Consider the following 72,089-nt stretch of genomic DNA (forward strand, 5'->3'; position numbering starts at 1 on the left):
GACAGTGCTGGCTGTGTGATGAGAGAACTGACAGTGCTGGCTGTGTGGTGGGAGCACTGACAGTGCTTGCTGTGTGGGGGGAAGTACTGACAGTGCTGGCTGTGTGGGGGGAAGCACTGACAATGCTGGCTCTGTGGTGGAGCACTGACAGTGCTGGCTGTGTGGGGGAGCACTGACAGTGCTGGCTGTGTGGTGGGAGCACTGACAGTGCTGGCTTTATGGTGGGAGCACTGACAGTGCTGGCTGTGTGGGCTGAGCACTGACAGTGCTGGATGTGTGGGAACACTGGCAGTGCTGGCTGTGTGGGTAGAGCACTGACAGTGCTGTCTGTGTGGGGAGCACTGACAATGCTGGCGGTGTTGTGGGAGCACTGACAGTGCTGGCTGTGTGGTGGGAGCAATGACAGTGCTGGCTGTGTGGTGGGAGCACTGACAGTGCTGGATGTGTGTGGGGAGCACTGACAGTGCTGGCTGTGTGGGGGAGCACAGACAGTGCTGGCTGTGTGGGGGAGCACTGACAGCGCTGACTGTGTGGTGGGAGCACTGACAGTGCTGGCTGTGTGGTGGGAGCACTGACAGTGATGGCTGTGTGGGTGGAGCACTGAGAGTGCTGGCTGTGGGGGGGAGCACTGAGAGTGCTGGCTGTGTGGTGGGAGCACTGACAGTGCTGGCTGCGTGGTGGGAGCACTGACAGTGCTGGCTGTGTGTGGGGAGCACTGTCTTTGCTGGCTGTGTGGTGGGAGCACTGACAGTGCTGGCTGTGTGGTGGGAGCACTGACAGTGCTGGCTGTGCGGTGGGAGCCCTGACAGTGCTGGCTGTGTGGGGGAGCACTGACAGTGCCGGCTGTGAGGTGGGAGCACTGACAGTGCTGGCTGTGTTGTGCGAGCACTGACAGTGCTGGCTGTGTGCTGGGAGCACTAACAGTGCTGGCTGTGTGGGCGGAGCACTGTCAGTGCTGGCTGCGTGGTGGGAGCACTGACAGTGATGGCTGTGTGGTGGGAGCACTGACATTGGTGGCTGTGAGGTGGGAGCACTGACAGTGCTGGCTGTGTGGGGGAGCACTGACAGTACTGGCTGTGTGGGGGGAGTACTGACAGTGTTGGCTGTGTGGGGGAGCACTGGCAGTGCTGGCTGTGTGGGGGGAGAACTGACAGTGCTGGCTGTTTGGTGGGAGCACTGACAGTGCTGGCTGTGTGTGGGGAGCACAGACAGTGCTGGCTGTGTGGGGGGTGCACAGACAGCGCTGGCTGTGTGGTGGGAGCACTGACAGTGCTTGCTGTGTGGTGGGAGCACTGACAGTGCTGGCTGTTTGGTGGGAGCACTGACAGTGCTGGCTGTGTGGTGGGAGCACTGACAGTTCTGGCTGTGTAGGGGAGCACTGACTGTTCTGGCTGTGTGGGGGAGCTCTGACAGTGCTGTCTGTGAGGGGGAGCACTGATAGTGTTGGCTGCGTGGGCGGAGCACTGTCAGTGCTGGCTGTGTGGTGGGAGCACTGACAGTGATGGCTGTGTGGTGCGAGCACTGACATTGGTGGCTGTGTGGTGGGAGCACTGACAGTGCTGGCTGTGTGGTGGGAGCACTGACAGTTCTGGCTGTGTGGGGGAGAACTGACAGTGCTGGCTGTGTGGGCGGAGCACTGTCAGTGCTGGCTGTGTGGGCGGAGCACTGTCAGTGCTGGCTGTGTGGTGGGAGCACTGACAGTGATGGCTGTGTGTTGGGAGCACTGACATTGGTGGCTGTGTGGTGGGAGCACTGACAGTGCTGGCTGCGTGGTGGGAGCACTGACAGTGCTGGCTGTGTGTGGGGAGCACTGCCAGTGCTGGCTGGGTGGTGGGAGCACTGACAGTGCTGGCTGTGTGGTGGGAGCACAGACAGTGCTAGCTGTGTGGGTGGATCACTGACAGTGCTGGCTGTCTGGTGGGAGCACTGACAGTGCTGATGTGTGGGGGAAGCACTGACATTGCTGGCTGGGTGGTGGGAGCACTGACAGTGCTAGCTGTGTGGGGGGAGCACTGACAGTGCTGGCTGTGTGGGGGGAGCACTGACAGTGCTGGCTGTGTGGGGGAGCACTGACAGTGCTGGCTGTGTGGGGGAAGCACTGACAGTGCTGACTGTGTGGGGGGAGCACTGACAGCGCTGGATGTGTGTGGGGACACTGACAGTGCTGGCTGTTTGGGGGGAGCACTGACAGTGCTGTCTGTGTGGGGAGCACTGACAGTGCTGGCTGTGTGGGGGGAGCACTGACAGTGCAGTCTGCGTGGGGCAGCGCTGACAGTGCTGGCTGTGTGATGAGAGAACTGACAGTGCTGGCTGTGTGGTGGGAGCACTGACAGTGCTTGCTGTGTGGGGGGAAGTACTGACAGTGCTGGCTGTGTGGGGGGAAGCACTGACAATGCTGGCTCTGTGGTGGAGCACTGACAGTGCTGGATGTGTGAGGGAGCACTGACAGTGCTGGCTGTGTGGTGGGAGCACTGACAGTGCTGGCTGTGTGGTGGGAGCACTGACAGTGCTGGCTGTGTGGGCTGAGCACTGACAGTGCTGGATGTGTGGGAGCACTGGCAGTGCTGGCTGTGTGGGTAGAGCACTGACAGTGCTGTCTGTGTGGGGGAGCACTGACAATGCTGGCTGTGTTGTGGGAGCACTGACAGTGCTGGCTGTGTGGTGGGAGCACTGACAGTGCTGGATGTGTGTGGGGAGCACTGACAGTGCTGGCTGTGTGGGGGAGCACAGACAGTGCTGGCTGTGTGGGGGAGCACTGACAGCGCTGACTGTGTGGTGGGAGCACTGACAGTGCTGGCTGTGTGGTGGGAGCACTGACAGTGATGGCTGTGTGGGTGGAGCACTGAGAGTGCTGGCTGTGGGGGGGAGCACTGAGAGTGCTGGCTGTGTGGTGGGAGCACTGACAGTGCTGGCTGCGTGGTGGGAGCACTGACAGTGCTGGCTGTGTGTGGGGAGCACTGCCATTGCTGGCTGTGTGGTGGGAGCACTGACAGTGCTGGCTGTGTGGTGGGAGCACTGACAGTGCTGGCTGTGCGGTGGGAGCCCTGACAGTGCTGGCTGTGTGCTGGGAGCACTAACAGTGCTGGCTGTGTGGGCGGAGCACTGTCAGTGCTGGCTGTGTGGTGGGAGCACTGACAGTGATGGCTGTGTGGTGGGAGCACTGACATTGGTGGCTGTGAGGTGGGAGCACTGACAGTGCTGGCTGTGTGGGGGAGCACTGACAGTACTGGCTGTGTGGGGGGAGTACTGACAGTGTTGGCTGTGTGGGGGAGCACTGGCAGTGCTGGCTGTGTGGGGGGAGAACTGACAGTGCTGGCTGTTTGGTGGGAGCACTGACAGTGCTGGCTGTGTGTGGGGAGCACAGACAGTGCTGGCTGTGTGGGGAGTGCACAGACAGCGCTGGCTGTGTGGTGGGAGCACTGACAGTGCTTGCTGTGTGGTGGGAGCACTGACAGTGCTGGCTGTTTGGTGGGAGCACTGACAGTGCTGGCTGTGTGGTGGGAGCACTGACAGTTCTGGCTGTGTAGGGGAGCACTGACTGTTCTGGCTGTGTGGGGAGCTCTGACAGTGCTGTCTGTGAGGGGGAGCACTGATAGTGTTGGCTGCGTGGGCGGAGCACTGTCAGTGCTGGCTGTGTGGTGGGAGCACTGACAGTGATGGCTGTGTGGTGGGAGCACTGACATTGGTGGCTGTGTGGTGGGAGCACTGACAGTGCTGGCTGTGTGGTGGGAGCACTGACAGTTCTGGCTGTGTGGGGGAGCACTGACAGTGCTGGCTGTGTGGGCGGAGCACTGTCAGTGCTGGCTGTGTGGGCGGAGCACTGTCAGTGCTGGCTGTGTGGTGGGAGCACTGACAGTGATGGCTGTGTGTTGGGAGCACTGACATTGGTGGCTGTGTGGTGGGAGCACTGACAGTGCTGGCTGTGTGGGGGAGCACTGACAGTACTGGCTGTGTGGGGGGAGTACAGACAGTGTTGGCTGTGTGGGGGACCACTGGCAGTGCTGGCTGTGTGGGGGGAGCACTGACAGTGCTGGCTGTTTGGTGGGAGCACTGACAGTGCTGGCTGTGTGTGGGGAGCACAGACAGTGCTGGCTGTGTGTGGGGAGCACTGACAGTGCTGGCTGTGTGGGGGGAGCACTGACAGTGCTGGCTGTTTGGTGGGAGCACTGACAGCGCTGGCTATGTGGTGGGAGCACTGACAGTGCTTGCTGTGTGGTGGGAGCACTGACAGTGCTGGCTGTTTGGTGGGAGCACTGACAGTGCTGGCTGTGTTTGGGGAGCACTGACAGTGCTGGCTGTGTGGGGGAGCACTGACAATGCTGGCTGTGTGGGGGAGCACTGACAGTGCTGACTGTGTGGGGAGCACTGACAGTGCTGGCTGTGTGGGGGAGCACAGACAGTGCTGGCTGTGTGGGGGAGCACTGACAGCGCTGACTGTGTGGTGGGAGCACTGACAGTGCTGGCTGTGTGGTGGGAGCACCGACAGTGATGGCTGTGTGGGTGGAGCACTGAGAGTGCTGGCTGTGGGGGGGGGAGCACTGAGAGTTCTGGCTGTGTGGTGGGAGCACTGACAGTGCTGGCTGCGTGGTGGGAGCACTGACAGTGCTGGCTGTGTGTGGGGAGCACTGCCAGTGCTGGCTGTGTGGTGGGAGCACTGACAGTGCTGGCTGTGTGGTGGGAGAACTGACAGTGCTGGCTGTGCGGTGGGAGCCCTGACAGTGCTGGCTGTGTGGGGGAGCACTGACAGTGCCGGCTGTGTGGTGGGAGCACTGACAGTGCTGGCTGTGTTGTGCGAGCACTGACAGTGCTGGCTGTGTGCTGGGAGCACTAACAGTGCTGTCTGTGTGGGCGGAGCACTATCAGTGCTGGCTGTGTGGTGGGAGCACTGACAGTGATGGCTGTGTGGTGGGAGCACTGACATTGGTGGCTGTTTGTTGGGAGCACTGACAGTGCTGGCTGTGTGGGGGAGCACTGACAGTACTTGCTGTGTGGGGGGAGTACTGACAGTGTTGGCTGTGTGGGGGAGCACTGGCAGTGCTGGCTGTGTGGGGGGAGAACTGACAGTGCTGGCTGTTTGGTGGGAGCACTGACAGTGCTGGCTGTGTGTGGGGAGCACAGACAGTGCTGGCTGTGTGGGGGGTGCACAGACAGCGCTGGCTGTGTGGTGGGAGCAGTGACAGTGCTTGCTGTGTGGTGGGAGCACTGACAGTGCTGGCTGTTTGGTGGGAGCACTGACAGTGCTGGCTGTGTGGTGGGAGCACTGACAGTTCTGGCTGTGTAGGGGAGCACTGACTGTTCTGGCTGTGTGGGGGAGCACTGACAGTGCTGTCTGTGTGGGGGAGGGCACTGATAGTGTTGGTTGCGTGGGCGGAGCACTGTCAGTGCTGGCTGTGTGGGGGAAGCACTGACAGTGCTGGCTGGGTGGTGGGAGCACTGACAGTGCTAGCTGTGTGGGGGAGCACTGACAGTGCTGGCTGTGTGGAGGAAGCAGTGACAGTGCTGATTGTGTGGGGGGAGCACAGACAGCGCTGGCTGTGTGGAGGAAGCACTGACAGTGCTGACTGTGTGGGGGGAGCACAGACAGCGCTGGCTGTGTGTGGGGAGCACTGACAGTGCTGGCTGTGTGGGGGGAGCACTGACAGTGCAGTCTGCGTGGGGCAGCACTGACAGTGCTGGCTGTGTGATGAGAGAACTGACAGTACTGGCTGTGTGGGCTGAGCACTGACAGTGCTGGATGTGTGGGAGCACTGGCAGTGCTGGCTGTGTGGGTAGAGCACTGACAGTGCTGTCTTTATGGGGGAGCACTGACAGTGCTGGCTGTGTGGGGGAGCACTGACAGTGCTGGATGTGTGGGAGCACTGGCAGTGCTGGCTGTGTGGGTAGAGCACTGACAGTGCTGTCTCTGTGGGGGAGCACTGACAATGCTGGCTGTGTGGTGGGAGCAATGACAGTGCTGGCTGTGTGGTGGGAGCACTGACAGTGCTAGATGTGTGTGGGGAGCACTGACAGTGCTGGCTGTGTGGGGAGCACTGACAGTGCTGGCTGTGTGGGGGAGCACTGACAGTGCTGGCTGTGTGGGGAGCACTGACAGTGCTGGCTGTGTGGGGGAGCACAGACAGTGCTGGCTGTGTGGGGAGCACTGACAGCGCTGACTGTGTGGTGGGAGCACTGACAGTGCTGGCTGTGTGGTGGGAGCACTGACAATGCTGGCTGTGTGGGTGGAGCACTGAGAGTGCTGGCTGTGGAGGGGGGAGCACTGAGAGTGCTGACTGTGTGGTGGGAGCACTGACAGTGCTGGCTGCGTGGTGGGAGCACTGACAGTGCTGGCTGTGTGTGGGGAGCACTGCCAGTGCTGGCTGTGTGTTGGGAGCACTGACAGTGCTGGCTGTGTGGTGGGAGCACTGACAGTGCTGGCTGTGCGGTGGGAGCCCTGACAGTGCTGGCTGTGTGGGGGAGCACTGACAGTGCCGGCTGTGTGGTGGGAGCACTGACAGTGCTGGCTGTGTTGTGCGAGCACTGACAGTGCTGGCTGTGTGCTGGGAGCACTAACAGTGCTGGCTGTGTGGGCGGAGCACTGTCAGTGCTGGCTGTGTGGTGGGAGCACTGACAGTGATGGCTGTGTGGTGGGAGCACTGACATTGGTGGCTGTGTGCTGGGAGCACTGACAGTGCTGGCTGTGTGGGGGAGCAATGACAGTGCTGGCTGTGTGGTGGGAGCACTGACAGTGCTGGATGTGTGTGGGGAGCACTGACAGTGCTGGCTGTGTGGGGGAGCACAGACAGTGCTGGCTGTGTGGGGAGCACTGACAGCGCTGACTGTGTGGTGGGAGCACTGACAGTGCTGGCTGTGTGGTGGGAGCACTGACAGTGATGGCTGTGTGGGTGGAGCACTGAGAGTGCTGGCTGTGGGGGGGGGGGGGGTGCACTGAAAGTGCTGGCTGTGTGGTGGGAGCACTGACAGTGCTGGCTGCGTGGTGGGAGCACTGACAGTGCTGGCTGTGTGTGGGAGCACTGCCAGTGCTGGCTGTGTGGTGGGAGCACTGACAGTGCTGGCTGTGTGGTGGGAGCACTGACAGTGCTGGCTGTGCGGTGGGAGCCCTGACAGTGCTGGCTGTGTGGGGGAGCACTGGCAGTGCCGGCTGTGTGGTGGGAGCACTGACAGTGCTGGCTGTGTTGTGCGAGCACTGACAGTGCTGGCTGTGTGCTGGGAGCACTAACAGTGCTGGCTGTGTGGGCGGAGCACTGTCAGTGCTGGCTGTGTGGTGGGAGCACTGACAGTGATGGCTGTGTGGTGGGAGCACTGACATTGGTGGCTGTGAGGTGGGAGCACTGACAGTGCTGGCTGTGTGGGGGAGCACTGACAGTACTTGCTGTGTGGGGGGAAGTACTGACAGTGCTGGCTGTGTGGGGGGAAGCACTGACAGTGCTGGCTGTGTGGTGGGAGTACTGACAGTGCTGGCTGTGTGGTGGGAGCACTGACAGTGCTGGCTGTGCGGTGGGAGCACTGACAGTGCTGTCTTTATGGGGGAGCACTGACAGTGCTGGCTGTGTGGGGGAGCACTGACAGTGCTGGCTGTGTGGTGGGAGCACTGACAGTGCTGGCTGTGTGGTGGGAGCACTGACAGTGCTGGCTGTGTGGGCTGAGCACTGACAGTGCTGGATGTGTGGGAGCACTGGCAGTGCTGGCTGTGTGGGTAGAGCACTGACAGTGCTGTCTCTGTGGGGGAGCACTGACAATGCTGGCTGTGTTGTGGGAGCACTGACAGTGCTGGCTGTGTGGTGGGAGCAATGACAGTGCTGGCTGTGTGGTGGGAGCACTGACAGTGCTAGATGTGTGTGGGGAGCACTGACAGTGCTGGCTGTGTGGGGAGCACTGACAGTGCTGGCTGTGAGGGGGAGCACTGACAGTGCTGGCTGTGTGGGGAGCACTGACAGTGCTGGCTGTGTGGGGGAGCACAGACAGTGCTGGCTGTGTGGGGAGCACTGACAGCGCTGACTGTGTGGTGGGAGCACTGACAGTGCTGGCTGTGTGGTGGGAGCACTGACAATGCTGGCTGTGTGGGTGGAGCACTGAGAGTGCTGGCTGTGGAGGGGGGAGCACTGAGAGTGCTGGCTGTGTGGTGGGAGCACTGACAGTGCTAGCTGCGTGGTGGGAGCACTGACAGTGCTGGCTGTGCGGTGGGAGCCCTGACAGTGCTGGCTGTGTGGGGGAGCACTGACAGTGCCGGCTGTGTGGTGGGAGCACTGACAGTGCTGGCTGTGTTGTGCGAGCACTGACAGTGCTGGCTGTGTGCTGGGAGCACTAACAGTGCTGGCTGTGTGGGCGGAGCACTGTCAGTGCTGGCTGTGTGGTGGGAGCACTGACAGTGATGGCTGTGTGGTGGGAGCACTGACATTGGTGGCTGTGTGCTGGGAGCACTGACAGTGCTGGCTGTGTGGGGGAGCAATGACAGTGCTGGCTGTGTGGTGGGAGCACTGACAGTGCCGGATGTGTGTGGGGAGCACTGACAGTGCTGGCTGTGTGGGGGAGCACAGACAGTGCTGGCTGTGTGGGGAGCACTGACAGCGCTGACTGTGTGGTGGGAGCACTGACAGTGCTGGCTGTGTGGTGGGAGCACTGACAGTGATGGCTGTGTGGGTGGAGCACTGAGAGTGCTGGCTGTGGGGGGGGAGCACTGAGAGTGCTGGCTGTGTGGTGGGAGCACTGACAGTGCTGGCTGCGTGGTGGGAGCACTGACAGTGCTGGCTGTGTGTGGGGAGCACTGCCACTGCTGGCTGTGTGGTGGGAGCACTGACAGTGCTGGCTGTGTGGTGGGAGCACTGACAGTGCTGGCTGTGCGGTGGGAGCCCTGACAGTGCTGGCTATGTGGGGGAGCACTGACAGTGCCGGCTGTGTGGTGGGAGCACTGACAGTGCTGGCTGTGTTGTGCGAGCACTGACAGTGCTGGCTGTGTGCTGGGAGCACTAACAGTGCTGGCTGTGTGGGCGGAGCACTGTCAGTGCTGGCTGTGTGGTGGGAGCACTGACAGTGATGGCTGTGTGGTGGGAGCACTGACATTGGTGGCTGTGAGTTGGGAGCACTGACAGTGCTGGCTGTGTGGGGGAGCACTGACAGTACTGGCTGTGTGGGGGGGGGGTACTGACAGTGTTGGCTGTGTGGGGGAGCACAGGCAGTGCTGGCTGTGTGGGGGGAGAACTGACAGTGCTGGCTGTTTGGTGGGAGCACTGACAGTGCTGGCTGTGTGTGGGGAGCACAGACAGTGCTGGCTGTGTGGGGGGTGCACAGACAGCGCTGGCTGTGTGGTGGGAGCACTGACAGTGCTTGCTGTGTGGTGGGAGCACTGACAGTGCTGGCTGTTTGGTGGGAGCACTGACAGTGCTGGCTGTGTGGTGGGAGCACTGACAGTTCTGGCTGTGTAGGGGAGCACTGACTGTTCTGGCTGTGTGGGGGAGCTCTGACAGTGCTGTCTGTGTGGGGGAGCACTGATAGTGTTGGCTGCGTGGGCGGAGCACTGTCAGTGCTGGCTGTGTGGTGGGAGCACTGACAGTGATGGCTGTGTGGTGGGAGCACTGACATTGGTGGCTGTGAGGTGGGAGCACTGACAGTGCTGGCTGTGTGGGGGAGCACTGACAGTACTTGCTGTGTGGGGGGAAGTACTGACAGTGCTGGCTGTGTGGGGGGAAGCACTGACAGTGCTGGCTGTGTGGTGGGAGTACTGACAGTGCTGGCTGTGTGGTGGGAGCACTGACAGTGCTGGCTGTGCGGTGGGAGCACTGACAGTGCTGTCTTTATGGGGGAGCACTGACAGTGCTGGCTGTGTGGGGGAGCACTGACAGTGCTGGCTGTGTGGTGGGAGCACTGACAGTGCTGGCTGTGTGGTGGGAGCACTGACAGTGCTGGCTGTGTGGGCTGAGCACTGACAGTGCTGGATGTGTGGGAGCACTGGCAGTGCTGGCTGTGTGGGTAGAGCACTGACAGTGCTGTCTCTGTGGGGGAGCACTGACAATGCTGGCTGTGTTGTGGGAGCACTGACAGTGCTGGCTGTGTGGTGGGAGCAATGACAGTGCTGGCTGTGTGGTGGGAGCACTGACAGTGCTAGATGTGTGTGGGGAGCACTGACAGTGCTGGCTGTGTGGGGAGCACTGACAGTGCTGGCTGTGAGGGGGAGCACTGACAGTGCTGGCTGTGTGGGGAGCACTGACAGTGCTGGCTGTGTGGGGGAGCACAGACAGTGCTGGCTGTGTGGGGAGCACTGACAGCGCTGACTGTGTGGTGGGAGCACTGACAGTGCTGGCTGTGTGGTGGGAGCACTGACAATGCTGGCTGTGTGGGTGGAGCACTGAGAGTGCTGGCTGTGGAGGGGGGAGCACTGAGAGTGCTGGCTGTGTGGTGGGAGCACTGACAGTGCTAGCTGCGTGGTGGGAGCACTGACAGTGCTGGCTGTGCGGTGGGAGCCCTGACAGTGCTGGCTGTGTGGGGGAGCACAGACAGTGCCGGCTGTGTGGTGGGAGCACTGACAGTGCTGGCTGTGTTGTGCGAGCACTGACAGTGCTGGCTGTGTGCTGGGAGCACTAACAGTGCTGGCTGTGTGGGCGGAGCACTGTCAGTGCTGGCTGTGTGGTGGGAGCACTGACAGTGATGGCTGTGTGGTGGGAGCACTGACATTGGTGGCTGTGTGCTGGGAGCACTGACAGTGCTGGCTGTGTGGGGGAGCAATGACAGTGCTGGCTGTGTGGTGGGAGCACTGACAGTGCCGGATGTGTGTGGGGAGCACTGACAGTGCTGGCTGTGTGGGGGAGCACAGACAGTGCTGGCTGTGTGGGGAGCACTGACAGCGCTGACTGTGTGGTGGGAGCACTGACAGTGCTGGCTGTGTGGTGGGAGCACTGACAGTGATGGCTGTGTGGGTGGAGCACTGAGAGTGCTGGCTGTGGGGGGGGAGCACTGAGAGTGCTGGCTGTGTGGTGGGAGCACTGACAGTGCTGGCTGCGTGGTGGGAGCACTGACAGTGCTGGCTGTGTGTGGGGAGCACTGCCACTGCTGGCTGTGTGGTGGGAGCACTGACAGTGTTGGCTGTGTGGTGGGAGCACTGACAGTGCTGGCTGTGCGGTGGGAGCCCTGACAGTGCTGGCTATGTGGGGGAGCACTGACAGTGCCGGCTGTGTGGTGGGAGCACTGACAGTGCTGGCTGTGTTGTGCGAGCACTGACAGTGCTGGCTGTGTGCTGGGAGCACTAACAGTGCTGGCTGTGTGGGCGGAGCACTGTCAGTGCTGGCTGTGTGGTGGGAGCACTGACAGTGATGGCTGTGTGGTGGGAGCACTGACATTGGTGGCTGTGAGTTGGGAGCACTGACAGTGCTGGCTGTGTGGGGGAGCACTGACAGTACTGGCTGTGTGGGGGGGGGTACTGACAGTGTTGGCTGTGTGGGGGAGCACAGGCAGTGCTGGCTGTGTGGGGGGAGAACTGACAGTGCTGGCTGTTTGGTGGGAGCACTGACAGTGCTGGCTGTGTGTGGGGAGCACAGACAGTGCTGGCTGTGTGGGGGGTGCACAGACAGCGCTGGCTGTGTGGTGGGAGCACTGACAGTGCTTGCTGTGTGGTGGGAGCACTGACAGTGCTGGCTGTTTGGTGGGAGCACTGACAGTGCTGGCTGTGTGGTGGGAGCACTGACAGTTCTGGCTGTGTAGGGGAGCACTGACTGTTCTGGCTGTGTGGGGGAGCTCTGACAGTGCTGTCTGTGTGGGGGAGCACTGATAGTGTTGGCTGCGTGGGCGGAGCACTGTCAGTGCTGGCTGTGTGGTGGGAGCACTGACAGTGATGGCTGTGTGGTGGGAGCACTGACATTGGTGGCTGTGTGGTGGGAGCACTGACAGTGCTGGCTGTGTGGTGGGAGCACTGACAGTTCTGGCTGTGTGGGGGAGCACTGACAGTGCTGGCTGTGTGGGGAGAGCACTGACAGTGCTGACTGTGTGGGGGAGCACTGACAGTGCTGGCTGTTTGGTGGGAGCACTGACAGTTCTGGCTGTGTGTGGGGAGCACAGACAGTGCTGGCTGTGTGGGGGGTGCACAGACAGCGCTGGCTGTGTGGTGGGAGCAGTGACAGTGCTTGCTGTGTGGTGGGAGCACTGACAGTGCTGGCTGTTTGGTGGGAGCACTGACAGTGCTGGCTGTGTGGTGGGAGCACTGACAGTTCTGGCTGTGTAGGGGAGCACTGACTGTTCTGGCTGTGTGGGGGAGCTCTGACAGTGCTGTCTGTGTGGTGGGAGCACTGATAGTTTTGGCTGCGTGGGCGGAGCACTGACAGTGCTGGCTGTGTGGGGGAAGCACTGACAGCGCTGGCTGTGTGTGGGGGCACTGACAGTGCTGGCTGTTTGGGGGGAGCACTGACAGTGCTGTCTGTGTGGGGAGCACTGACAGTGCTGGCTGTGTGGGGGGAGCACTGACAGTGCAGTCTGCGTGGGGCAGCACTGACAGTGCTGGCTGTGTGATGAGAGAACTGAAAGTACTGGCTGTGTGGTGGGAGCACTGACAGTGCTTGCTGTGTGGGGGGAAGTACTGACAGTGCTGGCTGTGTGGGGGGAAGCACTGACAGTGCTGGCTGTGTGGTGGGAGTACTGACAGTGCTGGCTGTGTGGTGGGAGCACTGACAGTGCTGGCTGTGTGGTGGGAGCACTGACAGTGCTGTCTTTATGGGGGAGCACTGACAGTGCTGGCTGTGTGGGGGAGCACTGACAGTGCTGGCTGTGTGGTGGGAGCACTGACAGTGCTGGCTGTGTGGTGGGAGCACTGACAGTGCTGGCTGTGTGGGCTGAGCACTGACAGTGCTGGATGTGTGGGAGCACTGGCAGTGCTGGCTGTGTGGGTAGAGCACTGACAGTGCTGTCTCTGTGGGGGAGCACTGACAATGCTGGCTGTGTTGTGGGAGCACTGACAGTGCTGGCTGTGTGGTGGGAGCAATGACAGTGCTGGCTGTGTGGTGGGAGCACTGACAGTGCTGGATGTGTGTGGGGAGCACTGACAGTGCTGGCTGTGTGGGGAGCACTGACAGTGCTGGCTGTGTGGGGGAGCACTGACAGTGCTGGCTGTGTGGGGAGCACTGACAGTGCTGGCTGTGTGGGGGAGCACAGACAGTGCTGGCTGTGTGGGGAGCACTGACAGCGCTGACTGTGTGGTGGGAGCACTGACAGTGCTGGCTGTGTGGTGGGAGCACGGACAATGCTGGCTGTGTGGGTGGAGCACTGAGAGTGCTGGCTGTGGAGGGGGGAGCACTGAGAGTGCTGGTTGTGTGGTGGGAGCACTGACAGTGCTGGCTGCGTGGTGGGAGCACTGACAGTGCTGGCTGTGTGTGGGAGCACTGCCAGTGCTGGCTGTGTGGTGGGAGCACTGACATTGCTGGCTGTGTGGTGGGAGCACTGACAGTGCTGGCTGTGCGGTGGGAGCCCTGACAGTGCTGGCTGTGTTGTGCGAGCACTGACAGTGCTGGCTGTGTGCTGGGAGCACTAACAGTGCTGGCTGTGTGGGCGGAGCACTGTCAGTGCTGGCTGTGTGGTGGGAGCACTGACAGTGATGGCTGTGTGGTGGGAGCACTGACATTGGTGGCTGTGTGCTGGGAGCACTGACAGTGCTGGCTGTGTGGGGGAGCACTGACAGTACTGGCTGTGTGGGGGGAGTACTGACAGTGTTGGCTGTGTGGGGGAGCACTGGCAGTGCTGGCTGTGTGGTGGGAGCAATGACAGTGCTGGCTGTGTGGTGGGAGCACTGACAGTGCTAGATGTGTGTGGGGAGCACTGACAGTGCTGGCTGTGTGGGGAGCACTGACAGTGCTGGCTGTGAGGGGGAGCACTGACAGTGCTGGCTGTGTGGGGAGCACTGACAGTGCTGGCTGTGTGGGGGAGCACAGACAGTGCTGGCTGTGTGGGGAGCACTGACAGCGCTGACTGTGTGGTGGGAGCACTGACAGTGCTGGCTGTGTGGTGGGAGCACTGACAATGCTGGCTGTGTGGGTGGAGCACTGAGAGTGCTGGCTGTGGAGGGGGGAGCACTGAGAGTGCTGGCTGTGTGGTGGGAGCACTGACAGTGCTAGCTGCGTGGTGGGAGCACTGACAGTGCTGGCTGTGCGGTGGGAGCCCTGACAGTGCTGGCTGTGTGGGGGAGCACAGACAGTGCCGGCTGTGTGGTGGGAGCACTGACAGTGCTGGCTGTGTTGTGCGAGCACTGACAGTGCTGGCTGTGTGCTGGGAGCACTAACAGTGCTGGCTGTGTGGGCGGAGCACTGTCAGTGCTGGCTGTGTGGTGGGAGCACTGACAGTGATGGCTGTGTGGTGGGAGCACTGACATTGGTGGCTGTGTGCTGGGAGCACTGACAGTGCTGGCTGTGTGGGGGAGCAATGACAGTGCTGGCTGTGTGGTGGGAGCACTGACAGTGCCGGATGTGTGTGGGGAGCACTGACAGTGCTGGCTGTGTGGGGGAGCACAGACAGTGCTGGCTGTGTGGGGAGCACTGACAGCGCTGACTGTGTGGTGGGAGCACTGACAGTGCTGGCTGTGTGGTGGGAGCACTGACAGTGATGGCTGTGTGGGTGGAGCACTGAGAGTGCTGGCTGTGGGGGGGGAGCACTGAGAGTGCTGGCTGTGTGGTGGGAGCACTGACAGTGCTGGCTGCGTGGTGGGAGCACTGACAGTGCTGGCTGTGTGTGGGGAGCACTGCCACTGCTGGCTGTGTGGTGGGAGCACTGACAGTGTTGGCTGTGTGGTGGGAGCACTGACAGTGCTGGCTCTGCGGTGGGAGCCCTGACAGTGCTGGCTATGTGGGGGAGCACTGACAGTGCCGGCTGTGTGGTGGGAGCACTGACAGTGCTGGCTGTGTTGTGCGAGCACTGACAGTGCTGGCTGTGTGCTGGGAGCACTAACAGTGCTGGCTGTGTGGGCGGAGCACTGTCAGTGCTGGCTGTGTGGTGGGAGCACTGACAGTGATGGCTGTGTGGTGGGAGCACTGACATTGGTGGCTGTGAGTTGGGAGCACTGACAGTGCTGGCTGTGTGGGGGAGCACTGACAGTACTGGCTGTGTGGGGGGGGGTACTGACAGTGTTGGCTGTGTGGGGGAGCACAGGCAGTGCTGGCTGTGTGGGGGGAGAACTGACAGTGCTGGCTGTTTGGTGGGAGCACTGACAGTGCTGGCTGTGTGTGGGGAGCACAGACAGTGCTGGCTGTGTGGGGGGTGCACAGACAGCGCTGGCTGTGTGGTGGGAGCACTGACAGTGCTTGCTGTGTGGTGGGAGCACTGACAGTGCTGGCTGTTTGGTGGGAGCACTGACATTGCTGGCTGTGTGGTGGGAGCACTGACAGTTCTGGCTGTGTAGGGGAGCACTGACTGTTCTGGCTGTGTGGGGGAGCTCTGACAGTGCTGTCTGTGTGGGGGAGCACTGATAGTGTTGGCTGCGTGGGCGGAGCACTGTCAGTGCTGGCTGTGTGGTGGGAGCACTGACAGTGATGGCTGTGTGGTGGGAGCACTGACATTGGTGGCTGTGTGGTGGGAGCACTGACAGTGCTGGCTGTGTGGTGGGAGCACTGACAGTTCTGGCTGTGTGGGGGAGCACTGACAGTGCTGGCTGTGTGGGGAGAGCACTGACAGTGCTGACTGTGTGGGGGAGCACTGACAGTGCTGGCTGTTTGGTGGGAGCACTGACAGTGCTGGCTGTTTGGTGGGAGCACAGACAGTGCTGGCTGTGTGGGGGGTGCACAGACAGCGCTGGCTGTGTGGTGGGAGCAGTGACAGTGCTTGCTGTGTGGTGGGAGCACTGACAGTGCTGGCTGTTTGGTGGGAGCACTGACAGTGCTGGCTGTGTGGTGGGAGCACTGACAGTTCTGGCTGTGTAGGGGAGCACTGACTGTTCTGGCTGTGTGGGGGAGCTCTGACAGTGTTGTCTGTGTGGTGGGAGCACTGATAGTTTTGGCTGCGTGGGCGGAGCACTGACAGTGCTGGCTGTGTGGGGGAAGCACTGACAGCGCTGGCTGTGTGTGGGGGCACTGACAGTGCTGGCTGTTTGGGGGGAGCACTGACAGTGCTGTCTGTGTGGGGAGCACTGACAGTGCTGGCTGTGTGGGGGGAGCACTGACAGTGCAGTCTGCGTGGGGCAGCACTGACAGTGCTGGCTGTGTGATGAGAGAACTGAAAGTACTGGCTGTGTGGTGGGAGCACTGACAGTGCTTGCTGTGTGGGGGGAAGTACTGACAGTGCTGGCTGTGTGGGGGGAAGCACTGACAGTGCTGGCTGTGTGGTGGGAGTACTGACAGTGCTGGCTGTGTGGTGGGAGCACTGACAGTGCTGGCTGTGTGGTGGGAGCACTGACAGTGCTGTCTTTATGGGGGAGCACTGACAGTGCTGGCTGTGTGGGGGAGCACTGACAGTGCTGGCTGTGTGGTGGGAGCACTGACAGTGCTGGCTGTGTGGTGGGAGCACTGACAGTGCTGGCTGTGTGGGCTGAGCACTGACAGTGCTGGATGTGTGGGAGCACTGGCAGTGCTGGCTGTGTGGGTAGAGCACTGACAGTGCTGTCTCTGTGGGGGAGCACTGACAATGCTGGCTGTGTTGTGGGAGCACTGACAGTGCTGGCTGTGTGGTGGGAGCAATGACAGTGCTGGCTGTGTGGTGGGAGCACTGACAGTGCTGGATGTGTGTGGGGAGCACTGACAGTGCTGGCTGTGTGGGGAGCACTGACAGTGCTGGCTGTGTGGGGGAGCACTGACAGTGCTGGCTGTGTGGGGAGCACTGACAGTGCTGGCTGTGTGGGGGAGCACAGACAGTGCTGGCTGTGTGGGGAGCACTGACAGCGCTGACTGTGTGGTGGGAGCACTGACAGTGCTGGCTGTGTGGTGGGAGCACTGACAATGCTGGCTGTGTGGGTGGAGCACTGAGAGTGCTGGCTGTGGAGGGGGGAGCACTGAGAGTGCTGGTTGTGTGGTGGGAGCACTGACAGTGCTGGCTGCGTGGTGGGAGCACTGACAGTGCTGGCTGTGTGTGGGAGCACTGCCAGTGCTGGCTGTGTGGTGGGAGCACTGACATTGCTGGCTGTGTGGTGGGAGCACTGACAGTGCTGGCTGTGCGGTGGGAGCCCTGACAGTGCTGGCTGTGTGGGGGAGCACTGACAGTGCCGGCTGTGTGGTGGGAGCACTGACAGTGCTGGCTGTGTTGTGCGAGCACTGACAGTGCTGGCTGTGTGCTGGGAGCACTAACAGTGCTGGCTGTGTGGGCGGAGCACTGTCAGTGCTGGCTGTGTGGTGGGAGCACTGACAGTGATGGCTGTGTGGTGGGAGCACTGACATTGGTGGCTGTGTGCTGGGAGCACTGACAGTGCTGGCTGTGTGGGGGAGCACTGACAGTACTGGCTGTGTGGGGGGAGTACTGACAGTGTTGGCTGTGTGGGGGAGCACTGGCAGTGCTGGCTGTGTGGGGGGAGAACTGACATTGCTGGCTGTTTAGTGGGAGCACTGACAGTGCTGGCTGTGTGTGGGGAGCACAGACAGTGCTGGCTGTGTGCGGGGTGCACAGACAGCGATGGCTGTGTGGTGGGAGCACTGACAGTGCTTGCTGTGTGGTGGGAGCACTGACAGTGCTGGCTGTTTGGTGGGAGCACTGACAGTGCTGGCTGTGTGGTGGGAGCACTGACAGTTCTGGCTGTGTAGGGGAGCACTGACTGTTCTGGCTGTGTGGGGGAGGGCACTGACAGTGTTGGCTGCGTGGGCGGAGCACTGTCAGTGCTGGCTGTGTGGGCGGAGCACTGTCAGTGCTGGCTGTGTGGTGGGAGCACTGACAGTGATGGCTGTGTGGTGGGAGCACTGACATTGGTGGATTGTGGTGGGAGCACTGACAGTGCTGGCTGTGTGGGGGAGCACTGACAGTACTGGCTGTGTGGGGGGGAGTACAGACAGTGTTGGCTGTGTGGGGGACCACTGGCAGTGCTGGCTGTGTGGGGGAGCACTGACAGTGCTGGCTGTTTGGTGGGAGCACTGACAGTGCTGGCTGTGTGTGGGGAGCACAGACAGTGCTGGCTGTGTATGCGGAGCACTGACAGTGCTGGCTGTGTGGGGGGAGCACTGACAGTGCTGGCTGTTTGGTGGGAGCACTGACAGCGCTGGCTGTGTGGTGTGAGCACTGACAGTGCTTGCTGTGTGGTGGGAGCACTGACAGTGCTGGCTGTTTGGTGGGAGCACTGACAGTGCTGGCTGTGTTTGGGGAGCACTGACAGTGCTGGCTGTGTGGGGGAGCACTGACAATGCTGGCTGTGTGTGGGAGCACTGACAGTGCTGGCTGTGTGGGGAGCACTGACAGTGCTGGCTGTGTGGGGGAGCACAGACAGTGCTGGCTGTGTGGGGGAGCACTGACAGCGCTGACTGTGTGGTGGGAGCACCGACAGTGCTGGCTGTGTGGTGGGAGCACTGACAGTGATTGCTGTGTGGGTGGAGCACTGAGAGTGCTGGCTGTGGGGGGGGGGGGAGCACTCAGAGTGCTGGCTGTGTGGTGGGAGCACTGACAGTGCTGGCTGCGTGGTGGGAGCACTGACAGTGCTGGCTGTGTGTGGGGAGCACTGCCAGTGCTGGCTGTGTGGTGGGAGCACTGACAGTGCTGGCTGTGTGGTGGGAGCACTGACAGTGCTGGCTGTGCTGTGGGAGCCCTGACAGTGCTGGCTGTGTGGTGGGAGCACTGACAGTGCCGGCTGTGTGGTGGGAGCACTGACAGTGCCGGCTGTGTGGTGGGAGCACTGCCAGTGCTGGCGGTGTGGTGGGAGCACTGACAGTGATGGCTGTGTGGTGGGAGCACTGACATTGGTGGCTGTGTGTTGGGAGCACTGACAGTGCTGGCTGTGTGGGGGAGCACTGACAGTACTTGCTGTGTGGGGGGAGTACTGACAGTGTTGGCTGTGTGGGGGAGCACTGGCAGTGATGGCTGTGTGGGGGGAGAACTGACAGTGCTGGCTGTTTGGTGGGAGCACTGACAGTGCTGGCTGTGTCTGGGGATCACAGACAGTGCTGGCTGTGTGGGGGGTGCACAGACAGCGCTGGCTGTGTGGTGGGAGCAGTGACAGTGCTTGCTGTGTGGTGGGAGCACTGACAGTGCTGGCTGTTTGGTGGGAGCACTGACAGTGCTGGCTGTGTTGTGGGAGCACTGACAGTTCTGGCTGTGTAGGGGAGCACTGACTGTCCTGGCTGTGTGGGGGAGCTCTGACAGTGCTGTCTGTGTGGGGGAGGGCACTGATAGTGTTGGCTGCGTGGGCGGAGCACTGTCAGTGCTGGCTGTGTGGTGGGAGCACTGACAGTGCCGGCTGTGTGGTGGGAGCACTGACAGTGATGGCTGTGTGGTGGGAGCACTGGCATTGGTGGCTGTGTGGTGGGAGCACTGACAGTGCTGGCTGTGTGGGGGAGCACTGACAGTACTGGCTGTGTGGGGGGAGTACAGACAGTGTTGGCTGTGTGGGGGACCACTGGCAGTGCTGGCTGTGTGGGGGGAGCACTGACAGTGCTGGCTGTTTGGTGGGAGCACTGACAGTGCTGGCTGTGTGTGGGGAGCACAGACAGTGCTGGCTGTGTGTGGGGAGCACTGACAGTGCTGGCTGTGTCGGGGGAGCACTGACAGTGCTGGCTGTTTGGTGGGAGCAATGACAGCGCTGGCTGTGTGGTGGGAGCACTGACAGTGCTGGCTGTGTGGTGGGAGCACTGACAGTGCTGGCTGTTTGGTGGGAGCACTGACAGTGCTGGCTGTGTTTGGGGAGCACTGACAGTGCTGGCTGTGTGGGGGAGCACTGACAATGTTGGCTGTGTGGGGGAGCACTGACAGTGCTGGCTGTGTGGTGGGAGCACTGACAGTGCTGGCTGTGTGGTGGGAGCACTGACAGTTCTGGCTGTGTAGGGGAGCACTGACTGTTCTGGCTGTGTGGGGAAACTCTGACAGTGCTGCCTGTGTGGGGGAGGGCACTGATAGTGTTGGCTGCGTGGGGGAGCACTGATAGTGCTGTCTCTGTGTGGGGGAGCACTGACAGTGCTGGCTGTGTGGGGGAGCACTGACAGTGCTGGCTGTGTGGGGGAGCACTGACAGTGCTGGCTGTGTGGTGGGAGCACTGACAGTGCTGGCTGTGTGGTGGAGCACTGACAGTGCTGGCTGTGTGGTGGAGCACTGACAGTGCTGGCTGTGTGGTGGGAGCACTGGCAGGCTTGGCTGTGTGGTGGGAGCACTGACAGTGCTGGCTGTGTGGGGGAGCACTGACAGTGCTGGCTGTGTGGGTGGAGCACTGACACTGCTGGCTGTTTGGGGGAGCACTGACAGTGCTGGCTGCGTGGGGGTGGAGCACTGACAGTGCTGGCTGTGTGGGGGAGCACTGACAGTGCTGACTGTGTGGGGGTGGAGCACTGACAGTGCTTGCTGTGTGGGGGAGCACTGACAGTGCTGGCTGTGTGGGGGTGGAGCACTGACAGTGCTGGCTGTGTGGGGGAGCACTGACAGTGCGGGCTGTGGGGGGAGCACTGACAGTGCTGGCTGTGTGGTTGGAGCACTGACAGTGCTGGCTGTGTGATGGGATCTCTGACAGTGCTGGCTGTGTGGGGGGAGCACTGTCAGTGCTGGCTGTGTGGGGGAGCACTGACAGTGCTGGCTGTGTGGGGGGAGCACTGACAGTGCTGGCTGTGTGGGGGGAGCACTGACAGTGCTGGCTGTGTGGGGGGTGCACTGACAGTGCTGGCTGTGTGGTGCGAGCACTGACAGTGCTGGCTGTGTGGTGCGAGCACTGACAGTGCTGGCTGTGTGTGGGGAGCACTGACAATGCTGGCTGTGTGGTGGGAGCACTGACAGTGTTGGCTGTGTGGGGAGCACTGGCAGTGCTGGCTGTGTGGGGGGAGCACTGACAGTGCTGACTGTTTGGTGGGAGCACTGATAGTGCTGGCTGTGTGTGGGGTGCACAGACAGTGCTGGCTGTGTGGGGGATGCACTGACAGCGCTGGCTGTGTGGTGGGAGCACTGACAGTGCTTGCTGTGTGGTGGGAGCACTGACAGTGCTGGCTGTTTGGTGGGTTCACTGACAGTGCTGGCTGTGTGTGGGGAGCACTGACAATGCTGGCTGTGTGGGGGAGCACTGACAGTGCTGGCTGTGTGGTGGGAGCACTGACAGTGCTGGCTGTGTGATGGGAGCACTGACATTTCTGGCTGTGTAGGGGAGCACTGACTGTTCTGGCTGTTTGGGGGAGCTCTGACAGTGCTGTCTGTGTGGGGGAGGGCACTGATAGTGTTGGCTGTGTGGGGGAGCACTGATAGTGCTGTCTGTGTGTGGGGGAGCACTGATAGTGCTGGCTGTGTGGGGGAGCACTGTCAGTGCTGTCAGTGTGGGGAGAGCACTGACAGTGCTGGCTGTGTGGGGAGAGCACTGACAGTGCTGGCTGTGTGGTGGGAGCACTGACAGTGCTGGCTGTGGGGGGGGAGTACAGACAATGTTGGGTGTGTGGGGGTGGAGCACTGACAGTGCTGGCTGTGTGGGGGAGCACTGACAGTGCGGGCTGTGGGGGGAGCACTGACAGTGCTGGCTGTGTGGTGGGAGCACTGACAGTGCTGGCTGTGTGATGGGATCTCTGACAGTGCTGGCTGTGTGGGGGGAGCACTGACAGTGCTGGCTGCGTGGGGGTGGAGCACTGACAGTGCTGGCTGTGTGGGGGAGCACTGACAGTGCTGACTGTGTGGGGGTGGAGCACTGACAGTGCTTGCTGTGTGGGGGAGCACTGACAGTGCTGGCTGTGTGGGGGTGGAGCACTGACAGTGCTGGCTGTGTGGGGGAGCACTGACAGTGCGGGCTGTGGGGGGAGCACTGACAGTGCTGGCTGTGTGGTGGGAGCACTGACAGTGCTGGCTGTGTGATGGGATCTCTGACAGTGCTGGCTGTGTGGGGGGAGCACTGTCAGTGCTGGCTGTGTGGGGGGAGCACTGACAGTGCTGGCTGTGTGGGGGGAGCACTGACAGTGCTGGCTGTGTGGGGGGAGCACTGACAGTGCTGGCTGTGTGGGGGGTGCACTGACAGTGCTGGCTGTGTGGTGCGAGCACTGACAGTGCTGGCTGTGTGGTGCGAGCACTGACAGTGCTGGCTGTGTGTGGGGAGCACTGACAATGCTGGCTGTGTGGTGGGAGCACTGACAGTGTTGGCTGTGTGGGGAGCACTGGCAGTGCTGGCTGTGTGGGGGAGCACTGTCGGTGCTGACTGTTTGGTGGGAGCACTGATAGTGCTGGCTGTGTGTGGGGTGCACAGACAGTGCTGGCTGTGTGGGGGGTGCACTGACAGCGCTGGCTGTGTGGTGGGAGCACTGACAGTGCTTGCTGTGTGGTGGGAGCACTGACAGTGCTGGCTGTTTGGTGGGTTCACTGACAGTGCTGGCTGTGTGTGGGAGCACTGACAATGCTGGCTGTGTGGGGGAGCACTGACAGTGCTGGCTGTGTGGTGGGAGCACTGACAGTGCTGGCTGTGTGGTGGGAGCACTGACATTTCTGGCTGTGTAGGGGAGCACTGACTGTTCTGGCTGTTTGGGGGAGCTCTGACAGTGCTGTCTGTGTGGGGGAGGGCACTGATAGTGTTGGCTGTGTGGGGGAGCACTGATAGTGCTGTCTGTGTGTGGGGGAGCACTGATAGTGCTGGCTGTGTGGGGGAGCACTGTCAGTGCTGTCAGTGTGGGGAGAGCACTGACAGTGCTGGCTGTGTGGGGAGAGCACTGACAGTGCTGGCTGTGTGGTGGGAGCACTGACAGTGCTGGCTGTATGGGGGGAGTACAGACAATGTTGGGTGTGTGGGGGTGGAGCACTGACAGTGCTGGCTGTGTGGGGGAGCACTGACAGTGCGGGCTGTGGGGGGAGCACTGACAGTGCTGGCTGTGTGGTGGGAGCACTGACAGTGCTGGCTGTGTGATGGGATCTCTGACAGTGCTGGCTGTGTGGGGGGAGCACTGACAGTGCTGGCTGTGTGGGGGGAGCACTGACAGTGCTGGCTGTGTGGGGGGAGCACTGACATTGCTGGCTGTGTGGGGGGAGCACTGACAGTGCTGGCTGTGTGGGGGGTGCACTGACAGTGCTGGCTGTGTGGTGCGAGCACTGACAGTGCTGGCTGTGTGGTGCGAGCACTGACAGTGCTGGCTGTGTGGGTGGGAGCACTGACAGTGCTGGCTGTGTGGTGGGAGCACTGACAGTGTTGGCTGTGTGGGGAGCACTGGCAGTGCTGGCTGTGTGGGGGGAGCACTGACAGTGCTGACTGTTTGGTGGGAGCACTGATAGTGCTGGCTGTGTGTGGGGTGCACAGACAGTGCTGGCTGTGTGGGGGGTGCACTGACAGCGCTGGCTGTGTGGTGGGAGCACTGACAGTGCTTGCTGTGTGGTGGGAGCACTTATAGTGCTGGCTGTTTGGTGGGTTCACTGACAGTGCTGGCTGTGTGTGGGGAGCACTGACAATGCTGGCTGTGTGGGGGAGCACTGACAGTGCTGGCTGTGTGGTGGGAGCACTGACAGTGCTTGCTGTGTGGTGGGAACACTGACAGTGCTGGCTGTTTGGTGGGAGCACTGACAGTGCTGGCTGTGTTTGGGGAGCACTGACAATGCTGGCTGTGTGGGGGAGCACTGACAATGCTGACTGTGTGGGGAGCACTGACAGTGCTGGCTGTGTGGGGAGCACTGACAGTGCTGGCTGTGTGGGGGAGCACAGACAGTGCTGGCTGTGTGGGGGAGCGCTGACTGTGTGGTGGGAGCACTGACAGTGCTGGCTGTGTGGTGGGAGCACTGACAGCGCTGGCTGTGTGGGTGGAGCACTGAGAGTGTTGGCTGTGGGGGGGAGCACTGAGAGTGCTGGCTGTGTGGTGGGAGCACTGACAGTGCTGGCTGCGTGGTGGGAGCACTGACAGTGCTGGCTGTGTGGTGGGAGCACTGACAGTTCTGGCTGTGTGGGGGAGCACTGACAGTGCTGGCTGTGTGGGCGGAGCACTGTCAGTGCTGGCTGTGTGGGCGGAGCACTGTCAGTGCTGGCTGTGTGGTGGGAGCACTGACAGTGATGGCTGTGTGGTGGGAGCACTGACATTGGTGGATTGTGGTGGGAGCACTGACAGTGCTGGCTGTGTGGGGGAGCACTGACAGTACTGGCTGTGTGGGGGGAGTACAGACAGTGTTGGCTGTGTGGGGGACCACTGGCAGTGCTGGCTGTGTGGGGAAGCACTGACAGTGCTGGCTGTTTGGTGGGAGCACTGACAGTACTGGCTGTGTGTGGGGAGCACAGACAGTGCTGGCTGTGTGTGCGGAGCACTGACAGTGCTGGCTGTGTGGGGGAGCACTGACAGTGCTGGCTGTTTGGTGGGAGCACTGACAGCGCTGGCTGTGTGGTGGGAGCACTGACAGTGCTTGCTGTGTGGTGGGAGCACTGACAGTGCTGGCTGTTTGGTGGGAGCACTGACAGTGCTGGCTGTGTTTGGGCAGCACTGACAGTGCTGGCTGTGTGGGGGAGCACTGACAATGCTGGCTGTGTGGGGGAGCACTGACAGTGCTGGCTGTGTGGGGAGCACTGACAGTGCTGGCTGTGTGGGGGAGCACAGACAGTGCTGGCTGTGTGGGGGAGCACTGACAGCGCTGACTGTGTGGTGGGAGCACCGACAGTGCTGGCTGTGTGGTGGGAGCACTGACAGTGATGGCTGTGTGGGTGGAGCACTGAGAGTGCTGGCTGTGGGGGGGGGGGATCACTCAGAGTGCTGGCTGTGTGGTGGGAGCACTGACAGTGCTGGCTGCGTGGTGGGAGCACTGACAGTGCTGGCTGTGTGTGGGGAGCACTGCCAGTGCTGGCTGTGTGGTGGGAGCACTGACAGTACTGGCTGTGTGGTGGGAGCACTGACAGTGCTGGCTGTGCTGTGGGAGCCCTGACAGTGCTGGCTGTGTGGGGGAGCACTGACAGTGCCGGCTGTGTGGTGGGAGCACTGACAGTGCTGGCTGTGTGGTGGGAGCACTGACAGTGATGGCTGTGTGGTGGGAGCACTGACATTGGTGGCTGTGTGTTGGGAGCACTGACAGTGCTGGCTGTGTGGGGGAGCACTGACAGTACTTGCTGTGTGGGGGGAGTACTGACAGTGTTGGCTGTGTGGGGAGCACTGGCAGTGATGGCTGTGTGGGGGGAGAACTGACAGTGCTGGCTGTTTGGTGGGAGCACTGACAGTGCTGGCTGTGTCTGGGGATCACAGACAGTGCTGGCTGTGTGGGGGGTGCACAGACAGCGCTGGCTGTGTGGTGGGAGCAGTGACAGTGCTTGCTGTGTGGTGGGAGCACTGACAGTGCTGGCTGTTTGGTGGGAGCACTGACAGTGCTGGCTGTGTTGTGGGAGCACTGACAGTTCTGGCTGTGTAGGGGAGCACTGACTGTCCTGGCTGTGTGGGGGAGCTCTGACAGTGCTGTCTGTGTGGGGGAGGGCACTGATAGTGTTGGCTGCGTGGGCGGAGCACTGTCAGTGCTGGCTGTGTCGTGGGAGCACTGACAGTGATGGCTGTGTGGTGGGAGCACTGACATTGGTGGCTGTGTCGTGGGAGCACTGACAGAGCTGGCTGTCTGGTGGGAGCACTGACAGTTCTGGCTGTGTGGGGGAGCACTGACAGTGCTGGCTGTGTGGGCGCAGCACTGTCAGTGCTGGCTGTGTGGGCGGAGCACTGTCAGTGCTGGCTGTGTGGTGGGAGAACTGACAGTGATGGCTGTGTGGTGGGAGCACTGGCACTGGTGGCTGTGTGGTGGGAGCACTGACAGTGCTGGCTGTGTGGGGGAGCACTGACAGTACTGGCTGTGTGGGGGGAGTACAGACAGTGTTGGCTGTGTGGGGAACCACTGGCAGTGCTGGCTGTGTGGGGGGAGCACTGACAGTGCTGGCTGTTTGGTGGGAGCACTGACAGTGCTGGCTGTGTGTGGGGAGCACTGACAGTGCTGGGTGTGTGGGGGGAGCACTGACAGTGCTGGCTGTTTGGTGGGAGCACTGACAGCGCTGGCTGTGTGGTGGGAGCACTGACAGCGCTGGCTGTGTGGTGGGAGCACTGACAGTGCTGGCTGTGTGGTGGGAGCACTGACAGTGCTGGCTGTGTGGTGGGAGCACTGACAGTGCTGGCTGTGTGGTGGGAGCACTGACAGTGCTGGCTGTTTGGTGGGAGCACTGACTGTGCTGGCTGTGTTTGGGGAGCACTGACAGTGCTGGCTGTGTGGGGGAGCACTGACAATGCTGGCTGTGTGGGGGAGCACTGACAGTGCTGGCTGTGTGGTGGGAGCACTGACAGTGCTGGCTGTGTGGTGGGAGCACTAACAGTTCTGGCTGTGTAGGGGAGCACTGACTGTTCTGGATGTGTGGGGAAGCTCTGACAGTGCTGCCTGTGTGGGGGAGGGCACTGATAGTGTTTGCTGCGTGGGGGGAGCACTGACAGTGCTGGCTGTTTGGTGGGAGCACAGACAGTGCTGGCTGTGTGTGGGGAGCACAGACAGTGCTGGCTGTTTGGTGGGAGCACAGACAGTGCTGGCTGTGTGTGGGGAGCACAGACAGTGCTGGCTGTTTGTGGGGAGCACTGACAGTGCTGGCTTTGTGGGGGGAGCACTGACAGTGCTGGCTGTTTGGTGGGAGCACTGACATCGCTGGCTGTGTGGTGGGAGCACTGACAGTGCTTGCTGTGTGGTGGGAACACTGACAGTGCTGGCTGTTTGGTGGGAGCACTGTCAGTGCTGGCTGTGTTTGGGGAGCACTGACAGTGCTGGCTGTGTGGGGGAGCACTGACAATGCTGACTGTGTGGGGAGCACTGACAGTGCTGGCTGTGTGGGGAGCACTGACAGTGCTAGCTGTGTGGGGGAGCACAGACAGTGCTGGCTGTGTGGGGGAGCGCTGACTGTGTGGTGGGAGCACTGACAGTGCTGGCTGTGTGGTGGGAGCACTGACAGTGCTGGCTGTGTGGGTGGAGCACTGAGAGTGCTGGCTGTGGGGGGGAGCACTGAGAGTGCTGGCTCTGTCTGGGAGCACTGACAGTGCTGGCTGTGTGGGGGAGCACTGGCAGTGCTGGCTGTGTGGGGGGAGCACTGACAGTGCTGGCTGTTTGGTGGGAGCACAGACAGTGCTGGCTGTGTGTGGGGAGCACAGACAGTGCTGGCTGTTTGTGGGGAGCACTGACAGTGCTGGCTGTGTGGGGGAGCACTGACAGTGCTGGCTGTTTGGTGGGAGCACTGACAGCGCTGGCTGTGTGGTGGGAGCACTGACAGTGCTTGCTGTGTGGTGGGAACACTGACAGTGCTGGCTGTTTGGTGGGAGCACTGACAGTGCTGGCTGTGTTTGGGGAGCACTGACAGTGCTGGCTGTGTGGGGGAGCACTGACAATGCTGACTGTGTGGGGAGCACTGACAGTGCTGGCTGTGTGGGGAGCACTGACAGTGCTGGCTGTGTGGGGGAGCACAGATAGTGCTGGCTGTGTGGGGGAGCGCTGATTGTGTGGTGGGAGCACTGACAGTGCTGGCTGTGTGGTGGGAGCACTGACAGTGCTGGCTGTGTGGGTGGAGCACTGAGAGTGCTGGCTGTGGGGGGGAGCACTGAGAGTGCTGGCTATGTGGTGGGAGCACTGACAGTGCTGGCTGCGTGGTGGGAGCACTGACAGTGCTGGCTGTGTGTGGGGAGCACTGCCAGTGCTGGCTGTGTGGTGGGAGCACTGACAGTGCTGGCTGTGTGGTGGTAGCACTGACAGTGCTGGCTGTGCGGTGGGAGCCCTGACAGTGCTGGCTGTGTGGGGGAGCACTGACAGTGCCGGCTGTGTGGTGGGAGCACTGACAGTGCTGGCTGTGTTGTGCGAGCACTGACAGTGCTGGCTGTGTGCTGGGAGCACTAACAGTGCTGGCTGTGTGGGCGGAGCACTGTCAGTGCTGGCTGTGTGGTGGGAGCACTGACAGTGATGGCTGTGTGGTGGGAGCACTGACATTGGTGGCTGTGTGTTGGGAGCACTGACAGTGCTGGCTGTGTGGGGGAGCACTGACAGTACTTGCTGTGTGGGGGGAGAACTGACAGTGCTGGCTGTTTGGTGGGAGCACTGACAGTGCTGGCTGTGTGTGGGGAGTACAGACAGTGCTGGCTGTGTGGGGGGTGCACAGACAGCGCTGGCTGTGTGGTGGGAGCAGTGACAGTGCTGGCTGTGTGGTGGGAGCACGGACAGTGCTGGCTGTTTGGTGGGAGCACTGACAGTGCTGGCTGTGTGGTGGGAGCACTGACAGTTCTGGCTGTGTAGGGGAGCACTGACTGTTCTGGCTGTGTGGGGAGCTCTGACAGTGCTGTCTGTGTGGGGGAGGGCACTGATAGTGTTGGCTGCGTGGGCGGAACACGGTCAGTGCTGGCTGTGTGGTGGGAGCACTGACAGTGATGGCTGTGTGGTGGGAGCACTGACATTGGTGGCTGTGTGGTGGGAGCACTGACATTGGTGGCTGTGTGGTGGGAGCACTGACAGTGCTGGCTGTGTGGGGGAGCACTGACAGTACTGGCTGTGTGGGGGGAGTACAGACAGTGTTCGCTGTGTGGGGGACCACTGGCAGTGCTGGCTGTGTGGGGGGAGCACTGACAGTGCTGGCTGTTTGGTGGGAGCACTGACAGTGCTGGCTGTGTGTGGGGAGCACAGACAGTGCTGGCTGTGTGTGGGGAGCACTGACAGTGCTGGCTGTGTGGGGGGAGCACTGACAGTGCTGGTTGTTTGGTGGGAGCACTGACAGCGCTGGCTGTGTGGTGGGAGCACTGGCAGTGCTGGCTGTGTGGTGGGAGCACTGACAGTGCTGGCTGTTTGGTGGAAGCACTGACAGTGCTGGCTGTGTGGGGGAGCACTGACAGTGCTGACTGTGTGGGGGTGGAGCACTGACAGTGCTTGCTGTGTGGGGGAGCACTGACAGTGCTGGCTGTGTGGGGGTGGAGCACTGACAGTGCTGGCTGTGTGGGGGTGGAGCACTGACAGTGCTGGCTGTGTGGGGGAACACTGACAGTGCGGGCTGTGGGGGGAGCACTGACAGTGCTGGCTATGTGGTGGGAGCACTGACAGTGCTGGCTGTGTGATGTGATCTCTGACAGTGCTGGCTGTGTGGTGGGAGCACTGACAGTGCTGGCTGTGTGGGTGGAGCACTGAGAGTGCTGGCTGTGGGGGGGAGCACTGAGAGTGCTGGCTATGTGGTGGGAGCACTGACAGTGCTGGCTGCGTGGTGGGAGCACTGACAGTGCTGGCTGTGTGTGGGGAGCACTGCCAGTGCTGGCTGTGTGGTGGGAGCACTGACAGTGCTGGCTGTGTGGTGGTAGCACTGACAGTGCTGGCTGTGCGGTGGGAGCCCTGACAGATCTGGCTGTGTGGGGGAGCACTGACAGTGCCGGCTGTGTGGTGGGAGCACTGACAGTGCTGGCTGTGTTGTGCGAGCACTGACAGTGCTGGCTGTGTGCTGGGAGCACTAACAGTGCTGGCTGTGTGGGCGGAGCACTGTCAGTGCTGGCTGTGTGGTGGGAGCACTGACAGTGATGGCAGTGTGGTGGGAGCACTGACATTGGTGGCTGTGTGTTGGGAGCACTGACAGTGCTGGCTGTGTGGGGGAGCACTGACAGTACTTGCTGTGTGGGGGGAGAACTGACAGTGCTGGCTGTTTGGTGGGAGCACTGACAGTGCTGGCTGTGTGTGGGGAGTACAGACAGTGCTGGCTGTGTGGGGGGTGCACAGACAGCGCTGGCTGTGTGGTGGGAGCAGTGACAGTGCTGGCTGTGTGGTGGGAGCACGGACAGTGCTGGCTGTTTGGTGGGAGCACTGACAGTGCTGGCTGTGTGGTGGGAGCACTGACATTTCTGGCTGTGTAGGGGAGCACTGACTGTTCTGGCTGTGTGGGGAGCTCTGACAGTGCTGTCTGTGTGGGGGAGGGCACTGATAGTGTTGGCTGCGTGGGCGGAACACGGTCAGTGCTGGCTGTGTGGTGGGAGCACTGACAGTGATGGCTGTGTGGTGGGAGCACTGACATTGGTGGCTGTGTGGTGGGAGCACTGACATTGGTGGCTGTGTGGTGGGAGCACTGACAGTGCTGGCTGTGTGGGGGAGCACTGACAGTACTGGCTGTGTGGGGGGAGTACAGACAGTGTTCGCTGTGTGGGGGACCACTGGCAGTGCTGGCTGTGTGGGGGGAGCACTGACAGTGCTGGCTGTTTGGTGGGAGCACTGACAGTGCTGGCTGTGTGTGGGGAGCACAGACAGTGCTGGCTGTGTGTGGGGAGCACTGACAGTGCTGGCTGTGTGGGGGGAGCACTGACAGTGCTGGTTGTTTGGTGGGAGCACTGTCAGCGCTGGCTGTGTGGTGGGAGCACTGGCAGTGCTGGCTGTGTGGTGGGAGCACTGACAGTGCTGGCTGTTTGGTGGAAGCACTGACAGTGCTGGCTGTGTGGGGGAGCACTGACAGTGCTGACTGTGTGGGGGTGGAGCACTGACAGTGCTTGCTGTGTGGGGGAGCACTGACAGTGCTGGCTGTGTGGGGGTGGAGCACTGACAGTGCTGGCTGTGTGGGGCTGGAGCACTGACAGTGCTGGCTGTGTGGGGAGCACTGACAGTGCGGGCTGTGGGGGGAGCACTGACAGTGCTGGCTATGTGGTGGGAGCACTGACAGTGCTGGCTGTGTGATGTGATCTCTGACAGTGCTGGCTGTGTGGGGGGAGCACTGACAGTGCTGGCTGTGTGGGGGAGCACTGACAGTGCTGGCTGTGTGGGGGGAGCACTGACAGTGCTGGCTGTGTGGGGGGAGCACTGACAGTGATGGCTGTGTGGGGGGTGCACTGACAGTGCTGGCTGTGTGGTGCGAGCACTGACAGTGCTGGCTGTGTGGTGCGAGCACTGACAGTGCTGGCTGTGTGGGTGGAAGCACTGACAGTGCTGGCTGTGTGGTGGGAGCACAGACAGTGTTGGCTGTGTGGGGGAGCACTGGCAGTGCTGGCTGTGTGGGGGGAGCACTGACAGTGCTGACTGTTTGGTGGGAGCACTGATAGTGCTGGCTGTGTGTGGGGTGCACAGACAGTGCTGGCTGTGTGGGGGGTGCACTGACAGCGCTGGCTGTGTGGTGGGAGCACTGACAGTGCTTGCTGTGTGGTGGGAGCACTGACAGTGCTGGCTGTTTGGTGGGTTCACTGACAGTGCTGGCTGTGTGTGGGGAGCACTGACAATGCTGGCTGTGTGGGGGAGCACTGACAGTGCTGGCTGTGTGGTGGGAGCACTGACAGTGCTGGCTGTGTGGTGGGAGCACTGACATTTCTGGCTGTGTAGAGGAGCACTGACTGTTCTGGCTGTTTGGGGGAGCTCTGACAGTGCTGTCTGTGTGGGGGAGGGCACTGATAGTGTTGGCTGTGTGGGGGAGCACTGATAGTGCTGGCTGTGTGGGGAGAGCACTGACAGTGCTGGCTGTGTGGGGGAGCACTGCCAGTGCTGTCAGTGTGGGGAGAGCAGTGACAGTGCTGGCTGTGTGGGGAGAGCACTGACAGTGCTGGCTGTGTGGTGGGAGCACTGACAGTGCTGGCTGTGTGGGGGGAGTACAGACAATGTTGGGTGTGTGGGAACAGTGCTGACAGTGCTGGCTGTGTGGGGGAGCACTGGCAGTGCTGGCTGTGTGGGGGGAGCACTGACAGTGCTGGCTGTTTGGTGGGAGCACAGACAGTGCTGGCTGTGTGTGGGGAGCACAGACAGTGCTGGCTGTTTGTGGGGAGCACTGACAGTGCTGGCTGTGTGGGGGGAGCACTGACAGTGCTGGCTGTTTGGTGGGAGCACTGACAGCGCTGGCTGTGTGGTGGGAGCACTGACAGTGCTTGCTGTGTGGTGGGAACACTGACAGTGCTGGCTGTTTGGTGGGAGCACTGACAGTGCTGGCTGTGTTTGGGGAGCACTGACAGTGCTGGCTGTGTGGGGGAGCACTGACAATGCTGACTGTGTGGGGAGCACTGACAGTGCTGGCTGTGTGGGGAGCACTGACAGTGCTAGCTGTGTGGGGGAGCACAGACAGTGCTGGCTGTGTGGGGGAGCGCTGACTGTGTGGTGGGAGCACTGACAGTGCTGGCTGTGTGGTGGGAGCACTGACAGTGCTGGCTGTGTCGGTGGAGCACTGAGAGTGCTGGCTGTGGGGGGGAGCACTGAGAGTGCTGGCTGTGTCTGGGAGCACTGACAGTGCTGGCTGTGTGGGGGAGCACTGGCAGTGCTGGCTGTGTGGGGGGAGCACTGACAGTGCTGGCTGTTTGGTGGGAGCACAGACAGTGCTGGCTGTGTGTGGGGAGCACAGACAGTGCTGGCTGTTTGTGGGGAGCACTGACAGTGCTGGCTGTGTGGGGGGAGCACTGACAGTGCTGGCTGTTTGGTGGGAGCACTGACAGCGCTGGCTGTGTGGTGGGAGCACTGACAGTGCTTGCTGTGTGGTGGGAACACTGACAGTGCTGGCTGTTTGGTGGGAGCACTGACAGTGCTGGCTGTGTTTGGGGAGCACTGACAGTGCTGGCTGTGTGGGGGAGCACTGACAATGCTGACTGTGTGGGGAGCACTGACAGTGCTGGCTGTGTGGGGAGCACTGACAGTGCTGGCTGTGTGGGGGAGCACAGACAGTGCTGGCTGTGTGGGGGAGCGCTGATTGTGTGGTGGGAGCACTGACAGTGCTGGCTGTGTGGTGGGAGCACTGACAGTGCTGGCTGTGTGGGTGGAGCACTGAGAGTGCTGGCTGTGGGGGGGAGCACTGAGAGTGCTGGCTATGTGGTGGGAGCACTGACAGTGCTGGCTGCGTGGTGGGAGCACTGACAGTGCTGGCTGTGTGTGGGGAGCACTGCCAGTGCTGGCTGTGTGGTGGGAGCACTGACAGTGCTGGCTGTGTGGTGGTAGCACTGACAGTGCTGGCTGTGCGGTGGGAGCCCTGACAGTGCTGGCTGTGTGGGGGAGCACTGACAGTGCCGGCTGTGTGGTGGGAGCACTGACAGTGCTGGCTGTGTTGTGCGAGCACTGACAGTGCTGGCTGTGTGCTGGGAGCACTAACAGTGCTGGCTGTGTGGGCGGAGCACTGTCAGTGCTGGCTGTGTGGTGGGAGCACTGACAGTGATGGCTGTGTGGTGGGAGCACTGACATTGGTGGCTGTGTGTTGGGAGCACTGACAGTGCTGGCTGTGTGCGGGAGCACTGACAGTACTTGCTGTGTGGGGGGAGAACTGACAGTGCTGGCTGTTTGGTGGGAGCACTGACAGTGCTGGCTGTGTGTGGGGAGTACAGACAGTGCTGGCTGTGTGGGGGGTGCACAGACAGCGCTGGCTGTGTGGTGGGAGCAGTGACAGTGCTGGCTGTGTGGTGGGAGCACGGACAGTGCTGGCTGTTTGGTGGGAGCACTGACAGTGCTGGCTGTGTGGTGCGAGCACTGACAGTGCTGGCTGTGTGGTGCGAGCACTGACAGTGCTGGCTGTGTGGGTGGAAGCACTGACAGTGCTGGCTGTGTGGTGGGAGCACAGACAGTGTTGGCTGTGTGGGGGAGCACTGGCAGTGCTGGCTGTGTGGGGGGAGCACTGACAGTGCTGACTGTTTGGTGGGAGCACTGATAGTGCTGGCTGTGTGTGGGGTGCACAGACAGTGCTGGCTGTGTGGGGGGTGCACTGACAGCGCTGGCTGTGTGGTGGGAGCACTGACAGTGCTTGCTGTGTGGTGGGAGCACTGACAGTGCTGGCTGTTTGGTGGGTTCACTGACAGTGCTGGCTGTGTGTGGGGAGCACTGACAATGCTGGCTGTGTGGGGGAGCACTGACAGTGCTGGCTGTGTGGTGGGAGCACTGACAGTGCTGGCTGTGTGGTGGGAGCACTGACATTTCTGGCTGTGTAGAGGAGCACTGACTGTTCTGGCTGTTTGGGGGAGCTCTGACAGTGCTGTCTGTGTGGGGGAGGGCACTGATAGTGTTGGCTGTGTGGGGGAGCACTGATAGTGCTGGCTGTGTGGGGAGAGCACTGACAGTGCTGGCTGTGTGGGGGAGCACTGCCAGTGCTGTCAGTGTGGGGAGAGCAGTGACAGTGCTGGCTGTGTGGGGAGAGCACTGACAGTGCTGGCTGTGTGGTGGGAGCACTGACAGTGCTGGCTGTGTGGGGGGAGTACAGACAATGTTGGGTGTGTGGGAACAGTGCTGACAGTGCTGGCTGTGTGGGGGAGCACTGGCAGTGCTGGCTGTGTGGGGGGAGCACTGACAGTGCTGGCTGTTTGGTGGGAGCACAGACAGTGCTGGCTGTGTGTGGGGAGCACAGACAGTGCTGGCTGTTTGTGGGGAGCACTGACAGTGCTGTCTGTGTGGGGGGAGCACTGACAGTGCTGGCTGTTTGGTGGGAGCACTGACAGCGCTGGCTGTGTGGTGGGAGCACTGACAGTGCTTGCTGTGTGGTGGGAACACTGACAGTGCTGGCTGTTTGGTGGGAGCACTGACAGTGCTGGCTGTGTGGGGAGCACTGACAGTGCTGGCTGTGTGGGGAGCACTGACAGTGCTAGCTGTGTGGGGGAGCACAGACAGTGCTGGCTGTGTGGGGGAGCGCTGACTGTGTGGTGGGAGCACTGACAGTGCTGGCTGTGTGGTGGGAGCACTGACAGTGCTGGCTGTGTCGGTGGAGCACTGAGAGTGCTGGCTGTGGGGGGGAGCACTGAGAGTGCTGGCTGTGTCTGGGAGCACTGACAGTGCTGGCTGTGTGGGGGAGCACTGGCAGTGCTGGCTGTGTGGGGGGAGCACTGACAGTGCTGGCTGTTTGGTGGGAGCACAGACAGTGCTGGCTGTGTGTGGGGAGCACAGACAGTGCTGGCTGTTTGTGGGGAGCACTGACAGTGCTGGCTGTGTGGGGGGAGCACTGACAGTGCTGGCTGTTTGGCGGGAGCACTGACAGCGCTGGCTGTGTGGTGGGAGCACTGACAGTGCTTGCTGTGTGGTGGGAACACTGACAGTGCTGGCTGTTTGGTGGGAGCACTGACAGTGCTGGCTGTGTTTGGGGAGCACTGACAGTGCTGGCTGTGTGGGGGAGCACTGACAATGCTGACTGTGTGGGGAGCACTGACAGTGCTGGCTGTGTGGGGAGCACTGACAGTGCTGGCTGTGTGGGGGAGCACAGACAGTGCTGGCTGTGTGGGGGAGCGCTGATTGTGTGGTGGGAGCACTGACAGTGCTGGCTGTGTGGTGGGAGCACTGACAGTGCTGGCTGTGTGGGTGGAGCACTGAGAGTGCTGGCTGTGGGGGGGAGCACTGAGAGTGCTGGCTATGTGGTGGGAGCACTGACAGTGCTGGCTGCGTGGTGGGAGCACTGACAGTGCTGGCTGTGTGTGGGGAGCACTGCCAGTGCTGGCTGTGTGGTGGGAGCACTGACAGTGCTGGCTGTGTGGTGGTAGCACTGACAGTGCTGGCTGTGCGGTGGGAGCCCTGACAGTGCTGGCTGTGTGGGGGAGCACTGACAGTGCCGGCTGTGTGGTGGGAGCACTGACAGTGCTGGCTGTGTTGTGCGAGCACTGACAGTGCTGGCTGTGTGCTGGGAGCACTGACAGTGCTGGCTGTGTGGGGGGAGCACTGACAGTGCTGGCTGTTTGGTGGGAGCACTGACAGCGCTGGCTGTGTGGTGGGAGCACTGACAGTGCTTGCTGTGTGGTGGGAACACTGACAGTGCTGGCTGTTTGGTGGGAGCACTGACAGTGCTGGCTGTGTTTGGGGAGCACTGACAGTGCTGGCTGTGTGGGGGAGCACTGACAATGCTGACTGTGTGGGGAGCACTGACAGTGCTGGCTGTGTGGGGAGCACTGACAGTGCTGGCTGTGTGGGGGAGCACAGACAGTGCTGGCTGTGTGGGGGAGCGCTGATTGTGTGGTGGGAGCACTGACAGTGCTGGCTGTGTGGTGGGAGCACTGACAGTGCTGGCTGTGTGGGTGGAGCACTGAGAGTGCTGGCTGTGGGGGGGAGCACTGAGAGTGCTGGCTATGTGGTGGGAGCACTGACAGTGCTGGCTGCGTGGTGGGAGCACTGACAGTGCTGGCTGTGTGTGGGGAGCACTGCCAGTGCTGGCTGTGTGGTGGGAGCACTGACAGTGCTGGCTGTGTGGTGGTAGCACTGACAGTGCTGGCTGTGCGGTGGGAGCCCTGACAGTGCTGGCTGTGTGGGGGAGCACTGACAGTGCCGGCTGTGTGGTGGGAGCACTGACAGTGCTGGCTGTGTTGTGCGAGCACTGACAGTGCTGGCTGTGTGCTGGGAGCACTAACAGTGCTGGCTGTGTGGGCGGAGCACTGTCAGTGCTGGCTGTGTGGTGGGAGCACTGACAGTGATGGCTGTGTGGTGGGAGCACTGACATTGGTGGCTGTGTGTTGGGAGCACTGACAGTGCTGGCTGTGTGGGGGAGCACTGACAGTACTTGCTGTGTGGGGGGAGAACTGACAGTGCTGGCTGTTTGGTGGGAGCACTGACAGTGCTGGCTGTGTGTGGGGAGTACAGACAGTGCTGGCTGTGTGGGGGGTGCACAGACAGCGCTGGCTGTGTGGTGGGAGCAGTGACAGTGCTGGCTGTGTGGTGGGAGCACGGACAGTGCTGGCTGTTTGGTGGGAGCACTGACAGTGCTGGCTGTGTGGTGGGAGCACTGACAGTTCTGGCTGTGTAGGGGAGCACTGACTGTTCTGGCTGTGTGGGGAGCTCTGACAGTGCTGTCTGTGTGGGGGAGGGCACTGATAGTGTTGGCTGCGTGGGCGGAGCACGGTCAGTGCTGGCTGTGTGGTGGGAGCACTGACAGTGATGGCTGTGTGGTGGGAGCACTGACATTGGTGGCTGTGTGGTGGGAGCACTGACAGTGCTGGCTGTGTGGTGGGAGCACTGACAGTTCTGGCTGTGTGGGGGAGCACTGACAGTGCTGGCTGTGTGGGCGGAGCACTGTCAGTGCTGGCTGTGTGGGCGGAGCACTGTCAGTGCTGACTGTGTGGTGGGAGCACTGACAGTGATGGCTGTGTGGTGGGAGCACTGACATTGGTGGCTGTGTGGTGGGAGCACTGACAGTGCTGGCTGTGTGGGGGAGCACTGACAGTACTGGCTGTGTGGGGGGAGTACAGACAGTGTTCGCTGTGTGGGGGACCACTGGCAGTGCTGGCTGTGTGGGGGGAGCACTGACAGTGCTGACTGTTTGGTGGGAGCACTGATAGTGCTGGCTGTGTGTGGGGTGCACAGACAGTGCTGGCTGTGTGGGGGGTGCACTGACAGCGCTGGCTGTGTGGTGGGAGCACTGACAGTGCTTGCTGTGTGGTGGGAGCACTGACAGTGCTGGCTGTTTGGTGGGTTCACTGACAGTGCTGGCTGTGTGTGGGGAGCACTGACAATGCTGGCTGTGTGGGGGAGCACTGACAGTGCTGGCTGTGTGGTGGGAGCACTGACAGTGCTGGCTGTGTGGTGGGAGCACTGACATTTCTGGCTGTGTAGAGGAGCACTGACTGTTCTGGCTGTTTGGGGGAGCTCTGACAGTGCTGTCTGTGTGGGGGAGGGCACTGATAGTGTTGGCTGTGTGGGGGAGCACTGATAGTGCTGGCTGTGTGGGGAGAGCACTGACAGTGCTGGCTGTGTGGGGGAGCACTGCCAGTGCTGTCAGTGTGGGGAGAGCAGTGACAGTGCTGGCTGTGTGGGGAGAGCACTGACAGTGCTGGCTGTGTGGTGGGAGCACTGACAGTGCTGGCTGTGTGGGGGGAGTACAGACAATGTTGGGTGTGTGGGAACAGTGCTGACAGTGCTGGCTGTGTGGGGGAGCACTGGCAGTGCTGGCTGTGTGGGGGGAGCACTGACAGTGCTGGCTGTTTGGTGGGAGCACAGACAGTGCTGGCTGTGTGTGGGGAGCACAGACAGTGCTGGCTGTTTGTGGGGAGCACTGACAGTGCTGGCTGTGTGGGGGGAGCACTGACAGTGCTGGCTGTTTGGTGGGAGCACTGACAGCGCTGGCTGTGTGGTGGGAGCACTGACAGTGCTTGCTGTGTGGTGGGAACACTGACAGTGCTGGCTGTTTGGTGGGAGCACTGACAGTGCTGGCTGTGTTTGGGGAGCACTGACAGTGCTGGCTGTGTGGGGGAGCACTGACAATGCTGACTGTGTGGGGAGCACTGACAGTGCTGGCTGTGTGGGGAGCACTGACAGTGCTAGCTGTGTGGGGGAGCACAGACAGTGCTGGCTGTGTGGGGGAGCGCTGACTGTGTGGTGGGAGCACTGACAGTGCTGGCTGTGTGGTGGGAGCACTGACAGTGCTGGCTGTGTCGGTGGAGCACTGAGAGTGCTGGCTGTGGGGGGGAGCACTGAGAGTGCTGGCTGTGTCTGGGAGCACTGACAGTGCTGGCTGTGTGGGGGAGCACTGGCAGTGCTGGCTGTGTGGGGGGAGCACTGACAGTGCTGGCTGTTTGGTGGGAGCACAGACAGTGCTGGCTGTGTGTGGGGAGCACAGACAGTGCTGGCTGTTTGTGGGGAGCACTGACAGTGCTGGCTGTGTGGGGGGAGCACTGACAGTGCTGGCTGTTTGGTGGGAGCACTGACAGCGCTGGCTGTGTGGTGGGAGCACTGACAGTGCTTGCTGTGTGGTGGGAACACTGACAGTGCTGGCTGTTTGGTGGGAGCACTGACAGTGCTGGCTGTGTTTGGGGAGCACTGACAGTGCTGGCTGTGTGGGGGAGCACTGACAATGCTGACTGTGTGGGGAGCACTGACAGTGCTGGCTGTGTGGGGAGCACTGACAGTGCTGGCTGTGTGGGGGAGCACAGACAGTGCTGGCTGTGTGGGGGAGCGCTGATTGTGTGGTGGGAGCACTGACAGTGCTGGCTGTGTGGTGGGAGCACTGACAGTGCTGGCTGTGTGGGTGGAGCACTGAGAGTGCTGGCTGTGGGGGGGAGCACTGAGAGTGCTGGCTATGTGGTGGGAGCACTGACAGTGCTGGCTGCGTGGTGGGAGCACTGACAGTGCTGGCTGTGTGTGGGGAGCACTGCCAGTGCTGGCTGTGTGGTGGGAGCACTGACAGTGCTGGCTGTGTGGTGGTAGCACTGACAGTGCTGGCTGTGCGGTGGGAGCCCTGACAGTGCTGGCTGTGTGGGGGAGCACTGACAGTGCCGGCTGTGTGGTGGGAGCACTGACAGTGCTGGCTGTGTTGTGCGAGCACTGACAGTGCTGGCTGTGTGCTGGGAGCACTAACAGTGCTGGCTGTGTGGGCGGAGCACTGTCAGTGCTGGCTGTGTGGTGGGAGCACTGACAGTGATGGCTGTGTGGTGGGAGCACTGACATTGGTGGCTGTGTGTTGGGAGCACTGACAGTGCTGGCTGTGTGCGGGAGCACTGACAGTACTTGCTGTGTGGGGGGAGAACTGACAGTGCTGGCTGTTTGGTGGGAGCACTGACAGTGCTGGCTGTGTGTGGGGAGTACAGACAGTGCTGGCTGTGTGGGGGGTGCACAGACAGCGCTGGCTGTGTGGTGGGAGCAGTGACAGTGCTGGCTGTGTGGTGGGAGCACGGACAGTGCTGGCTGTTTGGTGGGAGCACTGACAGTGCTGGCTGTGTGGTGCGAGCACTGACAGTGCTGGCTGTGTGGTGCGAGCACTGACAGTGCTGGCTGTGTGGGTGGAAGCACTGACAGTGCTGGCTGTGTGGTGGGAGCACAGACAGTGTTGGCTGTGTGGGGGAGCACTGGCAGTGCTGGCTGTGTGGGGGGAGCACTGACAGTGCTGACTGTTTGGTGGGAGCACTGATAGTGCTGGCTGTGTGTGGGGTGCACAGACAGTGCTGGCTGTGTGGGGGGTGCACTGACAGCGCTGGCTGTGTGGTGGGAGCACTGACAGTGCTTGCTGTGTGGTGGGAGCACTGACAGTGCTGGCTGTTTGGTGGGTTCACTGACAGTGCTGGCTGTGTGTGGGGAGCACTGACAATGCTGGCTGTGTGGGGGAGCACTGACAGTGCTGGCTGTGTGGTGGGAGCACTGACAGTGCTGGCTGTGTGGTGGGAGCACTGACATTTCTGGCTGTGTAGAGGAGCACTGACTGTTCTGGCTGTTTGGGGGAGCTCTGACAGTGCTGTCTGTGTGGGGGAGGGCACTGATAGTGTTGGCTGTGTGGAGGAGCACTGATAGTGCTGGCTGTGTGGGGAGAGCACTGACAGTGCTGGCTGTGTGGGGGAGCACTGCCAGTGCTGTCAGTGTGGGGAGAGCAGTGACAGTGCTGGCTGTGTGGGGAGAGCACTGACAGTGCTGGCTGTGTGGTGGGAGCACTGACAGTGCTGGCTGTGTGGGGGGAGTACAGACAATGTTGGGTGTGTGGGAACAGTGCTGACAGTGCTGGCTGTGTGGGGGAGCACTGGCAGTGCTGGCTGTGTGGGGGGAGCACTGACAGTGCTGGCTGTTTGGTGGGAGCACAGACAGTGCTGGCTGTGTGTGGGGAGCACAGACAGTGCTGGCTGTTTGTGGGGAGCACTGACAGTGCTGTCTGTGTGGGGGGAGCACTGACAGTGCTGGCTGTTTGGTGGGAGCACTGACAGCGCTGGCTGTGTGGTGGGAGCACTGACAGTGCTTGCTGTGTGGTGGGAACACTGACAGTGCTGGCTGTTTGGTGGGAGCACTGACAGTGCTGGCTGTGTGGGGAGCACTGACAGTGCTGGCTGTGTGGGGAGCACTGACAGTGCTAGCTGTGTGGGGGATCACAGACAGTGCTGGCTGTGTGGGGGAGCGCTGACTGTGTGGTGGGAGCACTGACAGTGCTGGCTGTGTGGTGGGAGCACTGACAGTGCTGGCTGTGTCGGTGGAGCACTGAGAGTGCTGGCTGTGGGGGGGAGCACTGAGAGTGCTGGCTGTGTCTGGGAGCACTGACAGTGCTGGCTGTGTGGGGGAGCACTGGCAGTGCTGGCTGTGTGGGGGGAGCACTGACAGTGCTGGCTGTTTGGTGGGAGCACAGACAGTGCTGGCTGTGTGTGGGGAGCACAGACAGTGCTGGCTGTTTGTGGGGAGCACTGACAGTGCTGGCTGTGTGGGGGGAGCACTGACAGTGCTGGCTGTTTGGCGGGAGCACTGACAGCGCTGGCTGTGTGGTGGGAGCACTGACAGTGCTTGCTGTGTGGTGGGAACACTGACAGTGCTGGCTGTTTGGTGGGAGCACTGACAGTGCTGGCTGTGTTTGGGGAGCACTGACAGTGCTGGCTGTGTGGGGGAGCACTGACAATGCTGACTGTGTGGGGAGCACTGACAGCGCTGGCTGTGTGGGGAGCACTGACAGTGCTGGCTGTGTGGGGGAGCACAGACAGTGCTGGCTGTGTGGGGGAGCGCTGATTGTGTGGTGGGAGCACTGACAGTGCTGGCTGTGTGGTGGGAGCACTGACAGTGCTGGCTGTGTGGGTGGAGCACTGAGAGTGCTGGCTGTGGGGGGGAGCACTGAGAGTGCTGGCTATGTGGTGGGAGCACTGACAGTGCTGGCTGCGTGGTGGGAGCACTGACAGTGCTGGCTGTGTGTGGGGAGCACTGCCAGTGCTGGCTGTGTGGTGGGAGCACTGACAGTGCTGGCTGTGTGGTGGTAGCACTGACAGTGTTGGCTGTGCGGTGGGAGCCCTGACAGTGCTGGCTGTGTGGGGGAGCACTGACAGTGCCGGCTGTGTGGTGGGAGCACTGACAGTGCTGGCTGTGTTGTGCGAGCACTGACAGTGCTGGCTGTGTGCTGGGAGCACTGACAGTGCTGGCTGTGTGGGGGGAGCACTGACAGTGCTGGCTGTTTGGTGGGAGCACTGACAGCGCTGGCTGTGTGGTGGGAGCACTGACAGTGCTTGCTGTGTGGTGGGAACACTGACAGTGCTGGCTGTTTGGTGGGAGCACTGACAGTGCTGGCTGTGTTTGGGGAGCACTGACAGTGCTGGCTGTGTGGGGGAGCACTGACAATGCTGACTGTGTGGGGAGCACTGACAGTGCTGGCTGTGTGGGGAGCACTGACAGTGCTGGCTGTGTGGGGGAGCACAGACAGTGCTGGCTGTGTGGGGGAGCGCTGATTGTGTGGTGGGAGCACTGACAGTGCTGGCTGTGTGGTGGGAGCACTGACAGTGCTGGCTGTGTGGGTGGAGCACTGAGAGTGCTGGCTGTGGGGGGGAGCACTGAGAGTGCTGGCTATGTGGTGGGAGCACTGACAGTGCTGGCTGCGTGGTGGGAGCACTGACAGTGCTGGCTGTGTGTGGGGAGCACTGCCAGTGCTGGCTGTGTGGTGGGAGCACTGACAGTGCTGGCTGTGTGGTGGTAGCACTGACAGTGCTGGCTGTGCGGTGGGAGCCCTGACAGTGCTGGCTGTGTGGGGGAGCACTGACAGTGCCGGCTGTGTGGTGGGAGCACTGACAGTGCTGGCTGTGTTGTGCGAGCACTGACAGTGCTGGCTGTGTGCTGGGAGCACTAACAGTGCTGGCTGTGTGGGCGGAGCACTGTCAGTGCTGGCTGTGTGGTGGGAGCACTGACAGTGATGGCTGTGTGGTGGGAGCACTGACATTGGTGGCTGTGTGTTGGGAGCACTGACAGTGCTGGCTGTGTGGGGGAGCACTGACAGTACTTGCTGTGTGGGGGGAGAACTGACAGTGCTGGCTGTTTGGTGGGAGCACTGACAGTGCTGGCTGTGTGTGGGGAGTACAGACAGTGCTGGCTGTGTGGGGGGTGCACAGACAGCGCTGGCTGTGTGGTGGGAGCAGTGACAGTGCTGGCTGTGTGGTGGGAGCACGGACAGTGCTGGCTGTTTGGTGGGAGCACTGACAGTGCTGGCTGTGTGGTGGGAGCACTGACAGTTCTGGCTGTGTAGGGGAGCACTGACTGTTCTGGCTGTGTGGGGAGCTCTGACAGTGCTGTCTGTGTGGGGGAGGGCACTGATAGTGTTGGCTGCGTGGGCGGAGCACGGTCAGTGCTGGCTGTGTGGTGGGAGCACTGACAGTGATGGCTGTGTGGTGGGAGCACTGACATTGGTGGCTGTGTGGTGGGAGCACTGACAGTGCTGGCTGTGTGGTGGGAGCACTGACAGTTCTGGCTGTGTGGGGGAGCACTGACAGTGCTGGCTGTGTGGGCGGAGCACTGTCAGTGCTGGCTGTGTGGGCGGAGCACTGTCAGTGCTGACTGTGTGGTGGGAGCACTGACAGTGATGGCTGTGTGGTGGGAGCACTGACATTGGTGGCTGTGTGGTGGGAGCACTGACAGTGCTGGCTGTGTGGGGGAGCACTGACAGTACTGGCTGTGTGGGGGGAGTACAGACAGTGTTCGCTGTGTGGGGGACCACTGGCAGTGCTGGCTGTGTGGGGGGAGCACTGACAGTGCTGGCTGTTTGGTGGGAGCACTGACAGTGCTGGCTGTGTGTGGGGAGCACAGACAGTGCTGGCTGTGTGTGGGGAGCACTGACAGTGCTGGCTGTGTGGGGGGAACACTGACAGTGCTGGCTGTTTGGTGGGAGCACTGACAGCGCTGGCTGTGTGGTGGGAGCACTGGCAGTGCTGGCTGTGTGGTGGGAGCACTGACAGTGCTGGCTGTTTGGTGGAAGCACTGACAGTGCTGGCTGTGTGGGGGAGCACTGACAGTGCTGACTGTGTGGGGGTGGAGCACTGACAGTGCTTGCTGTGTGGGGGAGCACTGACAGTGCTGGCTGTGTGGGGGTGGAGCACTGACAGTGCTGGCTGTGTGGTGGAGCACTGACAGTGCGGGCTGTGGGGGGAGCACTGACAGTGCTGGCTGTTTGGTGGGAGCACTGACAGTGCTGGCTGTGTGATGGGATCTCTGACAGTGCTGGCTGTGTGGGGGGAGCACTGACAGTGCTGGCTGTGTGGGGGGAGCACTGACAGTGCTGGCTGTGTGGGGGAGCATTGACAGTGCTGGCTGTGTGGGGGAGCACGGACAGTGCTGGCTGAGTGGGGGGTGCACTGACAGTGCTGGCTGTGTGGTGCGAGCACTGACAGTGCTGGCTGTGTGGTGCGAGCACTGACAGTGCTGGCTGTGTGGGTGGGAGCACTGACAGTGCTGGCTGTGTGATGGGAGCACTGACAGTGTTGGCTGTGTGGGGGTGCACTGGCAGTGCTGGCTGTGTGGGGGGAGCACTGACAGTGCTGACTGTTTGGTGGGAGCACTGATAGTGCTGGCTGTGTGTGGGGTGCACAGACAGTGCTGGCTGTGTGGGGGGTGCACTGACAGCGCTGGCTGTGTGGTGGGAGCACTGACAGTGCTTGCTGTGTGGTGGGAGCACTGACAGTGCTGGCTGTGTGGGGGGAGCACTGACAGTGCTGGCTGTGTGTGGGGAGCACTGACAATGCTGGCTGTGTGGGGGAGCACTGACAGTGCTGGCTGTGTGGTGGGAGCACTGACAGTGCTGGCTGTGTGGTGGGAGCACTGACAGTTCTGGCTGTGTAGGGGAGCACTGACTGTTCTGGCTGTGTGGGGGAGCTCTGACAGTGCTGTCTGTGTGGGGGAGGGCACTGATAGTGTTGGCTGTGTGGGGGAGCACTGATAGTGCTGTCTGTGTGTGGGGGAGCACTGACAGTGCTGGCTGTGTGGGGGAGCACTGTCAGTGCTGTCTGTGTGGGGAGAGCACTGACAGTGCTGGCTGTGTGGGGGGAGCACTGACAGTGCTGGCTGTTTGTGGGGAGCACTGACAGTGCTGGCTGTGTGGGGGGAGCACTGACAGTGCTGGCTGTTTGGCGGGAGCACTGACAGCGCTGGCTGTGTGGTGGGAGCACTGACAGTGCTTGCTGTGTGGTGGGAACACTGACAGTGCTGGCTGTTTGGTGGGAGCACTGACAGTGCTGGCTGTGTTTGGGGAGCACTGACAGTGCTGGCTGTGTGGGGGAGCACTGACAATGCTGACTGTGTGGGGAGCACTGACAGTGCTGGCTGTGTGGGGAGCACTGACAGTGCTGGCTGTGTGGGGGAGCACAGACAGTGCTGGCTGTGTGGGGGAGCGCTGATTGTGTGGTGGGAGCACTGACAGTGCTGGCTGTGTGGTGGGAGCACTGACAGTGCTGGCTGTGTGGGTGGAGCACTGAGAGTGCTGGCTGTGGGGGGGAGCACTGAGAGTGCTGGCTATGTGGTGGGAGCACTGACAGTGCTGGCTGCGTGGTGGGAGCACTGACAGTGCTGGCTGTGTGTGGGGAGCACTGCCAGTGCTGGCTGTGTGGTGGGAGCACTGACAGTGCTGGCTGTGTGGTGGTAGCACTGACAGTGCTGGCTGTGCGGTGGGAGCCCTGACAGTGCTGGCTGTGTGGGGGAGCACTGACAGTGCCGGCTGTGTGGTGGGAGCACTGACAGTGCTGGCTGTGTTGTGCGAGCACTGACAGTGCTGGCTGTGTGCTGGGAGCACTGACAGTGCTGGCTGTGTGGGGGGAGCACTGACAGTGCTGGCTGTTTGGTGGGAGCACTGACAGCGCTGGCTGTGTGGTGGGAGCACTGACAGTGCTTGCTGTGTGGTGGGAACACTGACAGTGCTGGCTGTTTGGTGGGAGCACTGACAGTGCTGGCTGTGTTTGGGGAGCACTGACAGTGCTGGCTGTGTGGGGGAGCACTGACAATGCTGACTGTGTGGGGAGCACTGACAGTGCTGGCTGTGTGGGGAGCACTGACAGTGCTGGCTGTGTGGGGGAGCACAGACAGTGCTGGCTGTGTGGGGGAGCGCTGATTGTGTGGTGGGAGCACTGACAGTGCTGGCTGTGTGGTGGGAGCACTGACAGTGCTGGCTGTGTGGGTGGAGCACTGAGAGTGCTGGCTGTGGGGGGGAGCACTGAGAGTGCTGGCTATGTGGTGGGAGCACTGACAGTGCTGGCTGCGTGGTGGGAGCACTGACAGTGCTGGCTGTGTGTGGGGAGCACTGCCAGTGCTGGCTGTGTGGTGGGAGCACTGACAGTGCTGGCTGTGTGGTGGTAGCACTGACAGTGCTGGCTGTGCGGTGGGAGCCCTGACAGTGCTGGCTGTGTGGGGGAGCACTGACAGTGCCGGCTGTGTGGTGGGAGCACTGACAGTGCTGGCTGTGTTGTGCGAGCACTGACAGTGCTGGCTGTGTGCTGGGAGCACTAACAGTGCTGGCTGTGTGGGCGGAGCACTGTCAGTGCTGGCTGTGTGGTGGGAGCACTGACAGTGATGGCTGTGTGGTGGGAGCACTGACATTGGTGGCTGTGTGTTGGGAGCACTGACAGTGCTGGCTGTGTGGGGGAGCACTGACAGTACTTGCTGTGTGGGGGGAGAACTGACAGTGCTGGCTGTTTGGTGGGAGCACTGACAGTGCTGGCTGTGTGTGGGGAGTACAGACAGTGCTGGCTGTGTGGGGGGTGCACAGACAGCGCTGGCTGTGTGGTGGGAGCAGTGACAGTGCTGGCTGTGTGGTGGGAGCACGGACAGTGCTGGCTGTTTGGTGGGAGCACTGACAGTGCTGGCTGTGTGGTGGGAGCACTGACAGTTCTGGCTGTGTAGGGGAGCACTGACTGTTCTGGCTGTGTGGGGAGCTCTGACAGTGCTGTCTGTGTGGGGGAGGGCACTGATAGTGTTGGCTGCGTGGGCGGAGCACGGTCAGTGCTGGCTGTGTGGTGGGAGCACTGACAGTGATGGCTGTGTGGTGGGAGCACTGACATTGGTGGCTGTGTGGTGGGAGCACTGACAGTGCTGGCTGTGTGGTGGGAGCACTGACAGTTCTGGCTGTGTGGGGGAGCACTGACAGTGCTGGCTGTGTGGGCGGAGCACTGTCAGTGCTGGCTGTGTGGGCGGAGCACTGTCAGTGCTGACTGTGTGGTGGGAGCACTGACAGTGATGGCTGTGTGGTGGGAGCACTGACATTGGTGGCTGTGTGGTGGGAGCACTGACAGTGCTGGCTGTGTGGGGGAGCACTGACAGTACTGGCTGTGTGGGGGGAGTACAGACAGTGTTCGCTGTGTGGGGGACCACTGGCAGTGCTGGCTGTGTGGGGGGAGCACTGACAGTGCTGGCTGTTTGGTGGGAGCACTGACAGTGCTGGCTGTGTGTGGGGAGCACAGACAGTGCTGGCTGTGTGTGGGGAGCACTGACAGTGCTGGCTGTGTGGGGGGAACACTGACAGTGCTGGCTGTTTGGTGGGAGCACTGACAGCGCTGGCTGTGTGGTGGGAGCACTGGCAGTGCTGGCTGTGTGGTGGGAGCACTGACAGTGCTGGCTGTTTGGTGGAAGCACTGACAGTGCTGGCTGTGTGGGGGAGCACTGACAGTGCTGACTGTGTGGGGGTGGAGCACTGACAGTGCTTGCTGTGTGGGGGAGCACTGACAGTGCTGGCTGTGTGGGGGTGGAGCACTGACAGTGCTGGCTGTGTGGTGGAGCACTGACAGTGCGGGCTGTGGGGGGAGCACTGACAGTGCTGGCTGTTTGGTGGGAGCACTGACAGTGCTGGCTGTGTGATGGGATCTCTGACAGTGCTGGCTGTGTGGGGGGAGCACTGACAGTGCTGGCTGTGTGGGGGGAGCACTGACAGTGCTGGCTGTGTGGGGGAGCATTGACAGTGCTGGCTGTGTGGGGGAGCACGGACAGTGCTGGCTGAGTGGGGGGTGCACTGACAGTGCTGGCTGTGTGGTGCGAGCACTGACAGTGCTGGCTGTGTGGTGCGAGCACTGACAGTGCTGGCTGTGTGGGTGGGAGCACTGACAGTGCTGGCTGTGTGATGGGAGCACTGACAGTGTTGGCTGTGTGGGGGTGCACTGGCAGTGCTGGCTGTGTGGGGGGAGCACTGACAGTGCTGACTGTTTGGTGGGAGCACTGATAGTGCTGGCTGTGTGTGGGGTGCACAGACAGTGCTGGCTGTGTGGGGGGTGCACTGACAGCGCTGGCTGTGTGGTGGGAGCACTGACAGTGCTTGCTGTGTGGTGGGAGCACTGACAGTGCTGGCTGTGTGGGGGGAGCACTGACAGTGCTGGCTGTGTGTGGGGAGCACTGACAATGCTGGCTGTGTGGGGGAGCACTGACAGTGCTGGCTGTGTGGTGGGAGCACTGACAGTGCTGGCTGTGTGGTGGGAGCACTGACAGTTCTGGCTGTGTAGGGGAGCACTGACTGTTCTGGCTGTGTGGGGGAGCTCTGACAGTGCTGTCTGTGTGGGGGAGGGCACTGATAGTGTTGGCTGTGTGGGGGAGCACTGATAGTGCTGTCTGTGTGTGGGGGAGCACTGACAGTGCTGGCTGTGTGGGGGAGCACTGTCAGTGCTGTCTGTGTGGGGAGAGCACTGACAGTGCTGGCTGTGTGGGGGGGAGCACTGACAGTGCTGGCTGTGTGGGGAGCACTGGCAGTGCAGGCTGTGTGGGGTGTGCACTGACAGTTCTGGCTATGTGGTGGGCGCACTGAAATTGCTAGCTGTGTGGTGGGAACACTGACAGTTCTAGCTGTGTCGTGGGAGCACTGACAGTGCTGGCTGTGTGGTGGGAGCATTAACACTGCTGGCTGTGTGGTGGGAGCACTGACAGTGCTGGCTGTGTGGTTGCAGCACTGACAGTGCTGGCTGTGTGGGGGAGCACTGAGAGTGCTGGCTGTGTCGTGGGAGCACTGACAGTGCTGGCTGTGTGTGGGAGCACTGACAGTGCTGGCTGTGTGGTGGGAGCACTGACAGTGCTGGCTGTGTGGGGGAGCACTGACAGTGCTGGCTGTGTGGTGGGAGCACTGACAGTGCTGGCTGTGTGGGGGGAGCACTGAGAGTGCTGGCTGTGCGGGGGGAGCACTGAGAGTGCTGGCTGCGTGGTGGGAGCACTGACAGTGCTGGCTGTGTGGGGGAGACATTATAGTGCTGGCTGTGTGGGGGAGAACTGACAGTGCTGGCTGTGTGGTGGGAGAACTGTCAGTGCTGGCTGTGTGGGCGGAGCACTGAGAGTGCAGGCTGTGTGTGGGGAGCACTGACAGTGCTGGCTGTGTGGGGGAGCAGTGACAGTGCTGGCCGTGTGGGGGAGCATTGACAGCGCTGACTGTGTGGTGGGAGCACTGACAGTGCTGGCTGCGTGCTGGGAGCACTGACAGTGCTGGCTGTGTGTGGGGAGCACTGCCAGTGCTGGCTGTGTGGTGGGAGCACTGACAGTGCTGGCTGTGTGGTGGGGGCACTGACAGTGCTGGCTGTCTGGTGGGAGCACTGACATTGCTGGCTGTGTGGGGGGAGCACTGACACTGCTGGCTGTTTGGGGGAGCACTGACAGTGCTGGATGTGTGGGGGTGGAGCACTGACAGTGCTGGCTGTGTGATGGGATCACTGACAGTGCTGGCTGTGTGGGGGAGCACTGACAGTGCTGGCTGTGTGGTGGGAGCGCTGACAGTGCTGGCTGTGTGGTGGGAGCACTGACAGTGCCGGCTGTGTGGTGGGAGCACTGACAGTGCTGGCTGTGTGGTGGGAGCACTGACAGTGCCGGCTGTGTGGTGGGAGCACTGACAGTGCTGCCTGTGTGGTGCGAGCACTGACAGTGCTGGCTGTGTGGTGGGAGCACTGACAGTGCTGGCTGTGTGGGAACAGCGCTGACAGTGCTGGCTGTGTGGGGAGCACTGACAGTGCTGGCTGTGTGGGGGAGCACGGAGAGTGCTGGCTGTGTGGGGAGCACTGACAGTGCTGGCTGTGTGGTGGGAGCACTGACAGTGCTGGCTGTGTGGGGGAGCACTGACAGTGCCGGCTGTGTGCGGGAAACTCTGACAGTGCTGGCTGTGTGATGGGAGCACTGACATTGCTGGCAGTGTGGTGGGAGCACTGGCAGTGCTGGCTGTGTGGTGGGAGCACTGACAGTGCTGGCTGTGTGGTGGGAGCACTGACAGTGCTGGCTGAGTGTGGGAGCACTGACAGTGCTGGCTGTGTAGTGGGAGCACTGACAGTGCTGGCTGTGTGGGGGGGGGGGAGCACTGACAGTGCTGCTTGTGTGGGGAGCACTGGCAGTGCTGGCTGTGTGGGGTGTGCACTGACAGTTCTGGCTATGTGGTGGGCGCACTGACATTGCTAGCTGTGTGGTGGGAACACTGACAGTGCTAGCTGTGTCGTGGGAGCACTGACAGTGCTGGCTGTGTGGTGGGAGCATTAACACTGCTGGCTGTGTGGTGGGAGCACTGACAGTGCTGGCTGTGTGGTTGGAGCACTGACAGTGCTGGCTGTGTGGGGGAGCACTGAGAGTGCTGGCTGTGTCGTGGGAGCACTGACAGTGCTGGCTGTGTGTGGGAGCACTGACAGTGCTGGCTGTGTGGTGGGAGCACTGACAGTGCTGGCTGTGAGGGGGAGCACTGACAGTGCTGGCTGTGTGGTGGGAGCACTGACAGTGCTGGCTGTGTGGGGGGAGCACTGAGAGTGCTGGCTGTGCGGGGGGAGCACTGAGAGTGCTGGCTGTGTGGTGGGAGCACTGAGAGTGCTGGCTGTGTGGGGGAGACCTGACAGTGCTGGCCGTGTGGGGGAGCACTGACAGCACTGGCTGTGTGGTGGGAGCACTGACAGTGCTGGCTGCGTGGTGGGAGCACTGACAGTGCTGGCTGTGTGTGGGGAGCACTGCCAGTGCTGGCTGTGTGGTGGGAGCACTGACAGTGCTGGCTGTGTGGTGGGAGCACTTACAGTGCTGGCTGTCTGGTGGGAGCACTGACATTGCTGGCTGTGTGGTGGGAGCACTGACAGTGCTGGCTGCGTGGTGGGAGCACTGACAGTGCTGGCTGTGTGTGGGGAGCACTGCCAGTGCTGGCTGTGTGGTGGGAGCACTGACAGTGCTGGCTGTGTGGTGGGAGCACTTACAGTGCTGGCTGTCTGGTGGGAGCACTGACATTGCTGGCTGTGTGGGTAGAGCACTGACACTGCTGGCTGTTTGGGGGAGCACTGACAGTGCTGGCTGTGTGGGGGTGGAGCACTGACAGTGCTGGCTGTGTGATGGGATCACTGACAGTGCTGGCTGTGTGGGGGAGCACTGACAGTGCTGGCTGTGTGGTGGGAGCGCTGACAGTGATGGCTGTGTGGTGGGAGCACTGACAGTGCCGGCTGTGTGGTGGGAGCACTGACAGTGCTGCCTGTGTGGTGCGAGCACTGACAGTGCTGGCTGTGTGCTGGGAGCACTAACAGTGCTGGCTGTGTGGTGGGAGCACTCACATTGGTGGCTGTGTGGTGGGAGCACAGACAGTGCTGGCTGTGTGGGGGAGCACTGACAGTACTGGCTGTGTGGGGGGAGTACTGACAGTGTTGGCTGTGTGGGGGAGCACTGGCAGTGCTGGCTGTGTGGGGGGAGCACTGACAGTGCTGGCTGTTTGGTGGGATCGCTGACAGTGCTGGCTGTGTTTGGGGAGCACTGACAGTGCTGGCTGTATGGGGGGTTCACTGACAGCGCTGGCTGTGTGGTGGGAGCACTGACAGTGCTGGCTGTGTGGTGCGAGCACTGACAGTGCTGGCTGTGTGCTGGGAGCACTAACAGTGCTGGCTGTGTGGGCGGAGCACTGTCAGTGCTGGCTGTGTGTTGGGAGCACTGACAGTGATGGCTGTGTGGTGGGAGCACTGACATTGGTGGCTGTGTGGTGGGAGCACTGACAGTGCTGGCTGTGTGGGGGAGCACTGACAGTGCTGGCTGCATGGGAGAGCACTGACAGTACTGGCTGTGTGGGGGGAGTACTGACAGTGTTGGCTGTGTGGGGGAGTACTGGCAGTGCTGGCTGTGTGGGGGGAGCACTGACAGTGCTGGCTGTTTGGTGGGAGCACTGACAGTGCTGTCTGTGTGTGGGGAGCACTGACAGTGCTGGCTGTATGGGGGGTGCACTGACTGCGCTGGCTGTGTGGTGGGAGCACTGACAGTGCTGGCTGTGTGGTGCGAGCACTGACAGTGCTGGCTGTGTGCTGGGAGCACTAACAGTGCTGGCTGTGTGGGCGGAGCACTGGCAGTGCTGGCTGTGTGTTGGGAGCACTGACAGTGCTGGCTGTGTGGTGGGAGCACTGACGTTGGTGGCTGTGTGGTGGGAGCACTGACAGTGCTGGCTGTGTGGGGGAGCACTGACAGTGCTGGCTGTGTGGGGAGAGCACTAACAGTGCTGGCTGTGTGGGGAGAGCACTGAGAGTGCTGGCTGTGTGGTGGGAGCACTGGCAGTGCTGGCTGTGTGGTGGGAGCACTGACAGTGCTGGCTGTGTGGGGGGAGCACTGAGAGTGCTGGCTGTGTGTGGGGAGCACTGACAGTGCTGGCTGTGTGGGGAGCACTGACAGTGCTGGCTGTGTGGGGAGCACTGACAGTGCTGGCTGTGTCGGGGGAACTCTGACAGTGCTGGCTGTGTGGTGGGAGCACTGACAGTGCTAGCTGCGTGGGGGAGCACTGACAGTGCTGGCTGTGGGGTGGGAGCACTGACAGTGCTGGCTGTGTGTTGGGAGCACTGACAGTGCTGGCTGTGTGGTGGGAGCACTGACAGTGCTGGCTGTGTGGGGGAGCACTGACAGTGCTGGCTGTGCGGTGGGAGCACTGACAGTGCTGGCTGTGTGGGGGGAGCACTGGCAGTGCTGGCTGTGTGGGGAGCACTGACAGTGCTGGCTGTGTGGGGGGAGCACTGACGGTGCTGGCTGTGTGGTGGGAGCACTGACAGTGCTGGCTGTGTGGTGGAAGCACTGACAGTGCTGGCTGTGTGGGGAGCACTGACAGTGCTGGCTGTGTGGTGGGAGCACTGTCAGTGCTGGCTGTGTGGGGGGAGCACTGACAGTGCTGGCTGTGTGGGGGAGCACTGACAGTGCTGGCTGTGTGGGGGGAGCACTGACGGTGCTGGCTGTGTGGTGGGAGCACTGACAGTGCTGGCTGTGTGGTGGGAGCACTGACAGTGCTGGCTGAGTGGGGGAGCACTGGCAGTGCTGGCTGTGGGATGGCTGTAAATTGTCAGAAATGGTTGCCGTGTACTGACATAAAAAGGCTGCCGTGAACTGATATAAAATGGCCACCGTGAACTGACATAAAATTGCCACCATGATATGACATATAATGGCCACCGTGAACTGACATAAAATGGCTGCCGTGAACTGACATAAAATGGCCAACGTGCACTGACATAAAATGGACACCATGAACTAACTTTAAATGGCCACCGTGAACTGACATTAAATGGCCCCCTTCAACCGACATTAAATGACCACCGTAGACTGACATTAAATGGCGCCGTGAACTGACATCAAATGGCCACCGTGAATGAACATAAAATGCTGCCGTGAGCTAACATAAAATAGCCGCCGTGACCTGACATAAAATAGCAGCCGTGAACTGACATACAATGGCCACCGTGAACTGACATAAAATGGCTATTGTGAACTGACATACAATGGCCCTCGTGAAGTGACATAAAATGGCCATTGCAACCTGACATACAATAGCCACCGTGAAATGACATAAAATGGCCACCGTGAACTGACATAAAATGGCCCCCGTGAACCGACATGAACTGGCCACCGCAACTGTGATAAAATAGCCATTGCAAACTGAAATAAAATGGCCATTGCGAACTGACACACAATGGCCATTGTGAACTGACATACAATGGCCACCGTGAAGTGACACAAAATGGCCACCGTCATCTGAGAAAAAATGGCCATTGCAAACTGACATAAACTGACCATTGTGAACTGACATACAATGGCCATTGTGAACTGACATACAATGGCCACCAAGAACTGACATAAAATGGCCCCCGTGAACTGACATAAAATGGCCACCATGAACTGACATAAAATGGCCCCCGTGAACCGACATGAACTGGCCACCGCAACTCAGATAAAGTGGCCATTGCAAACTGACATAAAATGGCCATTGTGAACTGACATAAAATGGCCATTGTGAACTGACATAAAATGGCCATTGTGAAATGACATACAGTGGCCACCGTGAACTGGCATAAAATGGCTGCCGTGAACTGACATACAATGTCCCCCGTGAACTGACATAAAATGGCCATTGCGACCTAACCTAAAAAGGCCCCCGTGACCTGATATAATATGTCCATCGTGAACTGACATAAAATGGCCCCGTGAACTGACATAAAATGGCCGCCATGAGCTAACATAAAATAGCCACCGTGACCTGACATAAAATGGCCGCCATGAACTGACATACAATGGCCACGGTGAACTGATATAAAATGTCCATCGTGAACTGACATAAAATGGCGCCGTGATCTGACATAAAATGGCCGCCATGAGCTAACGTAAAATAGCCACCGTGACCTGATATAAAATGGCTGCCATGGACTGACATTCAATGGCCACCGTGAACTGACATAAAATGGCCATTGCGAGCTGACATAAAATGGCCCCCATCAACCGACATAAAATGACCACCGTGAACTGACATAAAATGGCCACCGTGTACTGACATAAAATGGCACCCATCGACTGATTAAAATGGCCCCCGTGAACTGACATAAAATGGCCACTGTGAACTGAAATAAAATGGTCACCGTGAACTGACATAAAATGGCCATTGTGAACTGACATACAATAGCCACCATGAACTGACATAAAATGGCCCCCGTGAACTGACATAAAATGGCCACCGTGATCTGACATAAAATGGCCCCCGTGAACCGACATGAACTGGCCACCGCAACTGTGATAAAATGGCCATTGCAAACTGAAATAAAATGGCCATTGCGAACTGACACACAATGGCCATTGTGAACTGACATTCAATGGCCACCGTGAAGTGACACAAAATGGCCACCGTCATCTGAGAAAAAATGGCCATTGCAAACTGACATAAACTGACCATTGTGAACTGACGTACAATGGCCATTGTGAACTGACATACAATGGCCACCAAGAACTGACATAAAATGGCCCTCGTGAACTGACATAAAATGGCCACCGTGAACTGACATAAAATGGCCCCCGTGAACCGACATGAACTGGCCACCGCAACTCAGATAAAGTGGCCATTGCAAACTGACATAAAATGGCCTTTGTGAACTGACATAAAATGGCCATTGTGAACTGACATAAAATGGCCATTGTGAACTGACATACAGTAGCCACCGTCAACTGACATAAAATGGCTGCCGTGAATTGACATACAATGTCCCCCGTGAACTGACATAAAATGGCCATTGCGACCTAACCTAAAAAGGCCCCCGTGACCTGATATAATATGTCCATCGTGAACTGACATAAAATGGCCCCGTGAACTGACATATAATGGCCGCCATGAGCTAACATAAAATAGCCACCGTGACCTGACATAAAATGAACGCCATGAACTGACATACAATGGCCACCGTGAACTGACATAAAATGGCGATTGCGAGCTGACATAAAATGGCACCCGTCAACCGACATAAAATGACCACCGTGAACTGACATAAAATGGCCACCATGTACTGACATAAAATGGCCCCCATCGACTGGATAAAATGGCCCCCGTGAACTGACATAAAATGGCCACTGTGAACTGAGATAAAATGGCCACCGTGAACTGACATGAAATGGCAATTGTGTACTGACATACAATAGCCACCATGAACTGACATAAAATGGCTCCCGTGAACTGACACAAAATGGCCACCGTCAACTGAGAAAAAATGACCATTGCAAACTGACATAAAATGGACATTGTGAACTGACATACAATGGCCATTGTGAACTGTCATAGAATGGCCACCATGAACTGACATAAAATGGCCACCGTGAACTGACATAAAATGGCCCCCGTGAACCGACATGAACTGGCCACCGTGAACTGAGATAAAATGGCCATTGCAAACTGACATAAAATGGCCATTGTGAACTGACATACAATGGCCACCGTGAACTGACATAAAATGGCCATTGCAAATTGACATAAAATGGCCATCGTGAACCAACATGAACTGGCCACCGCATCTGAGATAAAATGGCCATTGCAAATTGACATAAAATGGCCATTGTGAACTGACATAAAAGGGCCCCCGTGAACTGACATCAACTGTCCATTGTGAACTGACATAAAATGGCCATTGTGAACTGACATAAAATGGACCCCGTGAACTGACATAAAATGGCCACTGTGAACTGACATAACATGGGCCCGTGAACCAACATGAACTGGCCACCGCAACTGAGATAAAATGGCCATTGCAAACTGACATAAAATGGCCATTGTGAACTGACATACAATGGCCACCGTGAACTGACACAAAATGGCCACCGTCAACTGAGAAAAAATGGCCATTGCAAACTGACATAAAATGGCCATTGTGAACTGACATACAATGGCCATTGTGAACTGACATACAATGGCCATTGTGAACTGACATACAACGGCCACCATGAACTGACATAAAATGGCCATTGTGAACTGACATAAAATGGCCATTGTGAACTGACATAAAATGGCCATTGTGAACTGACTTACAATGGCCACCGTGAACTGACATAAAATGGCCACTGTGAACTGACATAAAATGGCCACCGTCAACTGAAGAAAAATGGCCATTGCAAACTGACATAAAATGGCCATTGTGAACTGACATACAATGGCCATTGTGAACTGACATACAATGGCCACTATGAACTGACATAAAATGGACATTGTGAACTGACATAAAATGTCCACTGTGAACTGACAAACAATGGCCACCGTGAACTGACATAAACTGTCCATTGTGAACTGATATACAATGGCCACCGTGAACTGACATACAAAGGCCTTTGCGACCTGACATAAAAAGGCCCCCATGAACTGACATATACTGTCCATTCTGAACTGACATACAATGTCCCCCGTGAACTGACATAAAATGGGCTTTGCGACCTGACCTAAAAAGGCCCCCGTGAACTGACATGAACTGTCCATTGTTAACTGACATAAAATGGCTATTGTGAATTGGCATAAAATAGCTCCCGTGAACCGACATAAAATGGCCACCGTGAACTGACATACAATGGCCATTGCGAACTGACATACTAATGGCTACCGCGAACTGACATAAAATGGCCATTGCAATTTGACATAAAATGGCTATCGTGAACAGACAAAAAATGGCCACCGTCAACTGAGATAAAATGGCCATTGCAACCTGACGGAAAATGGCCATTGTGAACTGACATACAATGGCCATTGTGAACTGACATACAATGGATACCATGAACTGACATAAAATGGCCATTGTGAACAGACATACAATGGCCACCATGAACTGACATAAAATGGACCCCGTGAACTGACATAAAATGGCCATTGTGAACTGACATACAATGGCCACCATGAACTGACATAAAATGGCCATTATGAACTGATATACAATGGCTACCGTGAATTGACATAAAATGGCCACTGTGAAATGACATAAAATTGCCATTGTGAACTGACATTAAATGGACCCCGTGAACTGACATAAAATGGCCATTGTGAACTGACATAAAATGGCCATTGTGAACTGACATACAATGGCCACCATGAACTGACATAAAACGGCCATTGTGAACTGATATACAATGGCTACCGTGAATTGACATAAAATGGCCAATGTGAACTGACATAAAATGGCCATTGTGAACTGACATGCAATGGCCCACGTGAACTGACATAAAATGGCCACTGCGACCTGACATAAAAGGGCCCCCGTGAACTGACATAAACTGTCCATTGTGAACTGACAAACAATGGACCCCTTGAACTGACATAAAATGGCCAATGTGAACAGACAAAAAATGGCCATTGTGAACTGACATAAAATGGCCATTGTGAACTGACATACAATGGCCCCCGTGAACTGACATAATATGGCCATTGCGACCTGACATAAAAAGGCCCCCGTGAACTGACATAAAATGGCCAATGTGAACAGACATAAAATGGCCATTGTGAACTGACATAAAGTGGCCATTGTGAACTGACATAAAATGGCCACTGTGAACTGATATACAATGCTGCCGTGAACTGACATAAAATGGCCATTGCGACCTGACATAAAAAGGCCCCGTGAGCTGACATAAAATGACCATTGTGAACTGAGATAAAATGGCCACCGTGAACTGACATACAATGGCCACCGTGAACTGACATAAAATGGCCATTGCAAATTGACATAAAATGGCCACTGTGAACTGATATACAATGCTGCCGTGAACTGACATAAAATGGCCATTGCGACCTGACATAAAAAGGCCCCGTGAGCTGACATAAAATGACCATTGTGAACTGAGATAAAATGGCCACCGTGAACTGACATACAATGGCCACCGTGAACTGACATAAAATGGCCATTGCAAATTGACATAAAATGGCCATTGTGAACTCACATACAATGGCCACCATGAACTGACATAAAATGGCCATCGTGAACTGAAATAAAATGGCAATTGTGAACTGACATACAGTGGCCACCGTGAACTGACATAAAATGGCTGCCGTGAACTGACATACAATGGCCCCCTGAACTGACATAAAATGGCCATTGCAACCTGACCTAAAAAGGCCCCCGTGAACTGATATAAAATGTCCATCGTGAACTGACATAAAATGGCGCTGTGAACTGACATAAAATGGCCGCCATGAGCTAACGAAAAATAGCCACCGTGACCTGATATAAAATGGCTGCCATGAACTGACATTCAATGGCCACCGTGAACTGAAATAAAACGGCCATTGCGAGCTGACATAAAATGGCCCCCGTCAACCGACATAAAATGACCACCGTGAGCTGACATAAAATGGCCACCGTGTACAGACATAAAATGGCACCCATCGACTGAATAAAATGGCCCCCGTGCACTGACATAAAATGGCCACTGTGAACTGAGATAAAATGGCCATCGTGAACTGACATAAAATGGCCATTGTGAACTGACATACAATGGCCACCGTGAACTCACATAAAATGCCCATTGCAAATTGACATAAAATGGCCATTGTGAACTCACATACAATGGCCACCGTGAACTGACATAAAATGGTCATCGTGAACTAACATAAAATGGCAATTGTGAACTGACATACAGTGGCCCCCGTGAACTGACATAAAATGGTCATCGTGAACTAACATAAAATGGCAATTGTGAACTGACATACAGTGGCCCCCGTGAACTGACATAAAATAGCCATTGCAACCTGACCTAAAAAGGCCCCCGTGAACTGATATAAAATGTCCATCGTGAACTGACATAAAATGGCGCTGTGAACTGACATAAAATGGCCGCCATGAGCTAACGTAAAATAGCCACCGTGACCTGATATAAAATGGCTGCCATGAACTGACATTCAATGGCCACCGTGAACTGACATAAAATGGCCATTGCGAGCTGACATAAAATGGCCCCCGTCAACCGACATAAAATGACCACCGTGAGCTGACATAAAATGGCCACCGTGTACTGGCATAAAATGGCACCCATCGACTGAATAAAATGGCCCCCGTGAACTGACATCAAATGGCCATTGTGAAGTGACATACAATAGCCACCATGAACTGACATAAAATGGCCCCCGTGAACTGACATAAAATGGCCACCGTGAACTGATATAAAATGGCCCCCCCGTGAACCGACATGAACTGGCCACCGCAACTGAGATAAAATGGCCATTGCAAACTGACATAAAATGGCCATTGTGAACTGACATACAATGGCCACCGTGAACTGACATAAAATGGACCCCGTGAACTGACATAAAATGGCCACTGTGAACTGACATACAATGGCCACCGTGAACTGACATAAAATGGCCATTGCAAATTGACATAAAATGGCCATTGTGAACTCACATACAATGGCCACCATGAACTGACATAAAATGGCCATCGTGAACTGAAATAAAATGGCAATTGTGAACTGACATACAGTGGCCACCGTGAACTGACATAAAATGGCTGCCGTGAACTGACATACAATGGCCCCCTGAACTGACATAAAATGGCCATTGCAACCTGACCTAAAAAGGCCCCCGTGAACTGATATAAAATGTCCATCGTGAACTGACATAAAATGGCGCTGTGAACTGACATAAAATGGCCGCCATGAGCTAACGTAAAATAGCCACCGTGACCTGATATAAAATGGCTGCCATGAACTGACATTCAATGGCCACCGTGAACTGAAATAAAACGGCCATTGCGAGCTGACATAAAATGGCCCCCGTCAACCGACATAAAATGACCACCGTGAACTGACATAAAATGGCCACCGTGTACAGACATAAAATGGCACCCATCGACTGAATAAAATGGCCCCCGTGCACTGACATAAAATGGCCACTGTGAACTGAGATAAAATGGCCATCGTGAACTGACATAAAATGGCCATTGTGAACTGACATACAATGGCCACCGTGAACTCACATAAAATGCCCATTGCAAATTGACATAAAATGGCCATTGTGAACTCACATACAATGGCCACCGTGAACTGACATAAAATGGTCATCGTGAACTAACATAAAATGGCAATTGTGAACTGACATACAGTGGCCCCCGTGAACTGACATAAAATAGCCATTGCAACCTGACCTAAAAAGGCCCCCGTGAACTGATATAAAATGTCCATCGTGAACTGACATAAAATGGCGCTGTGAACTGACATAAAATGGCCGCCATGAGCTAACGTAAAATAGCCACCGTGACCTGATATAAAATGGCTGCCATGAACTGACATTCAATGGCCACCGTGAACTGACATAAAATGGCCATTGCGAGCTGACATAAAATGGCCCCCGTCAACCGACATAAAATGACCACCGTGAGCTGACATAAAATGGCCACCGTGTACTGGCATAAAATGGCACCCATCGACTGAATAAAATGGCCCCCGTGAACTGACATCAAATGGCCATTGTGAAGTGACATACAATAGCCACCATGAACTGACATAAAATGGCCCCCGTGAACTGACATAAAATGGCCACCGTGAACTGATATAAAATGGCCCCCCCGTGAACCGACATGAACTGGCCACCGCAACTGAGATAAAATGGCCATTGCAAACTGACATAAAATGGCCATTGTGAACTGACATACAATGGCCACCGTGAACTGACATAAAATGGACCCCGTGAACTGACATAAAATGGCCACTGTGAACTGACATACAATGGCCACCGTGAACTGACATAAAATGGCCATTGCAAATTGACATAAAATGGCCATTGTGAACTCACATACAATGGCCACCATGAACTGACATAAAATGGCCATCGTGAACTGAAATAAAATGGCAATTGTGAACTGACATACAGTGGCCACCGTGAACTGACATAAAATGGCTGCCGTGAACTGACATACAATGGCCCCCTGAACTGACATAAAATGGCCATTGCAACCTGACCTAAAAAGGCCCCCGTGAACTGATATAAAATGTCCATCGTGAACTGACATAAAATGGCGCTGTGAACTGACATAAAATGGCCGCCATGAGCTAACGTAAAATAGCCACCGTGACCTGATATAAAATGGCTGCCATGAACTGACATTCAATGGCCACCGTGAACTGAAATAAAACGGCCATTGCGAGCTGACATAAAATGGCCCCCGTCAACCGACATAAAATGACCACCGTGTACAGACATAAAATGGCACCCATCGACTGAATAAAATGGCCCCCGTGCACTGACATAAAATGGCCACTGTGAACTGAGATAAAATGGCCATCGTGAACTGACATAAAATGGCCATTGTGAACTGACATACAATGGCCACCGTGAACTCACATAAAATGCCCATTGCAAATTGACATAAAATGGCCATTGTGAACTCACATACAATGGCCACCGTGAACTGACATAAAATGGTCATCGTGAACTAACATAAAATGGCAATTGTGAACTGACATACAGTGGCCCCCGTGAACTGACATAAAATAGCCATTGCAACCTGACCTAAAAAGGCCCCCGTGAACTGATATAAAATGTCCATCGTGAACTGACATAAAATGGCGCTGTGAACTGACATAAAATGGCCGCCATGAGCTAACGTAAAATAGCCACCGTGACCTGATATAAAATGGCTGCCATGAACTGACATTCAATGGCCACCGTGAACTGACATAAAATGGCCATTGCGAGCTGACATAAAATGGCCCCCGTCAACCGACATAAAATGACCACCGTGAACTGACATAAAATGGCCACCGTGTACTGACATAAAATGGCACCCATCGACTGAATAAAATGGCCCCCGTGAACTGACATCAAATGGCCATTGTGAAGTGACATACAATAGCCACCATGAACTGACATAAAATGGCCCCCGTGAACTGACATAAAATGGCCACCGTGAACTGATATAAAATGGCCCCCCCGTGAACCGACATGAACTGGCCACCGCAACTGAGATAAAATGGCCATTGCAAACTGACATAAAATGGCCATTGTGAACTGACATACAATGGCCACCGTGAACTGACATAAAATGGCCATTGTGAACTGACATAAAATGGCCATTGTGAACTGACATACAATGGCCACCGTGAACTGACATAAAATGGCTGCCGTGAACTGAAATACAATGTGCCCCATGAACTGACATAAAATGGCCATTGCGACCTAACCTAAAAAGGCCCCCGTGACCTGATATAAAATGTCCATCGTGAACTGACATAAAATGGCCCCGTGAACTGACATAAAATGGCCACCATGAGCTAACATAAAATAGCCACCGTGACCTGACATAAAATGAACGCCATGAACTGACATACAATGGCCACTGTGAACTGACATAAAATGGCCATTGCGAGCTGACATAAAATGGCCCCCGTCAACCGACATAAAATGGCCACCGTGAACTGACATAAAATGGCCACCATGTACTGACATAAAATGGCCCCCATCGACTGAATAAAATGGCCCCCGTGAACTGACATAAAATGGCCACTGTGAACTGAGATAAAATGGCCACCATGAACTGACATGAAATGGCCACCGTCAACTGAGAAAAAATGGCCATTGCAAACTGACATACAATGGCCATTGTGAACTGACATACAATGGCCACCGTGAACTGACATAAAATGGCCATTGCGAATTGACATAAAATGGCCATTGTGAACTGACATACAATGGCCACCGTGAACTGACATAAAATGGCCATTGTGAACTGACATAAAATGGCCATTGTGAACTGACATAAAATGGACCCCGTGAACTGACATAAAATGGCCACTGTGAACTGACATAACATGGGCCCCGTGAACCAACATGAACTGGCCACCTCAACTGAGATAAAATGGCCATTGCAAACTGACATAAGATGGCCATTGTGAACTGACATACAATGGCCACCGTGAACTGACACAAAATGACCACCGTCAACTGAGAAAAAATGGCCATTGCAAACTGACATAAAATGGCCATTGTGAACTGACATACAATGGCCATTGTGAACTGACATACAATGGCCACCATGAACTGACATAAAATGGCCATTGTGAACTGACATAAAATGGCCATTGTGAACTTACTTACAATGGCCACCGTGAACTGACATAAAATGGCCACTGTGAACTGACATAAAAAGGCCACCGTCAACTGAAGAAAAATGGCCATTGCAAACTGACATAAAATGGCCATTGTGAACTGACATACAATGGCCATTGTGAACTGACATACAATGGCCATTGTGAACTGACATACAATGGCCATATGAACTGACATAAAATGGACATTGTGAACTGACATAAAATGTCCACTGTGAACTGACATACAATGGCCACCGTGAACTGACATAAACTGTCCTTTGTGAACTGATATACAATGGCCACCGTGAACTGACATACAATGGCCTTTGCGACATGACATAAAAAGGCCCCCATGAACTGACATATACTGTCAATTCTGAACTGACATACAATGGCCCCCGTGAACTGACACAAACTGTCCATTCTGAACTGACATAAAATGGCCCCCGTGAACTGACATAAACTGTCCATTGTGAACTGACATATAATGGTTATTGCGACCTGACATAAAATGGCCCCCGTGAACTGACATAAACTGTCTATTGTGAACTGACATAAAATGGCCATTGTGAATTGGCATAAAATGGCTCCCGTGAACCGACATAAAATGGCCACCGTGAACTGACATACAAAGGCCATTGCGAACTGACATACTAATGGCTGCCGCGAACTGACATAAAATGGCCATTGTGAACAGACACACAATGGCCATTGTGAACTGACATACAATGGATACCATGAACTGATCTAAAACGGCCATTGTGAACTGACATACAATGGCTACCGTGAATTGACATAAAATGGCCAATGTGAACTGACATACAATGGCCACCGTGAACTGACATAAAATGGCCATTGTGAACTGACGTAAAATGGCCACCGTGAACTGACATAAAATGGACCCCGTGAACTGACATAAAATGGCCATTGTGAACTGACATACAATGGCCACCATGAACTGACATAAAATGGCCATTGTGAACTGATATACAATGGCTACCGTGAATAGACATAAAATGACCACTGTGAAATTACATAAAATGGCCATTGTGAAGTGACATTAAATGGACCCCGTGAACTGACATAAAATGGCCATTGTGAACTGACATACAATGGCCACCATGAACTGATCTAAAACGGCCATTGTGAACTGACATACAATGGCTACCGTGAATTGACATAAAATGGCCAATGTGAACTGACATAAAATGGCCATTGTGAACTGACATACAATGGCCCCCGTGAACTGACATAAAATGGCCACTGCGACCTGACATAAAAGGGCCCCCGTGAACTGACATAAACTGTCCATTGTGAACTGACATACAATGGACCCCTTGAACTGACATAAAATGGCCAATGTGAACAGACAAAAAATGGCCATTGTGTACTGACATAAAATGGCCCCCGTGAACCGACATGAACTGGCCACCGCAACTCAGATAAAATGGCCATTGCAAACTGACATAAAATGGCCATTGTGAACTGACATACAATGGCCACCGTGAACTGACATAAAATGGCCATTGTGAACTGACATACAGTGGCCACCGTGAACTGACATAAAATGGCTGCCGTGAACTGACATAAAATGTCCCCCGTGAACGGACATAAAATGGCCATTGCGACCTAACCTAAAAAGGCCCCCGTGACCTGATATAAAATTTCCATCGTGAACTGACATAAAATGGCCCCGTGAACTGACATAAAATGGCCGCCATGAGCTAACATAAAATAGCCACCGTGACCTGACATAAAATGGCCGCCATGAACTGACATACAATGGCCACCGTGAACTGACATAAAATGGCCATTGCGAGCTGACATAAAATGGCCCCCGTCAACCGACATAAAATGACCACCGTGAACTGACATAAAATGGCCACCATGTACTGACATAAAATGGCCCCCATCGACTGAATAAAATGGCCCCCGTGAACTGACATAAAATGGCCACTGTGAACTGAGATAAAATGGCCACCGTGAACTGACATGAAATGGCAATTGTGTACTGACATACAATAGCCACCATCAACTGACATAAAATGGCCCTCGTGAACTGACATAAATTGGCCCCCGTGAACCGACATGAACTGGCCACCGCAACTGAGATAAAATGGCCATTGCAAACTGAAATAAAATGTCCGTGCGAACTGACACACAATGGCCATTGTGAACTCACATACAATGGCCACCGTGAACTGACATAAAATGGCCATCGTGAACTGACATAAAATGGCAATTGTGAACTGACATACAGTGGCCACCGTGAACTGACATAAAATGGCTGCCATGAACTGACATACAATGGCCACCGTGAACTGACATAAAATGGCCATTGCGAGCTGACATAAAATGGCCCCCGTCAACCGACATAAAATGACCACCGTGAACTGACATAAAATGGCCACCATGTACTGACATAAAATGGCCCCCATCGACTGAATAAAATGGCCCCCGTGAACTGACATAAAATGGCCACTGTGAACTGAGATAAAATGGCCACCGTGAACTGACATGAAATGGCAATTGTGTACTGACATACAATAGCCACCATCAACTGACATAAAATGGCCCTCGTGAACTGACATAAATTGGCCCCCGTGAACCGACATGAACTGGCCACCGCAACTGAGATAAAATGGCCATTGCAAACTGAAATAAAATGTCCGTGCGAACTGACACACAATGGCCATTGTGAACTCACATACAATGGCCACCGTGAACTGACATAAAATGGCCATCGTGAACTGACATAAAATGGCAATTGTGAACTGACATACAGTGGCCACCGTGAACTGACATAAAATGGCTGCCATGAACTGACATACAATGGCCCCCGTGAACTGATATAAAATGTCCATCGTGAACTGACATAAAATGGCCCCCGTGAACCGACATGAACTGGCCACCGCAACTCAGATAAAATGGCCATTGCAAACTGACATAAAATGGCCATTGTGAACTGACATACAATGGCCACCGTGAACTGACATAAAATGGCCATTGTGAACTGACATAAAATGGTCATTGTGAACTGACCTAACATGGCCCCCGTGAACCAACATGAACTGGCCACCGCAACTGAGATAAAATGGCCATTGCAAACTGACATAAAATGGCCATTGTGAACTGACACACAATGGCCATTGTGAACTGACACACAATGGCCATTGTGAACTGACATACAATCGCCATCGTGAAGTGACACAAAATGGCCACCGTCAACTGAGAAAAAATGACCATTGCAAACTGACATAAAATGACCATTGTGAACTGACATACAATGGCCATTGTGAACTGACATACAATGGCCACCATGAACTGACATAAAATGGCCCCCGTGAACTGACATAAAATGGCCACCGTGAACTGACATGAAATGGCCCCCGTGAACCGACATGAACTGGCCACCGCAACTAAGATAAAATGGCCATTGCAAACTGACATAAAATGGCCATTGTGAACTGACATACAATGGCCACCGTGAACTGACATAAAATGGTCATTGTGAAGTGACATAAAATGGCCATTGTGAACTGACATACAGTGGCCACCGTGAACTGACATAAAATGGCTGCCGTGAACTGACATACAATGTCCCCCGTGAACTGACATAAAATGGCCATTGCAACCTAACCTAAAAAGGCCCCCTTGACCTGATATAAAATGTCCATCGTGAACTGACATAAAATGGCCCCCGTCAACCGACATAAAATGACCACCGTGAACTGACATAAAATGGCCACCATGTACTGACATAAAATGGCCCCCATCGATTGAATAAAATGGCCCCCGTGAAATGACATAAAATGGCCACTGTGAACTGAGATAAAATGGCCACCGTGAACTGACATGAAATGGCAATTGTGTACTGACATACAATAGCCACCATCAACTGACATAAAATGGCCCTCGTGAACTGACATAAATTGGCCCCCGTGAACCGACATGAACTGGCCACCGCAACTGAGATAAAATGGCCATTGCAAACTGAAATAAAATGTCCGTGCGAACTGACACACAATGGCCATTGTGAACTCACATACAATGGCCACCGTGAACTGACATAAAATGGCCATCGTGAACTGACATAAAATGGCAATTGTGAACTGACATACAGTGGCCACCGTGAACTGACATAAAATGGCTGCCATGAACTGACATACAATGGCCCCCGTGAACTGATATAAAATGTCCATCGTGAACTGACATAAAATGGCCCCCGTGAACCGACATGAACTGGCCACCGCAACTCAGATAAAATGGCCATTGCAAACTGACATAAAATGGCCATTGTGAACTGACATACAATGGCCACCGTGAACTGACATAAAATGGCCATTGTGAACTGACATAAAATGGTCATTGTGAACTGACCTAACATGGCCCCCGTGAACCAACATGAACTGGCCACCGCAACTGAGATAAAATGGCCATTGCAAACTGACATAAAATGGCCATTGTGAACTGACACACAATGGCCATTGTGAACTGACACACAATGGCCATTGTGAACTGACATACAATCGCCATCGTGAAGTGACACAAAATGGCCACCGTCAACTGAGAAAAAATGACCATTGCAAACTGACATAAAATGACCATTGTGAACTGACATACAATGGCCATTGTGAACTGACATACAATGGCCACCATGAACTGACATAAAATGGCTCCCGTGAACTGACATAAAATGGCCACCGTGAACTGACATGAAATGGCCCCCGTGAACCGACATGAACTGGCCACCGCAACTAAGATAAAATGGCCATTGCAAACTGACATAAAATGGCCATTGTGAACTGACATACAATGGCCACCGTGAACTGACATAAAATGGTCATTGTGAAGTGACATAAAATGGCCATTGTGAACTGACATACAGTGGCCACCGTGAACTGACATAAAATGGCTGCCGTGAACTGACATACAATGTCCCCCGTGAACTGACATAAAATGGCCATTGCAACCTAACCTAAAAAGGCCCCCTTGACCTGATATAAAATGTCCATCGTGAACTGACATAAAATGGCCCCCGTCAACCGACATAAAATGACCACCGTGAACTGACATAAAATGGCCACCATGTACTGACATAAAATGGCCCCCATCGATTGAATAAAATGGCCCCCGTGAAATGACATAAAATGGCCACTGTGAACTGAGATAAAATGGCCACCGTGAACTGACATGAAATGGCAATTTTGTACTGACATACAATAGCCACCATGAACTGACATAAAATGGCCCCCGTGAACTGACACAAAATGGCCACCGTGAGCTGACATAAAATGGCCCCCGTGAACCGACATGAACTGGCCACCATAACTGAGATAAAATGGCCATTGCAAACTGACATAAAATGGCCATTGTGAACTGACATACAATGGCCACCGTGAACTGACATAAAATGGCCATTGTGAACTTACATAAAATGGTCATTGTGAACTGACATTACATGGCCCCCGTGAACCAACATGAACTGGCCACTGCACCTGAGATAAAATGGCCATTGCAAACTGACATAAAATGGCCATTGTGAACTGACTAACAATGGCCACCGTGAACTGACATAAAATGGCCACTGTGAACTGACATAAAATGGCCACCGTCAACTGAAGAAAAATGGCCATTGCAAACTGACATAAAATGGCCATTGTGAACTGACATACAATAGCCATTGTGAACTGACATACAATGGCCACCGTGAACTGACATAAAATGGACATTGTGAACTGACATAAAATGTCCACTGTGAACTGACATACAATGGCCACCGTGAACTGACATAAACTGTCCATTGTGAACTGATATACAATGGCCACCGTGAACTGACATAAAATGGCCTTTGCGACCTGACATAAAAAGGCCACCGTGAACTGGCGTAAACTGTCCATTGTGAACTGACATAAAATGGCCAATGTGAACTGACATAAAATGGCCATTGCGACCTGACATAAAAAGGCCCCCGTGAGCTGACATAAACTGTCCAATGTGAACTGACATAAAATGGCCAATGTGAACTGACATACAATGGCCCCCGTGAACTGACATAAAATGGCCAATGTGAACTGACATAAAATGGCCCCCGTGAACAGACATAAAATGGCCATTGCGACCTGTCATAAAATGGCTACCGTGAACTGACATAAAAGAACAAAGAACAAAGAAATGTACAGCACAGGAACAGGCCCTTCGGCCCACCAAGCCCGTGCCGACCATACTGCCCGACTAAACTACAATCTTCTACACTTCCTGAGTCCGTATCCTTCTATTCCCATCCTATTCATATATTTGTCAAGATGCCCCTTAAATGTCCCTATCGTCCCTGCTTCCACTACCTCCTCCGGTAGCGAGTTCCAGGTACCCACTACCCTCTGCGTAAAAAACTTGCCTCGCACATCTACTCTAAACCTTGCCCCTCTCACCTTAAACCTATGTCCCCTAGTAATTGACCCCTCTACCCTGGGGAAAATCCTCTGACTATCCACTCTGTCTATGCCCCTCATAATTTTGTATACCTCTATCAGGTCGCCCCTCAACCTCCTTCGTTCCAGTGAGAACAAACCGAGTTTATTCAACCGCTCCTCATAGCTTATGCCCTCCATACCAGGCAACATTCTGGTAAATCTCTGCTGCACCCTCTCTAAAGCCTCCACATCCTTCTGGTAGTGTGGCGACCAGAATTGAACACTATACTCCAAGTGTGGCCTAACTAAGGTTCTATACAGCTGCAACATGACTTGCCAATTCTTATACTCAATGCCCCGGCCAATGAAGGCAAGCATGCCGTATGCCTTCTTGACTACCTTCTCCACCTGTGTAGCCCCTTTCAGTGACCTGTGGACCTGTACTCCTAGATCTCTTTGACTTTCAATACTCTTGAGGGTTCTACCATTCACTGTATATTCCCTACCTGCATTAGACCTTCCAAAATGCATTACCTCACATTTGTCCGGATTAAACTCCATCTGCCATCTCTCCGCCCAAGTCTCCAGACAATCTAAATCCTGCTGTATCCTCAGACAGTCCTCATCGCTATCCGCAATTCCACCAACCTTTGTGTCGTCTGCAAACTTACTAATCAGACCAGTCACATTTTCCTCCAAATCATTTATATATACTTATTCCTTATTCCTGATCTCTACCCATATAGCCTCACTGCCCTCTGAGGTGTCCTCTCGCAGTATAGCTGTGATATTCTCCCGAACAAGTAGCGCAACTCCACCTCCCCTTTTACATCCCCCTCTATCCCGCCTGAAACATCTAAATCCTGGAACGTTTAGCTGCCAATCCTGCCCTTCCCTCAACCAGGTCTCTGTAATGGCAACAACATCATAGTTCCAAGTAGTAATCCAAGCTCTAAGTTCATCTGCCTTACCCGTAATGCTCCTTGCATTAAAACATATGCACTTCAGGCCACCAGACCCTCTGTGTTCAGCAACTTCTCCCCGTCTGCTCTGCCTCAGAGCCACACTGTCCCTATTCCCTAGTTCTCCCTCAATGCTCTCTCCTTCTGACCTATTGCTCCCGTGCCCACCCCCCTACCATACTAGTTTAAACCCTCCCGTGTGACACTAGCAAACCTCGCGGCCAGGATATTTATGCCTCTCCGGTTTAGATGCAACCCGTCCTTCTTATACAGGTCACACCTGCCCCGGAAGAGCTCCCAGTGGTCCAGATAATGGAAACCCTCCCTCCTACACCAGCTGTTTAGCCACGTCTTTATCTGCTCTATCTTCCTATTTCTAGCCTCACTGGCACGTGGCACAGGGAGTAATCCCGAGATTACAACCCTCAAGGTCCTGTCTTTTAACTTTCTGCCCAGCTCCCTGAACTCCTGCTGCAGGACCTCATGCCCCTTCCTGCCTATGTCGTTAGTACCAATATGTACAACGACCTCTGCCTGTTTGCCCTCCCCCTTGAGGATTCCCTCTACCCGTTCGGAGACATCCTGGACCCTGGCACCAGGGAGGCAACATACCATCCTGGAGTCTCTTTCACGTCCACAGAAGCGCCTATCTGTGCCCCTGACTATAGAGTCCCCTATTACTATTACTCTTCTGCGCTTTGACCCTCCCTTCTGAACATCAGAGCCAGCCGTGGTGCCACTTCTCTGCTGCTGCTGTTTTCCCCTGATAGGCTATCCCCCCCGACAGTATCCAAAGGGGTATATCTGTTCGAGAGGGGTCAACCACAGGGGATTCCTGCACTGACTGCCTGCCCTTTCTGGTGGTCACCCATTTCTCTGCCTGCACCTTGGGTGTGACCACATTTACATAACTGCGATCTATGACGCTTTCCGCCACCTGCATGCTCCTAAGTGCATCCAATTGCTGCTCCAACCGAACCATGCGGTCTGTGAGGAGCTGCAGTTGGGTGCACTTTCTGCAGATGAAGCCATCCGGGACGCTGGAAGCCTCCCGGACCTGCCACATCTCACAGTCAGAGCACAGCACCCCTCTAACTGACATTGCGTCAATTAATTAAAATTTGTCTTTTTTTTTTTAAATACTTTTTTTAAAATTTCAAAGTTACTGTCAACTATCTGTTTCCTAGCACTAGATTTCTAATAGAAATGCGATAGCTAACTATAATACTCTCCGATCTCTGGCTTAGATATCCTCTAAATTATAATTAAGTTATTATGTTTAATTAGTTCCCAAATACTCAAATTTTTTTAAAATTGAGGTTCGAATCCCAACCAGCCACTCAGGTCACAGCTTTTCTGTGAT

This window comes from Scyliorhinus torazame, chromosome 5 (assembly GCF_047496885.1).
Source record: "Scyliorhinus torazame isolate Kashiwa2021f chromosome 5, sScyTor2.1, whole genome shotgun sequence".
Classification (NCBI taxonomy): Eukaryota; Metazoa; Chordata; class Chondrichthyes; order Carcharhiniformes; family Scyliorhinidae; genus Scyliorhinus; species Scyliorhinus torazame.